At 42.7% G+C, this 58,047-nt stretch overlaps 4 protein-coding genes across 7 annotated transcripts; 2 read left to right on the top strand and 2 right to left on the bottom strand.

Annotated features, from left to right (window-relative positions):
- Positions 1-2,851: 2,851 nt before the first annotated feature.
- Positions 2,852-3,799, bottom strand: LOC138836243 (olfactory receptor 52H1-like). The gene has a single exon (XM_070034735.1). It carries the CDS (start codon positions 3,797-3,799, stop codon positions 2,852-2,854), a length of 948 nt encoding a protein of 315 aa, XP_069890836.1.
- A 15,526-nt stretch (positions 3,800-19,325) lies between these two features.
- Or52b6 (olfactory receptor family 52 subfamily B member 6) lies at positions 19,326-20,315 on the top strand. Its single transcript, XM_070035370.1, has one exon. The coding sequence runs from the start codon at positions 19,326-19,328 to the stop codon at positions 20,313-20,315; it is 990 nt and encodes a 329-aa protein (XP_069891471.1).
- Positions 20,316-24,810: 4,495 nt separating this feature from the next.
- Positions 24,811-41,289, top strand: LOC138836462 (tripartite motif-containing protein 6-like). Of its 4 annotated transcripts, none has more exons than XM_070035167.1 (8): positions 24,811-24,876; positions 30,954-31,475; positions 32,256-32,351; positions 33,250-33,480; positions 35,601-35,623; positions 36,894-36,994; positions 37,471-37,497; positions 37,928-41,289. In XM_070035167.1, the coding sequence occupies exons 2-8, from the start codon at positions 31,053-31,055 to the stop codon at positions 38,485-38,487; spliced, it is 1,461 nt and encodes a 486-aa protein (XP_069891268.1). In that variant the 5' UTR covers positions 24,811-24,876; positions 30,954-31,052; the 3' UTR covers positions 38,488-41,289. The 4 variants fall into 4 exon arrangements, with proteins under 4 accessions (XP_069891268.1, XP_069891267.1, XP_069891269.1 ...); XM_070035166.1 differs by having other exon boundaries at positions 24,817-24,876; positions 30,987-31,475; XM_070035168.1 differs by lacking the exon at positions 24,811-24,876 and adding an exon at positions 25,123-25,191 and having other exon boundaries at positions 30,987-31,475.
- A 2,971-nt stretch (positions 41,290-44,260) lies between these two features.
- On the bottom strand, positions 44,261-57,782 carry LOC138836463 (tripartite motif-containing protein 5-like). Its single transcript, XM_070035170.1, has 8 exons — positions 57,631-57,782; positions 52,430-52,907; positions 51,343-51,438; positions 50,600-50,830; positions 47,704-47,726; positions 46,192-46,292; positions 46,036-46,062; positions 44,261-45,767 (listed from the first exon to the last, which is right to left on the bottom strand). The coding sequence occupies exons 2-8, from the start codon at positions 52,844-52,846 to the stop codon at positions 45,076-45,078; spliced, it is 1,587 nt and encodes a 528-aa protein (XP_069891271.1). The 5' UTR covers positions 52,847-52,907; positions 57,631-57,782; the 3' UTR covers positions 44,261-45,075.
- Positions 57,783-58,047: the final 265 nt, after the last annotated feature.

Raw genomic sequence — 58,047 nt, forward strand, 5'->3', positions numbered from 1 at the left:
AGGGATGGTGGAGAGATTGCTTCCCTGTGCATTTGCATGCTCTGGTCACTGCTCAGTGTGGAGAAGAGGCAGAGTGGGGTCCTGAGGGACACTAGTGCTCTCCGATCATTCTCAGGGGAAGAAGATAAAGATATTTCTATTACCCCTACATAAGCCACTGCTTAAGGGTGATTTTTTAAAATTTGTGTCTGCCTTTGCATGTTGGCTGATGTGCATGTTGACTGAAAGCTGTGGATTTATCTGCCTAGCCTATCTCCTTAATTTCAGCTTGACACCAGCATTTACCAGACTTAAAACTTTGGACCAAGTTAATCTATATAATGTTAATATTATCAATTATTATTAATACTAATTTTATTTAGATGTTATATACTTATGCATAATACATTATATAATTGTATATGATTTATATGTTATTAATACTAATAATGGTAATATTAGTATGTACCTATGTCCATCAATTTTTCATTGCTGTGACAAAACATCCCACCAAAAAGAAAAAATTTAGGTGATGAAGAATTTATTCTGGCTCATGTTTTCAGGAATTTTGATACCCATTTGCTTGGTTTTCTTGCTTCTGGATCTGTGGTGAGATACACGGCATCAAGGAATGTGTGGAGCACAAAACTGCTCACCTCGTGGCATCCAGGTGGCAAAGACAGACAGGAAAGTTCAGGGAACAAGACATATCCTTCAGCCAAGGGTAGTGTAATCCTAGCTATCAGGAGGCTGAGTTCTGAGGATCATGGTTCAAAACCAGTCCAGGCAGGAAAATCCATGAGACTCTTATCTTTAATTAACAAACAACAAAAGAAAGAAGCGGAGCTATGGCCCGTGTTGCATAGTGCTAGCCTGGAGCAAAATAGCTCAGGGACAGCTCTCTGGCTCTGATTTCAAGCCCAAGGACAGGCACCAAAAAAAAAATTTTTTTTTTAATATATAACATTCAAAGACATGTCCCAGTGACCCACTTCCTTCAACCAGACTCTGCCTTCTAATAATGCGTTCAGCTCTAAATTCATCAATGAACAAATGTATTGAAGAGTGAGTTTCCATGATCCAATCATGTCTGAAAAGTTCATTGCACCTAACCAACAATCTCCTAATACATGAGCCTTCTCAGGACATTTTTTACTTAAACCATATAGCACTGCCTCTCAAGACGATTTCAGGGCTGGGAAGGTGGCTCAGTGGTAGAGCACTTGCTTTGCATGTATGAGGCCCTGGGTTCAATTCCTCAGCACCACATACGCAGAAAAAGCTGGAAGCGGAACTGTGGCTCAAGTGGTAGAGCGCTAGCCTTGAGCTGAAGAGCTGAGGGACAGCGCCCAGGCCCAGAATTCAGGCCCCATGACCAACAACAACAACAACAAAAAGCATTTTCAAATGACAAATTAAGTGAGGGAAATTCTGTGATAATGTATAACATACTGGTAAACTTACATTATAGATTAAAATCCTAAGAGAGGGGCTGGGAAGGTGGCTCAGTGGTAGAGCACTTGCCTTGCATGCATGAGGCCCTGGGTTCGATTCCTCAGCACCACATAAGCAAAAAGAAAAAAACCGGAAGTGGTACTGTGGCTCAAGTGGTAGAGCACTAGCCTTGAGCTGAAGAGCTGAGGGACAGCGCCCAGGCCCAGAGTTCAGGCCCCACGACCAGACCCAAAAAAAAACAAAACAAAACCTAAGAGAGTGGGTTACCAATGGCTCACACTTCACATCTGTAATTCTAGCTACTCAATAAATCATTTTGTAATGATTGGTCAGTTGTTTATTTGATAACTATTACTTACTTATATGCTTTGTATATGTTAGGATATACATCAGATGTTTCCCAGATTGGATAATAGTCACAAGATGAAAAGTTCAGAACTATACAGAATTGTCATAGAAACATTTCCTTATCCTACTGTGATATAGGTTAATACGTTATTCAGATTTCTTACAGATACATGAGATATCACTAATTTCACTATTTTTATTAAAACTTTTGTATCATCTTAGGACAATCATAAAGAATTACAGCTGGGGCTTGGCATTGTTGGCTCATACTTCCAATCCTAGCTATTCATGAGGCTGAGATTACAATTCAAGGTTAGCCCTAATAGAAAAGTTTTACAGACTCTGGCTCCAAAATAACTAGCAAAAAATCAGGCTGGACATGTGGCTCAAGTGGTACAGTGTCAGCGGGGTAGGCAAGCCAGGCTATAAATAAACCCTGAATTCAAATCCCCATAAAGGAGTAGGGGCATGGTTTAAGTGGTAAAGTGCTGCCTAGCAAAGGCAAAGCCCTAATTTTTAATACCAGCACTAAAAAGAAATAAAAAGAATTTCAAAAGTAGGGCAGGAGATGTGATTCAAATACAAAGCACCTGCCTAGTACACACCCAAGTACCACAAAAAAAAAAGGGCTGGGAAGGTGGCTCAGTGGTAGAGTGCTTTCCTTGCATGCACGAGGCCCTGGGTTCAATTCCTCAGTATCACATAAGCAGAAAAAGCTGGAAATGGTGCTATGGCTCAAGTGGTAGAACGCTAGCCTTGAGCTGAAGAACTGAGGGACAGTACCTAGGCCCAGAGTTCAGGCCTCATGACCAACAACAACAACAACAAAAAAAACTAAGAGGAGAATTTAAACAGTATTTGGTTCCAAAAGCAAAATAAATATCATTTTCTGAGCTCAGAATTTGTTTTCCAATGATTGGAATGTTGAAAATCACACACAAAAATTCAAAACCACAGTTCTGATGAATAGGATTTTTTTCATATGTCCTTTCTCTCAGGCCACTGGCCATAGGCTCAGTCTCTCATCGAATCTATTCTAGGAACTTGCCCTCATGTCCCAATGCACAAATCACTGGGACCCTTTGGGAAGGAGCAATCGAATGACCTTGTCCCGGATCTGCTTAGTCTTTACTCCATAGACAATAGGGTTGAGCGCAGGTGGGATGATTACATAAAGGTTAGCAAACATAATGTGGAATGTTAGTGGGACGTTCCGTCCAAAGCGATGGGCAAGGATGGAGAAGAATGCTGGTATGTAAAACATGAGGATGACACAGACGTGGGAACCACAAGTACCAAGGGCCTTCTGGCGGGCATCTCTGGAGGGAAGGCGAAAGACTGCATGGAGGATAAGGGTGTAGGAGACAGCAATGAGCATCACATCGATGATCACTGTCATGATGGGAACACAAAAGCCATACCAGATGTTGATGGAGATGTCTGCACAGGCCAATCTGGCAACACCTATGTGCTCACAGTAGGTATGAGCAATGACATGGGTCCTGCAGAAGGGGAGACGATTTACAAGGAAAACGCATGGGACAAAAACACAGAAACTTCGGAATGAGATTCCCACAGCAATTTTGACAATGGCTTTGGGGGTCAGAATAGTGGTGTATCTCAAAGGTGAGCAGATGGCCACATAGCGGTCAAAGGCCATGGCCAGGAGTATCGCAGAATCTAGAACAAAGCTGTAGTGCAGAAAGAATAGCTGGGTGAGACAACCAGGAAAACTGATTTTCTGGGGCCCAAACCAGAAGATGCTAAGGGTTTTGGGGACGCATGTCGTGGATAGCACCAGGTCAGTCAAGGCCAGCATGGAAAGGAAAAAGAACATGGGTGCATGAAGACTACGTTCCATTGCAATGAGGTAGAGGAGGATACTATTGCCCACGATGGCCACAGAATAGATAAAGCAGAAAGGAATGCTGATCCACACGTGGTACTCCTCAAGTCCAGGGATGCCTAGGAGGGTGAAGGGACCTGTGTGGTGATTACTCAGGTTGTACGAGGCCATTGAGATATGATGAGTAGCTTCTGGGGCCTAAAAGCAAATTGAAGGACTTGAGGGAAAAAATCACATGGTAATTCTTCCTCCAGCTCCTTCCTGGGGAATCAGTTCACTTTTTCCTTATATTTCAGGAAAGATACTCCTATTTTGGTCAAGAATAATGTTCATTTTCTCCAGATTCAATACTCCTGGTATGAATCCTCAAGTTTCTCAGGAATCTCCTTCAAAATACATTCAATGCTGTTTCTATTTAAATGGCTGTGCTTTCCCTGAGTTAATATAATCTGTTGCTGTATATGTGTACATAAAAAGAAAAGTAATCAAAGCCGGGCTCCGGTGGCTCATGCCTATAATCCTAGCTACTCAGGAGGCTGAGATCTGAGGATAGTGGTTCAAAACCAGCCTGAGCAAGAAAGTCCATGAGACTCCTATCTCCAGTAAACCACCAGAAAACCAGAGTGGTGCTGTGGCTCAAGTGGAAGAGCACTTGCCTTGAGCTGAAGAGCTTAGGGACAGCACCCAGGCCCAGAGTTCAAGCACCACCACTGACAAAATAGATAGATAGATAGATAGATAGATAGATAGATAGATAGATAGATAGATAGATAGATAGTAATCTGGCAACATACAGGAATAGAAATTAAAAGAGGCATGTCACAATTAGTAAAATAAGAAATCAACAAAAATTCCCACTTACACATCATAATCTTTTTTTTTTTTTTTGGTCTGGTCATGGGGCTTGAACTCTGGGCCTGGGCGCTGTCCCTCAGCTCTTCAGCTCAAGGCCAACGCTCTGCCACTTGAGCCCAGCGCCACTTCCGGCTTTTTTCTTTTTGCTTATGTGGTGCTGAGGAATTGAACCCAGGGCCTCAGGTATGCAAGGCAAGCACTCTACCACTGAGCTACCTTCCCAGCCCCCACACATCATAATCTTTGTGTTATCATATGTAGAAAATTTTTCCAATATACATGCTTTCATGCCCTCCTCAGATTTTTAATGTAAACTTGTTCAACCACTCTGGAGAGCAGTGTGGAGAGCCTCCAAAAAATTAAACATAGAATTACCCTATGGTCCAGCAATTCTACTCCTGGGCATTTACCCAAAAGATTACAATCAAGGATATAGTAAAGCCACCAGCACAACCATGTTTATTGCAGCACAATTTGCCAGAGCCAACATATGAAATCAGCCCAGATTTCTCTCAGTGGATGAATGGATCAAGAAAATGTGGCATATATACACAATGGAATTTTTCTCATCTATTAGAAAGAATGATACTGTACCATTTGTAAAGAAATGGAAAGACCTGGAAAAAAATTTTGTTAAGTAAAGTAATTCAGGCCCAGGAAGACAAAGGATACATGTTTTCCCTAATAAATGGAAGCTAGATTTAGCTCATAAACTTGTAAGGAAATATATTGGGAGATATGCAAGTATATACAAATGTATTAACTGAAATATAGTCGAATCAAGGGAGATCTTAAAAAGTATAATTCCTCAGAAAAGCAAAATCCAAGTTCAGGATAAAACACCAGAAATCAGGCATTGGAAAGGGGTATGATGGGGTAAAGGAGAAAGGGGTAGACCAATTAAGAAAAATGAGGAAAGAGGTTCATAGGGGAGGGATGGCTGAGAATGTTGAAAGAGGTTACATTGATCAAGACATGTTGTATTCATAAACTGTTTGTTAAATGGCAACTCCTTTATACAACTACTTAAAGAAAATAATGTTAAAAAAAGAAAGAAAAGAAACTTTGGAATGAAAAATTATTTTATAATCAGGAAAAAAAGAATTTTTAAAAAAACCTGAAAATCTGAGAACTATATGATTAAGGAGAACTTTGTCTTTTACTCACTGGCAGAACCAAAATCATTAGAGTCTCTGGCCAATGCTCTCTCATGAGGCTGTCTCCTATCAGGTAGGGCTCTTCAACATACCACATAACACCAACAATTCACAAGATGTAAGGAAGTATAAAGAAGAATGTAAATAAGAACAGTCAGAAGTCAGGTGCTGGTGGCTTACACTTGTATTCCTAGCTACTTGGGACACTGACATCAATGGTCACAGTTGGAAGCCAGCCCAGGCAGGAAAATCCATGAAACTCTTATTTCCAATTAACCACCAGAAAACTTGAAGTGGAGACATGGCTCAAAGTGACCAAGCACCAGCCTTGAGCAAACAAGGTCAGGGACAGCACCCAGACGCTGAGGTCGAGCCTTAGAACCATCAGAAAAAGAAGAGAGAGAAAGGGCTGGGAAGGTGGCTCCATGGTAGAATGCTTGCCTCGCACACATGAGGCCCTAGGTTCGATTCCTTGGCACCACATAAATGGAAAAGGCTGGAAGTGGTGCTGTGGCTCAAGTGGTAGAGCGCTAGCCTTGAGCTGAAGAGCTCAGGGACAGTGCCCAGGCCCAGAGTTCAAGCCCCACTATTGACCAAAAAAAAAAAGAGAGAGAGAGAGAGAGAGAAAAGAAAGCCAGTACTAAAAATGCTAACCATACCCCAATTTCAGTGACTCTTAGCATTCCTGGAACTTGGAAACCAGAATGTTCTCCAGAATGTGATGCTCGATATCACACTATGGAGAATAATAGGAAAAGAATGTGAAAGTCCATCTCCAGTACACATAAAGAATGAATAAGGAGATATCCCCAAAAAAATTAGAGATATCTGGCTCATGTATACATTTTTATTATACAGAGGAGACCTCTGGTGGAAGAAAAACAGAACTTATAGATTCTATATCCTGGGCTAAGATAAAAGCAAAGAAGCAAGCTTTATAGCAAGGTTTGATTGTTTTGTTTTGTTTTGCTTAGCTTCATGGAAAAATATTACACCATTCAACAAGAAAGAATTGATTTCTTTCTGGAGAGTTTTCAACATTCAACACAAATAGAAATATCTTACCATGAAATTGTTTTTGTAATGCTATTAAAAACCCAATGAAATAAGCAATAATATTCATATTCTAAGAGTTAGAAACTGAAACTGAGGAAAGTAACTCAAAGCCGCACAACAAATACATGATAAATTTGGGACTCAATTAACCAGCAAAATGCTGGAAGTAGAGGTGTAGCTCAAGTGGTAAAGCATCATCACCTTAAGCCAGAAAGCCAAATGAAAGCATAAGATCCTGAGTTCAAGCCCAGTACTGACAATAAATAAATAAATAAATTATATCCTTAATATTTATCTATACAATAATGCCATTCAATAACATTTCTGAATTAAATATTGGTAATAAATGGAAACAGAAATGAATGTCACAATATCTTTTTCTCTGAAAATATATTTAACTCACTAAATATGTATTTCCTATGTGTAAATAAAACCTGCCAATGAACAGCCAATAATATGCCAAGCCAGGAAGAAGCTAAAAGTGTTTCCATTAAATATAAAAATAAGATCATGCTCCTTTTTATCTACTGTGATAAAGAAATTCTCACCAGTGATGGAAGAAATTTTTAAGAATACTTTTTTTTCCATATCTTTTATCTTGGCTTATGTTAACATTCTTCCAGAAAACTTACTAACACCCAAGACTGAATTAAGTGTTCCATCTCTACCCACTCACAAAACAGAACATGGTACCTTTTTCCTGTGGTAGGACGTTGTCCATTTTTTTACACTGATTATCCTACCTTCTGTCTTTCTTGAGATTAAGAGATGCTCATTTTAATATATTTATCTTCTTGTTTGAAGCCAATTGCTGTAAAACACTAGTTTGGCAGTATATAAATAAGTACATCATGGCACACAGCTTCTGTTTGAGATGGAACCTATTTGCTTTTCTAGCCACATCCTTTCCACTTTTCTTCTTTTCTACCTTGTATCTTCCTATGCTCCACTAATTATCAGCATCATGAATGAGTGGCTAAAATAATGAATGAATGAGTGGGTGGATGGGTGAGGGAATAAAAAAGCATAGTACAATTACATATATGAGAAGACTTACATGAATTTACAAAACTTACACAGAACCAAATGTAGGTGCTTAAAGACTAACTTTCAGAATTAAAATTTGCCTTTGATCTGTACCTCTCACTGTGCCATACTGAACAAGTTTTTTTTATCTCTTTTATTTTTCTTCATAAATTCATAGAGGTTATATAAAAAAGATTCTCAGCCTAGTGCCCGAGAATTTTTGTTATTAATTAATAGAAATTACTTACATAGTATATTATTATGCAATGTAATTATTAAACATGTACACTAATACACCCAGAAGGTAGAAAACCCCAAATGACAAGGAGTGGTAAATCACACAGAAAGCTAAGAGTCACATCCTTTCTAGATCAAATCTCTCAGAACCTTCAGTCAGGGTTGTCAAATTATAGTCTCAATATTATCCTTTTCTCCCACTTACCCAAAATCATTCTCTGAGACTTTAAAAATCTAAACCCCAGGAATTATGAAGGGAATGACACTGGTCAAGATGGATTGCATTCACAAACTGACATGCTGAATTGCAATTCCTTTATATAACTACTTAAAGATAATAAAAATGAATGAATGAATTAATTAATGTTTTAAATAAAATAAAATCTTGGCCCCAGAACTTCCAGCTTCATTTCACAGGGAAACTGGCCTAAGTCTATCCCCATGTTCCCTTTGTCTCTCCTTGATCTCTTAATGCCTAGTATGGGTTAGCCTCCTCCAGAACTTGAGGTCCATCCTTGATTTCCCAGCCCTACCTGTTTTGTCCAAACCCCAACACTTACCAAACCTCAGACCCTTGATGGGAACTGAGATATGAAGAGAAATTGCACCCTTGAGAGGAAGGCCTCTTATTTCCCCTCCATGAACCTTCAGAGAGAGCACTCAGAGCATGCAGGCCCCAGAGACATGAACTCCAGTAAACTAGGGACTGAGGCCATTCCCAGTGGTCTAGTCTCTGAGACTCTGAGGTCCCAAAGGCTGAGGTAGATGATTTTATGCTGCAGGATTCTGTCTTCTACAACAGGTAAAGAGTCCCTGGAGTCTTTCAGAAGGGCAAGTGTTCTCTCCACTGCTGTAAGAAAAATCTGCAGGGAAATCTGTGTGTGTGCTTGCATGTGTGTGTTTGAAAGAATTTGTATTCCTCTGATCCTAATATGTGGTGTCATAATTTTTCTGGAGTTACAATATCATACAGAAAGGGGAAAAGATATTATTGAATTTGTTCGTGGTGACATCAAAACTTCAGGTCAAGACAGAATAATTCATCAAAATCAGTCCTAGGTTAAAACCAGTACAGCCATTTCAAAGTCTATTTTCAGGCTAAATCTATGATGCAACACCAGTTCCGTTATCAGAAAAACCATATCACATCACAAGCATGTTAATAGCGAAAAGTAGAATCAACAAGTCTGACTGAATGGCCTCAATTCCATTTCATTTTGGGAAACTGGTCCACATTTCCTATACATGTCACATTTATTTATATACGTGGAAGCTATAGGCATTTTTAATGCTGATAGTTTGGTATGTATAGATATATAGAGTCCCTTTATGTACAGAGCTCCTACAGTCAAGTGATAAAACACCAGAGAAAGAAAGAGCTCAGTCATCATAAATAGCAAGTATGGTGGTTTTAAGAATAGGTTCACAAAACTTCAGGTTTTAAGAGTTGGATCCTATAATTCTCTCCCTTTGAGGGTAGGCTGGACAAAATTAACAAACAGAATACCAGGCAGGGCAGGGCAGGATGAAGCTTCTGAGATTAGACCACTGAAGACATAAAAAAAACTCCTTTCCAGTTAAGTTTCCCACTTGGTGTGAAGCCTGTGAAGGCATGTATAGAGAGGACATGTTGGTTCTTGCTAATGTGAGCGCTATCTTGGAAGCAAACTGTCTAGTCCTACTTAAGCCCTCAGACGCTTGCAACCCCATCATCTCCTCACTGCAAGCTCATTCCAGAACAATGAAGCTAAGACTGCATGTGATAATATATACTTAGTGTGTCTGAAACTGCTGTTCAAACAATATATGCATATACATGTATACACACACACAAACATACACACACAGATACAGGCATGTGTGTATGCAGGACTGGAGGAATGGCTCAAGGGGTAGAGAATCTGCCCACAAAGTTCAAGACACTGAGTTCAAACAATAATACTGAAAGAAAAAAGAAGGATGCTCAGCACAGACAGGGGCTGGTGACATACACCTGAAATCCTAGCTACTCAGGAGTCTGAGATCTGTAGAACTGCTGTTCGAGGAAAAGTTGGTGAGACCCCATCTCTCCAAAAAAAACCAAGGAAAAACTAGGTTAAAATTATAGGTCAAGTGGAAGAATACTAGACAAGCAATCGAGCCAAATGTCCAAGCGCAATGACCTGAGTTTGAACCCTGATACCAGCTGAAACAAGTCAGGCATGAGGTTGCACACTGTAAATCTCAACAATTTATGATACTAAGATAGGAGTATTGGGAGTTCAAAGCCAGCTTGAGCTGCAGAGTGACACCTGTGAAAAAAGGAGGAAAGAGAAGGGAGAAAAAGAAGAATGGAAGAGAGAGAGGAAGGGAGAGAGGGAAGGAGGAAGGAGGAAGGAGGGAAAGAAGGAAGGAAGAAAGGAAGGAAGGAAGGAAGGAAGGAAGGAAGGAAGGAAGAAAGGAAGGAAGGAAGGAAGGAAGGAAGGAAGGAAGGAAGGAAGGAAGGAAAAAATAAGCAAAATCCCCCATCTCTCTTCCTTGTCTTTCTCCACTAAGCTATACTAGAGTATCCTCCCACAGTATTTCTCCATCAGATATGCACCACTTGCTTTGGCTGAAAGATGACAGCACACACTACCAGATACTCTGTACCACCATGTCCTGAGCAGTGTCAGCTGCATGAATCTGCCTTTCCCTCCCTCTTCTCTTCCCTTCTATGGTACTAGACATTGGACCCACCCACTAGGGCTTGCAAATATACTCTACAATTGGCCTCTGCCCCAGATCTATTTTATCCTTTTACCTTTTTGTTTTTTACACAATACTGGGGTTTGAACTTAAGGTCTGGGCTTGCTAGGAATAGCTCTACCGCTTGTGCTCCACTCGCTTTCGCTTTAGTTTATTTTTTCAGATAGGGCATTGTGGGGGATTTTCCCCCAAGTTGACCTTAAACAGTTAATCCTCTGGAGCAGTAGGGATTACAGTTGTGTCCCATCACACCTGGTCCCTTATCATTTACTTTTTAAAGTGAATAATGATAAGTTGTGTCAGGCTCCAAAGATTTTGTACATATATTCAGGATAGAATTGATATAGTGAGTATTTAGAAGTCACTGTAGCTCAGCGTAAATTTCAGTACATTTTTATTTATCCATTACATTCAACTCCACAATTGTTGGTGGCTTCTCCTACCTTCCTCTAGGCCTGCTCCCCTCATAATAATCCCTCATAATCCCTTTTTCCTTCCCTTGTTCCCTTCCTCTCCACTCCCTGCAGCCTCACAAATCCGTACAAATTTAAAAGCTAACTAGATTACAATAAAATAACATGTCCATACTTCCACACAACAATATTACCAAGCTTTACAATATTAAGGATCACTGGAAGAAAATATTAACCCAAAAAAACATAAAAATCAGAGTTCAAAAGTCTGGAGGCATGGCTCAGATGGTAGAACGCCAACCTGCAAGCAAAAGTACCTGACCTTCAGGTTCTGTAGGAAACTCCTGTGTGGATGTCCAGGGAAATCAGAGGATCTGAGGAGCTCAGTTCAAAACCATTGTGGATAGAAAAGTCCACTTGAGGGCTGGGAAGGTGGCTCAGTGGAAGAGCACTTGCCTTGCATGCATGAGGCCCTGAATTCAATTCCTCAGCACCACATGAGCAAAAAAAAAAAAAAAAAAAGGGAAAAGTCCACTTGACTCAGTTTCTAAAATAATCAGCAAAAGGGGGAAGGATTTGAAGAGGTGCACATTGGAAAGTTTAGACTTTTTTTGAAGCAAAATAACCATTATTGAGTGGTTTTAACCATTAATTGATCCAGGCTAGAGTTTATAGTATCACTTTAGTTTCTGAGGAAATACAGGATAAAAGAACAAAAAGAAACTGATATCAGTAGTTCATGCCTATAATACTAGCTACTAGGAAGGCTGAGTCTAAGAATCTCAGTTCAGAGACAGCCCAGGCAGACAAAGCTGGGAGACCTTTATCTCCAATTAGCCAGCAAGAAGCCAGAAGTGGTAGCATGGCTTAAAGAGTAGAGCTCCATTCATGAGCAAAAAAGATAGCTTTAAATCCAAGCCCCAATACCAACACACATACACACACACACACACACACACACACACACACACACACACACACACACACACACACACACACACACACACACACACAGAGTCCTGGAATTAAATAATAATTAAAGTTGCACAAGTTAATGAATGTCCAAAACCCGCTGAATTTATATTTTTTAAAAGTTTTTTAATAGACAAATTGCAACTCAACTTTAAATAGCTAAATAAGTAAATAAATAGCTAAATAAATACATCTCAGAAATGGGAGTCATTCTAAGTATGGAAGATGCTAAACTAGATGGATACTATCTCCTGTACTAATTCCTGTTTCCTGAATACAAGTTCTATTTCTAGTGTTCCAGTTTCCTTCTTATACCTTTAAGTGAATTCTGCAAAGCATTATAACTTAATCTACCAAGCACATTCACATTATTCATCTCAATTGGCTCAATAACCTTGTGTTCTCTCTCTTTCTCTTCACATTAGCTCTCTCTTCCTTCCCCAAATCACAATATGACAAGCTATGAAGCCTCCACTAATTATACCAGGTAGGATTATTTCTTTGGCTCTGGAGTTCCACAGTACTTTATATCTGTTGCTGTATTATAATTACAGATAGTCTACTGACTATCTGTAATTATATGTATCAAATGCTGAAAAGATCAAAATTAAGCTTTACCAAGTATTTTCATGAACAAGACAAGCAAAAATTCCTATGCATCATTCCTTTTAGGGTTCATATTCTCATTTTCTCAAGAGATTCTTAGGGGTCTTGGAGAGGATACAAATACTTGCCGAGAATACTAATCCTGAAAGAAGAAGAAGGAGGAGGAGGAGGACGAGGAGGACGAGGAGGAGGAGGAGGAGGAGGAGTAGGAGGAGGAGGAGGAGGAAGAGGAAGAGGAAGAGGAAGAAGAAGAAGAGGAAGAGGAAGAGGAAGAGGAAGAGGAAGAAGAGGAGGAGGAAGAGGAGGAGGAAGAGGAGGAAGAAGAGGAGGAAGAAGAGGAGGAAGAAGAGGAGGAAGAAGAGGAGGAAGAAGAGGAGGAAGAAGAGGAGGAAGAAGAGGAGGAAGAAGAGGAGGAAGAAGAGGAGGAAGAAGAAGAGGAAGAAGAAGAGGAAGAAGAAGAAGAAGAAGAAGAAGAAGAAGAAGAAGAAGAAGAAGAAGAAGAAGAAGAAGAAGAAGAAGAAGAAGAAGAAGAAGCTGCAAGAAGATCAATGAAAAGAAAAGAAGGGGCTGGGATGGTGGCTCAGTGGTAGAGCGCTTGCCTTGCATGCCTGAAGCCCTGGGTTGGATTCCTCAGCACCACATAAGCAAAAAGAAAAAAGCCGGAAGTGGCGCTGTGGCTCAAGTGGTAGAGCACTAGCCTTGAGCTGAAGAGCTGAGGGACAGCGCCCAGGCCCAGAGTTCAGGCCCCACGACTGGACCCCCCCCCAAAAAAAAAAAGGAAAAGAAAAGAAAAAGTCAGGATGAAGGCATAGAAGAGAAGTAGCATTTGACAGAGAACACAAAACCAAGTTAATGAAAACTTTCAGGTCAAGAGCCTCTGCGAACAGAGCCCCTCCCATCTCAAACATCTAACATATCAATCAATAAATTTCCATTTGGCTTTATGCCAAATCTGTATGTTTGCCTTAGATGTTTGGGCATAGTTGGGGGGTGGGGGGAAGAGTGGAGCTGAGAAAGGGAAGAATGCAGAGGCAGGAAAAATTTTGATCCCAAAGGAGCAGAAGGAATAAACAGTGTGGCAAGACCTGGGATTGCAGTCTATATATTAAGGAAGCCTGAGGTGTTGAACTGAAGACTGAGAACTGAATGTGAGAAGGTGGCATCAGAGAGGTAAGTCTGGGTGAATTTTAGTGTGGAGAAGAAGTATTATTCAGGAGAAGGGGCTAAGAAATAGGAGTCAGAAAATTAGACCCCTCTCTGACAGTGCTCACAGAGGAACATAGAGCTGAAGAGAGTAGGTCGCATTGTAGTTTTCAGAGGGATGGGTTGGGAGAAGAAGAAGTTAGAGCCACTTTCTAGGTGGGGAAAGAATAGTGAAAACCAGATCCTTGGTGCCTAAGGAGGATCACAAGTCATAAATAGTATACAAGTCATGGCACCTGAGGAAAATCAGAAATCATAAATTGTTCAGAGGCTCTGTTCTTCAACACTGAGAAATGATGGAAGGAAAACTAAACAACTGTGCATCACAAAACATGTGAAGGATGCCTGTCAAGTTTTGGATAGAGCAGTCAGGTAAAGGATGGAGTTGTAGATTTCTCTAGTAGAATAAAAGGTGGAAGGTGACAGCCAGTGGCCAAGGAAAACAAGAAGAAGGAGTTTATGCTTGTTGGCCTGAACTTCATGCACAGATAATTTTAATTACTTTACTGGAATTCAGAAGAAAGGAGAGGTTTGAAGTCAACATTTATTGGTTAAGAAACCAGTGTTTTAAAAAAGAGTCAAAAGATGACAGGAAGATTCCAGTGAATACTGCCTACATTTATAATAGATCAGATATATTCATTTTTCAAACAAAATATCTATTATTTTCAGAATGGTAACAGAAACAGGAGCCACCAAGAGGCATTGTCAGATGAGAAATGTGGTAAGCATTAGTCAACTTTCCACCCAAGGTAGTTGATATGACAGAGTTGAAGTCAAGTGAAAGTGCATAAAATCTGCATCCATCTACTCAAGGAGCTTTAAATGCTCAACCTCTGCTTTAATTCTGTTTTGAGAGATGATTAGTTGGAGAGACAGTGGTAAGGAGAAGTTCCAATGATAACAGAAGGAGAACTCTGTAGGCAAGTGAACTCTGGGTTATAGAAGCCATGGGAAGTCAGGAAGAAAGTGCTACAGAATAGATAACTTCAAATCGGTTGCTAGGGTTGCTCAGTAGTATTAAAATCTGGAAATGTTGATGGGTACCTGAAGTGGAGTGTGAGTCACAGGGACAAAGAGAGGGAGAGACCAGGATGCCCTGTGTTTCACTGTCAGGACGGGGAACCCAGAGTGAGCTGCATCACTTAGTATCATGGGCTAAGAGGGACACAGGTTGAGAAGGAGCCTAGGATGACTGATGCTGTGGGAGGAATAAGCAAATCACAGACTAAAGAAGAAAGCAGGAAAGCAGAAGATTAAGGTCATAAACCTGGGGTTTCTGTAGTATTGGTGTGTGTTCTCACCTGTGGGAATGAACATAGCAGGAGTGGGATGGTGCTGACTCTCATGGTTTGAACATTCACTAAGTATAAACTCTATCCCAGACATACGCAAAGAAGACACCGTCTGTCTCTTAAGATGCTCACAATATACAGTGTGATAAGGAGACAAAGGGACAAAGAAGAAAGGAGAGTGGAGAAAGAAATGCAGGGTCATATAGGCATACTGTATAACAGAAGTATAACTTATCCTTCTTAGGGGATTAGAAAAATATTTCTGAATAAGCAATTCAGGTTGTCTATATTGAAGAAGGTAATCAGAGTAGAGGACAAAGAATAATTAAAAGACAGAGAAAGGAAAAACTTTCCATGATATATATGTATATATATATATATATATGTATATGCATATATATATATATATGGGTCGATAAATTAGTAAGTATTGGATTATAGACTGAGTCTTCCACATAACAGGGAATTGTTACTGATAAAAGAATAGGTAGGTCACAAACAAGGCCACACAAAAGCTACCAGTACAACTATGTTTATTGCAGCATTATTTACCATAGCTAAGATATGGAACCAACCCAGATGCCCCTCAGTAGATGAATGGATATACACAATGGAATTCTATGCCTCCATCAGAAAGAATGACATTGCCCCATTTGTTAGGAAATGGAAAGACTTGGAAAAAATTATAATAAGTGAAGTAAGCCAGGCCCAAAGAAACTTAGGTCCCATGGTTTCCCTTATTTGCAATAACTAGTATATGTCTGAGACAAGCAGAAAAGGTCAGATAAGTTGATGTTAGGGAAATGAACCCTAAGATATGTGTTCAAATGTTTTTTCTTTCAGGTGATTGTTTCTAACACACTTATAAGATTATTTCTTTGTTGCTTTGTATGTCCCTCCCCCATGGCATAACCCCTGCTTACACTGTATTTGGTATAATTTGTGGAGGGGAAGGGAAAAAACAAATAATTTAAATAGGGAGACAGGTTGATCCCTTGCAACAATGAGATGTACAAGTCGTTATCTGGAAACTTTACAACTTTGGTGGGGGAGGAAGGATTGGGTGGGGGGTGGGGAGGGAGGATGGGAAGGGATGGGAAGGGAAAACAAAGGAGGAAGCTACAATGCTTGATAAGAAATGTACTAATTATCTTGCCCATGTAATTGTAACCCCTCTGTACAGTATTTTCACAGTAAAAAAAAAAAAAAAAACTTAAAAAAAAAAAAGAATACATAGGGGATGGGAAGGATCATGAGCTATAGCCATCCTAGACAAAAGTTAGCAAGACTCCTTCTCAAAGAAAAGGCTGGGTGTGGCCGTGAAAGCTAACATCCCAATTACAACAAGAAGGATAAATAGGAGGACCACAGTCCAGCCTCCCATGGGCAAAAAAATGAGAGCATATCTCAAAAATAACCAGAGCACAAAGAGCTAGAGGTGTGGCTCAAGTAGTAAAGCTTCTGTTTACAGAGTTCAGTCTCTAGAACCACCAGAAAAAAAAAAAGTAAAATATAAGTGTGGAAATTATTCTTGAAGATAGATAGATACATACATACATACATACATACATACATGCCTGTGTTTGTGTAAGTATGCATATGCCATATGTGTTTGTGTGTTGTAGGTCAAGTCTTGTTTCAAAACAACAAGGAATGAGGATGCATTTCAGTGTAGAAGAATGTGCAAGGTTGGGCTGGGAAGTTGGCTCAGTGGTAGAAGTGCTTGCCTTGCATGCCTGAGGCCCTGGGTTCGATTCCTCAGCACCACATAAGCAAAAGGAAAAAAGCCGGAAGTGGTGCTGTGGCTCAAGTGGTGGAGCGCTAGCCTTGAGCTGAAGAGCTGAGGGACAGTGCCCAGGTCCAGAGTTCAGGCCCCACAACCGGACCCAAAAAAAAAAAAAAAAAAAAGAATGTGCAAGGCCCTGGGTTCAATCTACCACACTGTAAAAAATTTATAATTTTTAAAAAATTAAGAAAGTTTTCTTTATGTTTTAATAAAATAAAATATATTCCAACTATGATAAAGGAAGCATTGGAAAAGAAGAGGGACATTGATGTAGGCTTCTTTTTGACAGGAGAAAGTTCAGAAGGGAGGAGGTGCATGGATTAAGTCTCTTACAGAAGAGGTGGCAATGTGAGGAGCTGGCTTCTGATGGTCTCACCATCTCCCTTATGCAGGAGAAAAGTGTAACTAAGAGAGAAACAGGATTTGGATTGCAATAAGAATTCTTTATTCACTGTGATAATCAGTTAACAGAACCAAAAGGGGCTCAAGTGGCCTAGTCTACAATAAAGCCCACAGCATGGCTATGTGGTTACAGCATCTAGGCTGGAGATGAACACTAGTTGGACTTAGCTTGAGTCTGAGCATTTCCAGGAAGAATGCAGCAGAAACTGGTGAAGACATCAGTGATCCTGGCAGAACTGAGGATAGTCAGATAGATAAAGGTGGAAGTAGGTCTGTCCTTACAAGTGGTTTGCAAACTTTTGGCATGCATCACAGTCACCTGAGGGGCAAGCTCACTGAGTCTGTAATAGATAGAGCCTAAGAACGCTTGATGACCCTGAAGATAGGTTTAGAAACCTTGCCTTTCAGGCTCCTTCCTGCTCTGAAGCACCACATTTCCAGCACACACATGACGTGACCTGGTTTAATGGCTTCAACAAACAAAATTAATTTACTATACAAATAGCACAATATCGACACCCATTGTAAAAGGTACAAAATGGTTACTGAGAGGAGACAGTGACTTGTCCAAGATCACACAATCAATACAGACAGAGCAAATCTCTAGTGGAGGTGCTTTCTGAAGATCTCCAGGGGTCATTCCTAACTTCCAGAGCTGCCTTAAATTCCTCCATACTTATCACACCATCTCTGCCTGGGGCTAAGGGTGAGGGGTGGGGTGGGGGAGCAGGTAGAGTGTATGGTCTGCAGAGTCTAAAGCTCGAAGCCTTCTCTTGCTCAAAGTTTGCTAATCAGAAGCAATTGATTTTAGTCTTGGGACTGCAGTTCTCTGAGTAGAATCTAGGGCCTTTGCAGAGCTTATTATAGTTCACCACAAAACCACATCACGATGTCAAGAAGTTGTTTGAGGTTTTTGCTTTTGTGCTAGTTCTGGGGCTTCAACTCAGAGCCTGGGCTCTGTTCCTGACCTTTTTGCTCAAAGTTGGCACTCTACCACTTGAGCCACAGCTCCATATTTGGCTTTTTTTTTTTTTTGGTTGGTTGTGGGGCTTGAACTCAGGACCTGGGAGCTGAATTGAGCTCTTTGCTCAAAGTTAGTCCTCTACCACTTGAGCCACAGTGCCACTTCCAGTTTTCTGTGGTTAATTAGAGATGAGTCTCACGGGCTTTCTTGCACAGGCTGGCTTTGAACTGCAATCCTCAGATCTCAGCCTCATGAATAGCTAGTAGTACAGGTGTGAGCTACCAGCACCCAGCCACTTTTAGCTTTTTTGGTAGTTTAGTGGTAGTTTTTGGCAGTTTAGTTTTAGATTTTTGGTAGTTCAATTAGGATTCCAGATATGAGATACTAGGACCAGGCCAAAAAATTGTTTTTCGATGTTCTATATGTCTCTGCTTTTCAGAAACTGCGACAATGCATTGATGCAATGTTTATGAGCTTTGTAGTTTTCTGAAAATCTTACATCTGGGTAAAGTGTTCTGAGTAAGATTTGGTAGCTGGTGGCTCACACCTGTAATACTAGCTACTCAAAAGGCTGCGATCTAAGGATCTCAGTTCAAAACCTGCAAGAGCAGAAAAGTCTATAAGACTCTTATCTCCAATTTACCAGCAAAAAGTTGGCCGTAGAGTGGTAGAGCACCAGCCTTGAGTGATAAAAAGCTAACAGATAGTGTACAGTGCATAGACTGTGAGTTCAAGCCCTAGTACAGGCACACACACACACACACCAAAACAAACAAACAAACAAACAACAAAACAGTTCCCAAATAATACAGTCACAATCTGTAGGAAGGGCCTGACTGTATGTACTTCATGCAATCTGTATCCTTTGTGCAGAGCCCTTGCCTGTGAGTTGTATGTAACTCTTACCGTGTGTTTGCAAGCCTTTACACGCACTGTTGGTGTTGATATTCGAAATCTGAAGCTATTTTACCCCTGTGACACAGGCTTTTCAGAAAACCATGCCTTTCTTATCTGCTCACAGCATAATGGCTGGGAACAACTCTGACACCCGCACGGCTGGCTGCCTCCTCACCGGCATCCCAGGACTAGAACATCTACACATCTGGCTGTCCATCCCGTTCTGCACCATGTATATAGCTGCCCTGATAGGCAATGGCATTCTGATTTGCATCATTGTCTCCCAGCCAAGCCTGCATGAGCCTATGTACACCTTCCTGTCCATGCTGGCCAGTGCTGATGTCTTGCTCTCAACCTCGACCATGCCCAAGACACTAGCCAACTTCTGGTTAGGGTCTAGCCACATTTCCTTCGATGGCTGCCTCACACAGATGTTCTTCATCCACTTCCTCTTCGTGGCTGACTCTGCTGTCCTGCTAGCGATGGCCTTTGACCGCTACGTGGCCATCTGCTTCCCTCTGCGATATGCCACCATCCTCACGAGGAATGTCATTGGGAGGATCGCCATGGCCACTCTCTCCCGCAGCTTCATTATCATGTTTCCGTCCATCTTTCTCCTCAAGCGCCTGCACTACTGTCATGTCAACATTATTGCACACACATTTTGTGAGCACATGGGCATTGCCCGTCTGTCCTGCTCTGATATCTCCGTCAATGTCTGGTATGGACTGGCAGCTGCTCTTCTGTCCACCGGCCTGGACATCATTCTTATTGCTATTTCTTACGTTCACATCCTCTGTGCTGTCTTCCGCCTCTCTTCCCGAGAAGCCCGAGCCAAGGCCCTGAGCACTTGTGGCTCCCATGTCTGTGTCATCCTGCTCTTCTATGTCCCCGCCCTCTTCTCTGTCTTTGCCTACAGGTTTGGTGGGAAACACATCCCACACTATGTCCATATCCTGCTGGCCAATCTCTATGTGGTTATCCCGCCCATGCTCAACCCTATTATTTATGGGGTGAGGACCAAGCAAATTTTGGAAGGGGCTAAGCAGATGTTTGCAAACTGGCCAAAGAATTTAAATAAATGCTCTTGACTTGGACTTGGCCTCAACTTAATCCTCTTTAAATATGTTGTGGTGGTGGTGCCTGAACTCAGGGCTTTGCATTCTCTGTTGGCTTTTTCATTCAAGGCCAGCACTTTTCCACTTGAGCCACAGCTCTACTTTTACCTTTTTTTTTTTCTGATTAATTGGAAATAAGAGTCTCACAGACATCTTCTGCCCAGGTTGGCTTTGAACCAAGGTTCCTCAGATCTCAGCCTTCTAAGTAGTTAGGATTATAGACATGAACCACCAATGCCTGATTTTTATCTTCTAAACGTACCTTTGCCTTACCTCTACTACACCCTTCCTGCTGTATTTTCCAGTTATCCCCATGCTATTTTCATCCATGTCCTACATTATTTGCATGGGTCATCCACTCAAATCAGCTTCTGATTTCTTTTCTGAGAAATCTGTAGCACTCATTTCATGTTCTTATTCAAGTGTGGTTTGATCCCAACCTCACTTAGAGAGAACTAACTAAACAGGGGTAATGTGATAACTTAGCCTCAGTTTACCAGCCATATAGGAATTTTATTCATATCTACTTGCATTGGATCTTTAATGAGTTCTTCACTACTTGTATGTAATTTGGGCATTTATTTACTACTTCAGCATCTTTCTTATGAAAATCCCAGCCATTATATCGAACAATTTATAGTCCCATGCGATGCTAGTCTAAGTTCTTTTCAACTGCTACATCTGTAACCCCTCTGTACAGTGTCTTTACAATAAAAATATATATTAAAATAAAAAAACTGGTACATCATACTTACCCAAAATATTAACACACAACAGCATAGACAATGGACAAATCCATTGATCTTAAATACATCTCTTTTACCAAATCAGCCTAGACTACCAATACCAATTCTAGAATGTTCCTTAAAATATAGAGACAGAGAAGCCTTTTTCATCCAAATATGCCTTGTAAAAAATTATACTTATTGGGCTGGGAAGGTGGCTCAGTGGTAGAGCGCTTGCCTTGCATGCCTGAGGCCCTGAGTTCCATTCCTCAGCACCACATAAGCAAAAAGAAAAAAGCCGGAAATGGCGCTGTGGCTCAAGTGGTAGACGCTAGCCTTGAGCTGAAGAGCTGAGGGACAGCGCCCAGGCCCAGAGTACAAGCCCCACGACTGGACCCCCCCCCCAAAAATTATATTTATCATCAAAATTAGAAGTCGAGCCAGCCACCGCTGGCTTATGCCTTTAATCCTAGTTACTGAAGGGGCTAAGGCCTGAGAATCACAGTTCAAAGGTAGCCCCAGTAGGAAAATCTAGGAGACTCTTGTATCCAGTTAACCACAAAAATTCTGGAAATCAGGCTGAGACTCAAGTGGTACAGCACCAGCCTTAAGTGAAAAAGCAAAGAGATACTGTCCCCCCAGTCTTGGCACACAAACCACACACTCACATACACACATACACGTGCGTAGAACTAATGGAAAATTAAGTATAAACTTAGTTAAGACTATAAAGCCGGACACCAGTGGCTCACACCTAGGCTGAGATCTGAGGATCTCAGGCCCCACAACCAGCAAAAAAAAACAAAAACAAAAACAAAAAAAACCTGTAATCCTAGCTACTCAGGAGGCTGAGATCTGAGGATTGAGTTTCAAAGCCAGCCCAGGCAGAAAAGTCCAGGAGACACTTATCTCCAATTAACCACCAGAAAACTGGAAATGGCGCTGTGGCTCAAATGGTTAGAGTGCTCACCTTGAGCTGAAGAGCTGAAGGACAGACCCAGAAATCAAAACCTACAACTGACAAAAACAAAGAACAACAACAACAAATAAAACAGAGGTAGATTTGTGGGTCAAAGTGGTAGAGTACTAGTCCTGAGCAAAAAAGTTCAGGGACAGTGTCCAGGCCCTGAGTTCAAGACCCATAACTGATCAAAAAAGAAAAAAAGCCACTAGTAGAGACGTGGCTCACGTGGTAGGACATTACCCTTAAGCAAAAAAATATAAGCAAGGAGTGATATGCTGAGTTAAAAACATTGTAACAATAGAGGAACTAGTATTAGAGTATGCAAGTCTCTGTGTACTGTCTAACAATTCTTCTGTGAACTTGAAGCTATTAATTAAAAAAATTGTTTTAAGCCGGACGCAGGTGGCTCACGTCTATAATTCTAGCTACTATTAATTTCTACAGCAGAATAATTTATATATACAAAGAATATGGAATATACAAAACAACTAGCAATTATAAACACCAATAAATACTTTAATTTTTTTTCTGTCATTGTGGAGCTTAAACTCTGGGCGTCCCTCACCTCTTCAGCCCAAGGCTAGTGCTCTACCACTTGAGCCACAGCACCACTTCAGGTTTTCTGGTGGCTAATTGGAGATAATAGTCTCAGGGATCTGGGCACTGGTGGCTCACACCTGTAATCCTAGCTACTCCGGAGGCGAGATCTGAGGATCGCGGTTCAAAGCCAGCCTGGTCAGGAGAGACCGTGAGACTCCTATCTCCAATAAACCACCAGAAAACCGGAAGTGGCACTGTAGCTCAAGTGGTAGAGCGCTCGCCTTGAGCTGAAGAGCCGAGGGACAGCACCCAGGCCCAGAGTTCAAGCCCCACGACCGACCCAAAAAAAAAAAAGTCTCAGGGACATTCCTGGCTGGCTGGCTATGAACCTCAATCCTCAGATCTCAGCCTCCTGGATAGCTAGGATCACAGGTGTACGCTACCCGGCGCCTGGAACTTTAATTTTTATATTGAATAGTCTACTAACTATAATTAAGAGAAAAGTTTTCTAGTTAATGAAAATGCCTTAGATTTATAGAACGCATTAAAATGTTCAAAGGAACGTCACTTAAATAAAGCAAAAAAGGAAAAACAAGGTATTCTAAGTGCATGGGCTTAATAATGTACATTTTTCTGTTTACCACTTCACATAATAAAAATGTATACTATAGATAAACTGGATGATAATGTATAAACTACATTCTTGTATCTTTTGTTCCCATTTCCTGAATGAGGCGCAGGAAGTGATTCTATTTTTCTCAGTATCATTAAGATGAATGGTACTTCCTGAAAGCCCTTATCCTTAACTTCCCTACTGTCACCAAATGAAATAGAGAAAAAACATAATTTATTTCACAAATCCACCCCCTTCTGTCAATATGCTGCAACATCTACTTAATCCTTCATCTTCCATATCAAATCAAGGGCTGGATACACTGTCTTCTCAGACTTAGGTATTTTTGATATCTCCCGAGGTCATTTCAACATACTACTGCCCCACTGCTATGCACATCGACAATCTGATGGTCCTAGAAGAATCTCAGGGCATAAGCATGCTCTAGGCTGCATCATCATCATAGCAACACAGGAGGATGAGACACACTCCTAAAACCTCTGTGATGGGAGGGAGATAAAGTACATTTTGTGAGCTTCTTAGCCAGAGGTCAAGAGGCACTTACTAGAATAATGATACCTGTTTGCTTCCTTTGCAATTCCAGTGACCTTCCATTTGCCTCAAATACTGTTCAGGGCAATCTTTTGATACCTAGTTCAATTCTCTTTAGTTGTCCAACTAGTTCTGGACTTTTATCTGAGCTTGCAGTATCTCCTTCCTCTGTGCCCCTCCCCCAAGTGACTGCTCAGACCAGGTGACACCAAGAATCTCCTAGGGCAGAATGTTGGGTGTTCTTTGTTGTTGTTTTTCCCAGAATGTTTGTGACATCCAATCCTTTACATCTAAATAAAGGTTTCAAAACAGAGATAAATGGTATCTCAGTTATATAGGTTGAAATTACAGTTTCACACATACATAGTATATATATATATATATATATATATATATATGTGTGTGTGTGTGTGTGTGTGTGTGTGTACATATATACATAGATAAAAGTATGTAAAATTATAAATATATGTAATTTTAAATTGATAACATTTTTTATACGTTTTTGAAGCAGTCTTTCTATTTAGCCAGACCCTGTCTGGTCTTCACCATTCTGCTTAGCTTCCCAAGTGCTGGGATTACAGGCTGCTGAGTCATGGGTAGGCCACCACTCCAGGCTTGATACATTTTCATAAATTTTAATGATCTTCTGGCAAAAGAGAGCCTGCCTTGCTCATTCTTTTCATTTCAGGTATTTTTATGTATTTGCTAGTTTGATATGTTAATATGGAGTCAAACAGTATCTGCATCATTTGTACCTGGGTCATTAATAACAGCATGCTATTAAACTCTGATAGGATATCAGAAAGCTCAAGTGAATGGATGATTTGTGTCATCTCTGGCCTCAGGCGTTTTCTAAGGCCTCAGGAGTAACCTTGCCTTCGTGGCCCGCATCTCCTTGGCTGCAGGACCGGCTGGGTGGCCACCCAGTTGTAATGCGCAGGGTCTCTGTCTTGGCTGGACAAGCCTGTGCGGTCCACAGGAACGACTCCTCCCCCCCCTCCTCTCCCCTCCCCTCCCTCCCCTTCTCCTCCCCTAGCCCTGCCCCCTTCCCCAGCTTCCTTCAGTTTTGCTGGAAGAAGTGGCGGCGGTTGTCAGGCTGCAAATGCTCCCCTGCTCTGTCCCAGGCCCCACCGATTCCAGGTTAGTGACCACATCCATTTTGGGGGGCAGCTGCCAGTGTCCCGCTGGCAGTGAGCGCTTGATCCGCCTTGCCGGGGTGGTGCCGGGGCTCCCGGGTGAGGAGGAGGACGGGCCTCCTCTGCCGTTCTGGAGCCACCTCAAGTTTGGGGAAGGGATCCTGGAGGAGACACCTTTGCAGCGAGGAATTCGCCGTGTGTGCGCCGCGACGGGTCGTGAGAGTTTGCAGCTCGGCGCTGCGAGTTAGAGGGTGTCCGAAGGTGGCAGTTTGGGAAAGTTTCCAGCACACTTGGGGTGCCGTACCCGAGGGATGCAGAGGTCGGCATTCGCTCCCCCCCCCCCCCCCGCCCCAGCGCGGCGGCCGCAGGAAGTGAGCGCGTGCGGCCTGCACCGCAGGAGGCCGGCGGGGAGCCACGCCCTCCAGCCGGGCCTGGGCGCGCGGGGCCGGGGCGCGCGGGGCCGGGACGCGCGGGGGCCGGGGCGCGCGGGGGCCGGGGCGCGCGGAGGCCGGGGCGCGCGGGGGCCCTGGAAGGCACGCCTTTCGGTGGAAGGCAGAGCCAGGCACCGAGGCGTTCTGGATTGGAGACCAGCGTCCGGCCCTCTCTTCTGGTACTTTTTATTTGGCACGAATGAACTTTGACACCAGGTTGCTGCTCGCGTCTGATCTTCTCTTGGAGGTGTCCACTGCTCTGTGACTGCCATGTGTCACTCCCGGGAAGAGGGTGACTTGGTGACAGTGAAGGGGGGGTAGGGGAGAACTGGATTTGAACCCCCAGGCCTTGTCAGCGGTCGTTCTACCACCTGTTCCCTTCCTGTCTTTACGAGTTCCGTGAGGTTGGGGATGATTTAATTGTTGTATGTATTCGGTGTAAGTCTGGCCTCTAATCGAGTCCAGGCTGCCCTGGAAGTCATGACCTTGGCTTTGTCCTTCAGAATGCTAGGATCACTAGGGCTGCCCCCATCGCTCCCGGTTTAGGGGCTTTTCTTTTTGAGACCAAAAATCTTTCAGGAAAGCCATGGGTGCTGAAGACTAAGCCTGGCTTGCTAGGCGCCAGTCCATGGTCCCAGCCACTCCGGAAGCGGAGGCGGAGTCTTGAGGATGCAGGGTTCTAGGCCAGCCCTGGCAAAGTTCCGGACACCTCCGGAACAAACACCGAGCAAAACAAAAACCTGGGCTTGCCTGAAGCTGTAGACCACGTGAGGCCTTGAGTTCAATCCCTAGTACTAACTTCTTGACTATCTAAAGTAGCATAATTGATGGGAGGGGGAATAGAAATGTCCACTGAAAAAAAAAAATAGGTCCCTAGGCATCATTTTGAATTTTCCAGCAGCTTCATTAGAAAATAAAAAGCACACCCTCCCCCTTCCTCCCACCACCCGTGGCTAGCACCGGTAATCCTAGCATACTGGCTACTCCGGAGGCTGAAGTTTGAGAATCTTGTTTCAGTTAGGCCAGCCAGATGTATTCAGACTTATCTTGAATTAATTAGCAAAGAGCTGAAACCGGAAACGTGGTTTAAGTGGTAACATGCCAACCCTGAGTTAGAGCAAGAGGCCTTGAGTTCAAGCCCCAGTACTGGCATTAATCAAAACGTATTGTGTTCATAAATGAATTGTTGCATAGTAACTCCTCTGTCCAGTTGCTTACACATAATAAGACTATAATTATATATTACAGGCAAAATATAATCATTAAAAGTATTGATGAGGTACTTTGAATTATTTTTTCTTACTAAACCATTAAAATTAGATGTGTATATCACACTTGAATTCTCATGACCAGCCACACTTTCACATGCTAATAGCTGCAAATATCTACTACATTTGCCAACACACTTATACTTTATTTGCAAAATTTAGTTGTAATTTTGTCTTTTAACAGTAATATGCCATTTTAGTGGTACACCACAATTTGTCCGTTTACTGGTAGAGTTTTCACGGATCCTTTCCGCTTTGGGACTGTTACTACATCACATGTATAAGGCAGAATTTCATCCTTAATTGTTCCTGTACTTGTGTATTTGGAATACAGTTTTGCCTACAATGAAAGTGTGTGGGGGCTGGGGGGGGGAGATGGAGTGAACCTTCACTATGATGCATTACCTTTTTTTTTTTTTGGTTGGTCATGGGGCTTGAACTCTAGGCCAGGGCTCTGTCCCTGAGTTCATCAGATCAAGGCTAGTGCTCTATCACTTGAGCCACAGCGCCATTTCTGGGTTTTTTAGTGGTTTATCGGAGATGAGAGTCTCACAGACTTTCCTGCCTGGCTGGCTTTGAACCATGATCCTCAGATCTCAGCCTCCTGAGTTCACTATTATTTTTTAACATAAGCAATTTTATAAGTTGGCATTCTGTTTCATATTTTATTCTCCAATGCCAACGTCAAGTCCAAACATAATGCTCAACAGTCATTTATCATTTGAGATTATAACAATGCTAATCACTAATTTCTTTAAAAAATTTTTACTTAAATAGTGTGCAAAAGGATTTCAATTCAACATGTTAATGAATACAATGCATCCTCCTCCTCCTCCTCCTCTTCCTCCTCCTCCTCCTCCTCCTCCGCCCCCTCCTCCTCCCCCTTCTGCTCCTCTTCCTTCTTCTGTGCCAGAATTTAGGGCCTCATACTCTCATTTGGCTTTTTTGCTCAAGTCTAGCACTCTACCTCTTGAACCAGCTTTTTAATGGATAATTGGAGAGAAGAGTCTCACAGACTTTTTTTAGTTGTTCTTTAAACAGTGCTTTTCTGAGCTCACCCTCCTGAGTAGGTAGCATTACAAGCAGAAGCTACTAGTGCCTGGCCTACAAGGTGTCTTGATCTATGTCAACCCTCCCTTCTCCCCCCATCTATTGAAATCCCCCCACCAAGTTACCTAGTTCTATTTTCACGTATGTACATAGACTAGAGACTGTATTTGCCACCATTTCACTCTCTGTTAATCCACCTTAAGCCCAATCCTTTTACATAAAGCAAGTTTCAGCTTCCTGGCAATCATTTTGTTCTAAACTGTCAGTTGATTATTTAGAAGAGTTACACCATGGGAATCTACCCCTGCGCATGCCACACTTTAGTCAGTTTGATAATGTATATATGCATATGGCTCTATATGTGTTCTCATATATGTTGTGTCCTCTTTCTCTGTCTGTCTGTCTGTCTGTCTGTCTGTCTGTCTCTCTCTCTCTCTCTTTCTCCCTCGGTCAGTCTTTGGGGCTTGAACTCAGGGCCTGGGCACTGTCCCTGTCTCTGTGTGCTCAACCACTAGCATTCTACCACTAGGGCCACAGCACCACTTCCTGCTTTTTCTGAGTAGTTTATTGGAGATAAGAGTTTCACAGATTAGATTTTCCTGCCCAGGCTGGCTTCAAACTGTGATCCTCAGATCTCAACCTCCTGAGGAGCTAGGGTTACAGGCATCAGCTACCAGCTCATGTTTCTATTTTACTTACTCATTACATCCGGTAGATGCTGTGTTTACTTTGGTTAAATGTTTAGTTTGTCGACAGTTTTATTCTACATCTTTTGAGATGAAGAAGGATACAAAGGAGTAGCAAAAGCCTCCAGCTCTGCAGCTTCAATGTTTACATTAAAACAGCTAATCAACCACTCAGACTGGATGCTTAACCTCAGCGTACACAACTCTGAAATGGGGACTAGGACATACTCATAGTGTTGATATAAGGAATTATCAGGCTATTACATCCAAAATAATTACATTTTTGCCCAGTTTCTAAAGGTTTTCAATACATATTTAATAGGAACATTATGGTTGCTAAGCAAAGCAGAATGCACACCCACAAAACACTAGGTGGCAGCACTTAGTCTCTGATTTCTCCCTCACTAAATTAGCAGCTTCACCTCTGTAGTCCTGCTCAGCTCTGCTTATATACTGTAACCTTTCCATCCTACTCCGGGACACTTTTGCAAGCTGTTTATTGTGATATGAGTGTTACTGTGTGTGTGTGTGTGTGTGTGTGTGTGTGTGTGTGTGTGTGTGTGTGTGTGTGTGTGTGTGTGTGTGTGTGTGTGTGTGTGTGTGTGTGTGCGCGCGCGCGTGTGCTGGTGCTAGGGCTTACTTGGGTGCTCTCCCTGAGCTTTTTGTGACCTGCAGCTCCACTTCTGACTTTTCTGTGGATAATTGGAGATTGGAGAGACTTTTCTATCTAGGTGGGCTTTGAGCCTTAATCCTCAGATCTCAGCTTCTGGTGGTTTGGGTCTGAAAGCAGTTAACCTGTCAGCGTTGCAAGCTGGGGGAGAAGGTCCCTATAATCTTATGCCTGCACTGGCCATTTTGTATCCATATATAGAATTCAGCTTCCAGCCATCCTGGGGCCTGTCCAGACAAGGTCATGCTTGGAACTAGGGCCAGTGCATCTTCAAACCCAACTCCATCTATCCATCTACATAAGCAGAACAAATGGTGTCCAGTGAAAATGATACAAAGTCAAAAGAATATTCTCAGTATGATCTCAAACCATGTTAATACAATTGAACACTTGAGAACTTTCTTTAAAAAAATTAGAAGAAAGACAGGTTTGTTTGCTTGTTTCTGTACTGGTCCTAGGGCTTGAACTCAGTGCCTGAGCACTGTCCCTGAACTTTTGTGCTTACAGCTAGTACCCTACCATTTTGAGCCCACAGCTCCACTTCCAGCTTTTTAGTGGTTAATCGGAAATGAGTCTCATGGACTTTCCTTCCTAGGCTGGCTTCAGTGATCCTCAGATCTCAGCCTCCCGAGTAGCTAGGATGACAGATGTGAGCTACTAGCTCATGGCCAACATAGTTTTAATTGTCTCTGACTCTTCCCCAATGAAATGTTATGTTCCAGAAGAACAGAGATAAGTTTTTGGTTCACGGTTGTGTGCCTGGTGCACAGGTCAGTGGTGCCCCTTTCTCCTGAGCTCTCCTGAGCTTTTTCACCTATTTGCCATAACTCCTCCATCTTTGGCTCTAGGATCAAAGATGTCATTGATTATGAAGAAGCAGCCACCTTCTGTTCCACCTTGAGTCCTTTCATTCCTCACCTTCCCAAGAAAGCCCCAAGAAATAGAAATGGGAAGTGGAGGAAATATTTTCCCAACTAAGATTTTCATAACCAGTTGTGACTCAGGAGGCTGAGATTCATTTAAAGTCACTCTGTTTTAGATTCTTATTGCCAGTTAACCAGCAAAAAGCTGGAAGTAGAACTGTGGCTCAAGCGCTAGAGTGCCACCCACCCTGAGCAAAGAAGCCAAATAAGAGTGTAAGACTGAGTTCAAGCTCCAGTATCCACACATACACACACACATACACACGCACACACACACACACAGACATACACCCGGGTACAGTATTTTTAAAAGATAGGGATAAGAAGAAAAAACAAAAATGGATGAGTATGCAGGGAGTAGTCCTGGAGGAGCTACATTTTAGAGAGTCTAGACAGCGAAGTCTTTTCGATAAAGGAATGTGCTTTAATGTCGTTAATGTAGTTTTCATTTTTGCTTTTTTTATGCCAGTGCTGAGGCTTGAATTTAGGGCCTGGGCCCTATTTGTTAACATTTATTTATTTATTTATTTATTTATTTATTTATTTATTTATTTATTTTTGTCGGTGCGGGGCTTGAACTCTGGGCCTGGGCACTGTCCCTGCGCTCTTCAACTCATGGTGAGCGCTCTACCACTTGAGCCACAGCACCACTTCCGGTTTTCTAGTGGTTTATTGGAGATAAGAGTCTCATGACTTTCCTGCCCGGGCTGGCTTTGAACCGAGATCCTCAGATCTCAGGCTCCTGAGTAGCTAGGATTACAGGCGTGAGCTACCAGCACCCAGCCCATTAGCTATTTGGTTTAAGGCTCTCACTATACAACTTGAGCCACAGCTCCACTTCTGGATTTTCATTGAAACAGGAGTTTCATGGACTTTACTATCCATGCTGACTTTGAACCATGATCCTCTGATATCAGCCTCCTGAGTAGCTGGGGGTTATAGGCTTGAGTCATTACCTGGCTTTAACATATGTATCTCTACTAATATGATACCTCATATGATTGTGGTAAAGAAGGTGTAATATGAATTCCTTTATTTTCTCTCCTTTCTTAGACTGAGCCTGGTTTTGTTTGCTCTTCTATCTAGAATTCTATAAGCAAGAGCTATCTTAGAATTCAAGCTGGGCAGGCCTGAGCCAGGAAAGTAGCTGCAATGAGTTCAGCAGTTCTGGTGGACATCCAAGAGGAGGTAACCTGCCCCATCTGCCTGGAACTACTCACAGAACCCCTGAGCATCGACTGTGGCCACAGCTTCTGCAAAGCCTGCATCACAAGGAACAGTGAAGAATCAGTGCGCCACCCAGAAGAGAAGAGCAGCTGTCCTGTGTGCAAGGCCAGCTACCAGCCTGGGAGCCTCCGGCCTAATCGGCATCTGGCCAACATAGTAAAGAGGCTCAGGGAGGTAGTGTTGGGCCCAGGGAAGCAGTCAAAGGTCATTCTTTGTGCACAGCATGGTGAGAAACTCCAGCTCTTCTGTAAGGAGGACGGGGAGTTGATTTGCTGGCTTTGTGAGCGATCTCAGGAGCACCGTGGTCACCACACATTCCTCATGGAGGAGGTTGCCCAGGAGTACCAGGTGGGGACCCAGGATGAAAGGAGGACAGCGGGAAACAATGCACCTTGGTAGGAGATTTTGTATCTGTGCCCATGTGTGTATGTGTGTGTGTGTGTGTGCATGCGCACGCGTGTGTGTGCATGCTGATACTGGGACTTGAACCTAGGGCCTGAGCACTGTCCTTCAGCTTTTTGGCTCAAGGCTAGAGCTCTACCGCTTGAGCTAAAAAAAAGTCTACCTTTAATAGTCTAGCTTTTCGGTGGTTAATTGAAATTGGAGTCTCATGGCATTTTCTGCCCAGGCTGGCTTAAAACCATGATCCTCAGATCTCAGCTACTGAATAACTAGGATTACAGGTATGAGCCACCAGTACCCAGCTGTGGTAGAGGATTTTTTAAATTTTCCATGGTACTTATATCTTGTACTCCTTCCATTTACCTAGGATGTACCTAGAAAATTTCCCCAGTCAAGAATAGAAACATTATCTCTTTATTTAATGCACAGGATTGAGTGGAATTTTCTGCAGATGGAAGGGAGAGGCTGTTGAGTTGGGTATGGGAGACATAGTGGCACTGAGGGTAAAAAGAATGAAGTGCTTTGTGGTCCAGGAGAAAGAGAACTGTTCTTGTTGCCTGTTCTTGTTGGTTTATGTCTTGTATGTGTAAAGGGTTGTTTGGCCTTAATAATTTTTCAAGACACAGGACAGTCTTTTCCTGAAGTCAGACTCTGTTTAGGTCATTCCAATCTAGGCCTGAGGCAATTTAAAGTTTGATCCTGCTTATCCTGCTGTGTTTCTTCCAGGAAATGTTCCAGGAGTCTCTGAAGAAGCTGAGAAAAGAGCAGCAAGAAGCTGAGAGGCTAATAGCTGTGATAAGAGAGAATAGAACATCTTGGAAGGCAAGAAGGATTCCTCCGAAGGGTGTCCAGGATGTCCTGGGACAGGTTTAGGGCAGCTCATGGGAGCCCAGGACAAAGAAGTCCTGATCTATAACTATAAGAATTTTCTTTGGCCTGCTTCTTCATCACATTCTTTTCGAACCAGAGTATCAATTGCCTTGTGCAAGGGGCATAGGATTGGGTAAATGGTGAACATTAAAAGCAAAGCCAGGCTTTGGAAACAAGCACATAAGAAAGACATTGTGGATAGAGGTAGCCTCTACTTTACAATACTGGAGCTCATTTTGCAGTTTCAGTCTCTGGTCTCCTGGAAATGACAGCTTGATCTTGAGCTCTAATGCAGCCTTTTTTTTTTTTTTTTTTTTTGTCGGTCATGGGGCTTGAACTCTGGGCCTGGGCGCTGTCCCTCAGCTCTTCAGCTCAAGGCGAGCACTCTACCACTTGAGCTACAGCGCCACTTCCAGTTTTCTGGTGTTTTTTTATTGGAGATAGGAGTCTCACGGTCTCTCCTGCCCGGGCTGGCTTTGAACCGCGATCCTCAGATCTCAGCCTCCTGAGTAGCTAGGATTACAGGCGTGAGCCACCAGCGCCCGGCTCTAATACATCCTATCTAAGTAGTCAGAGAGGAAGGAGAGGCTAATACAGAAGTCTGAGAGATTACAGAGACTTACTGGAATCCAAAGCTCATCTAGGAAGGAAGGAATCACGGTCCATATTTATATGGCTTTGATAAAGGCAGCCTGTGGTTAATGGCCAGGGTAAATGAGTAGGAATCTGTTCCCACTAGCCTCTCCTGAAGATACTGGCCACTCTCCCAGTGAGGCTGACCTCTCAGACCCCCAGAGAGGACCCCTTAACCCAACAGACAGCAGCCTCTTTTTCTTCCCTGATACTACAGAGTCAGATGGAGCCTGAGAGACATAGAATCCAGAAAGAATTTAATAAGCTGCGGAACATTCTGGACAAAGAGGAGCAACAGGAACTGAAGAAGCTGGAGGAGGAAGAGAGGAAAGGGTTGGGCATTATGGAGAAAGCAGAGGGTGAGCTGATCCACCAGAACCAGTCCCTGAGGGAGCTCATCTCGGACCTGGAGCAGCGATGCCAGGGATCCACAGTAGATCTGCTACAGGTGAGACTTGTGGAGAAGCCTGGAATCTGGGAGTCGGACAAGTAGGAAAAAAGAAATCCTTTGTAGTGTCTTTTGCCTATTGAACTGAGAAGAGATCATAAACAAAGCATAAGATTTAGAGTATAAATGCTAAGGAAAGGCCCCATTTCTGTTACTTTCTATAAAGGAGTGGTCAAAGAATTGATTTGATTACTCTGAAGAAGATCCTATATCTCATGATGCTCACAGGAGGCTTTCCTAGTCTCCACACTATTAACTTTTTGGTCTAGATAATTCTTTGCTGTGAGAGATTCTTCTCCAGGGTATGTAGCAGCATTCCTGGCCTCTGCCTACTGTATCTCAGCAAGTATGACAACTCCAAACCCTTCAAGACATCAGGTGTCCCCAGGAAGAGCATCTCTAACCCTACCTCAGCCAAGAACCACTGAGCAATAAGCACCTTTTGTCTCCCTAGCTGTTCTGGACATATTGTCAGGTGCTTTTGCACAGTTTAATAACCGGGAAACAAGTGCCAAAACTCAAGTTAGAGATTGAGTAGTTACTGGCCTTTCTTGGCTTTCTCCTCTCTTATCTCTTATGCATGTTGCATAACTATTCGAATGTATCTTCGGAGGATAGAGTTTGGAGCAAGGATGCAAGGTATGAAGTTGAGAGAGATTTGATGGAGGAACTCGAATGGAAACGGATACTTGAATTGAGGTTGCAGTTTGAACTTTTGTTTTCTACATAAAATGAACAGTACAGCTCTGAAATTAGGGCATGGTATATACCTTTGACTTTTGGACCCTTCAGACTGTACCTTCCTTTCTTGCTCTTCTTTTACTAGTGGAATGAGTATCTCTGTATTCTTGGAGTTGATATTAACATAGCTGGTCACTTTCAACCTATTAGGGCTTTTCCTTATTCACTTCTTTGTCTTTTGTACTCATTTTTGGTGTTAGGTTACTCTAATACTTTTTCTTTCATTCCTTCATTCTAGCTGTTTTACAAACTCCTTTCTTTAATTATAATGGAATCACCAATCTATGGTGCTAATACAGGTGATCTTGGGCCCATTAGCATAACTATCCAATAGACCTTTAAAATTGAGTGTTACCTAATAGACAGTTTTCTAGAATTCTCTCCTCATGAACATTCTTCCTTCTTTGTTATGGTGTTGCTAAATTTGCTAGCCAAGACATTGTTTGATGTACTGACAAACCAATGCTTCTGCTTTCTATGTTCAAGCCAGTTTGAATTGTGTGAACCACAATGCAAAGTAGTCCCAATATAGAGAAAATAGTTATTCCTGTGTTATATGCCTCAAACAATTGGCCTTGTCTTCAGATCCTTGAGATGTATAGAGCAGAAATTAGGGAGCCAAATAGAAAGCAATGGTCAGTTTTACTGAAATAAGATAGGCAGTTGAATAATAAAAAGTGAGTAGCAGATAAGCATTGTATATCTGGTACATTTTCTCTTAAATATTAGTTTGAAGCACTTGTGTCCATTTGCTGGACTGTCTATTAATAGTCCAGTGCATCATGGGGGAACAGATCTGGGGATCATCCACATGTGCTTTTTGAAGTCAGCTAAAATGGATAGATCATTACAATAGTTGAGTTTTGAGAGCCAAACATATTTCCAGCCTTTGAACTTGTATCTTCAGTAACCCGGCTAGATTGTAAGCTTCTTGAGGGCAAAAATGATGACTTGACCATCATTCCCCAGGGTCACACACAGTGCATGGCAGGTAACACACACAATGTGTACATAACATCACACCTCCACATGCACACAGTTGTAAAATTGTTTTATTTTTTTGATATCTTCCTGTGGGTTGTTAGGGTTGCTGTGCCCTGAGGGTTTATGTTATTGATTCCATTTTTGTTGTTGTTTTCTTCATTGGTTGGTTGGTTTGAAGACAGAATCTGTCTATAGGCACTCTTGTTCTAAAACCCTCCAACCTCAGCCTCCAGAGAGCTAGAGTTTCAGGCATGCATGACTGTGCATACTTGCCCTGAGTTCTACATCTATTTGGTAGCCTCACTAGGTATTCCTATTCATACCCTGAGACTGTAGACATGGGAGAATGACATGACCTATTACTGCTTTATCTAATCTGTCGTTTTACTTTCTAGGATGTGAGTGATGTCACGAAAAGGTATGTATACGAAAACATGAGGGAATTCTTAAGGTGGACAAAAAATTCTCTGTCCATAGAATTACCCTGTAGTCAGTGAGACAGTAAGGCATTGTTCATGACAGGAGAATCTGGGGATCCCAAGGTAAAAGAAATGGGCTGGCCTTCACAGTAGGAGAATTTGGATATGAAGACACAAAAGAAGGACAGGGAAGTACAGGACCTGTTGGTTCCTCAGCCGGGCTGTCTGTTCTCCAACTGGTAGAAGATGTCCAGAGACAGTGACTTGTAAGGTACCAATAGAGGCCCTCTTCTGATTGATGTAGGACCTAAAGCCTTCTGCCTTTCTTTGAGTCTGTGTAAGCCCCAACAGTTCATTCCTATCAGCCCAAGCATTTTCCCATCAGGCTGAACATCTGCAGCGCCTCCTCCTGGACCCTCTGTATGGCAGTGACATTTAAGTATCTTACATCTTTTTTTTTTTTTGTCAGTCATGGGGCTTGAACTCTGGGCCTGAGTGCTGTCTCTCAGCTCTTGAGCTCAAGACTAACGCTCTACCACTTGAGCACCACTTCTGATTTTCTGGTGGTTTATTGGAGATAAGAATCTCACAGACTTTCCTGCCCAGGCTGGCTTTGGCTTTGTACCTCGATCCTCAGATCTCAGCCTCCTGAGTGGCTAGGATTATAGGTGTGAGCCACTGGCGCTCGGCTCATATCTTACATCTTTTGTAAAGACAGCAAATGATTTCCCAGCCATTACTCTTCTTAATTTTTTTCTCTCTCTAGGACATAGAGAAAGGAAAATTATTGTTTTATAAAACTAACAACAGTAAAACAAGGAAAGAAACTAGAGGTTTCATTTAAACCAGAGGGCTTAAGAGGTTAAATCTTGCCAGATACCAGTGGCTCATGCCTGTAATTCTAGCTACTCAGGAGTCTGAGATCTGAGTTTAAAGCCAACCCAGACAGATAAATTTAAGAGACTCTTCTCTCCAGTTAACCAGAAAAAATCCAGACATGGAGGTGTGGAATTAGTTGAGTGTCTGCATTGAGAGAGGAAGCCAAGTCCCAGTACTGGCACACATAACCAAACAAGAGGTTAAATCTTACTGAAAGTTACATAGATGGTGAGACGCTGATTTCTAGTCCAAATCTTATTGGTCCAGTGCCAGGGCCCTTTGTAGAAGAATCTGAGCCTTTCTCAGAAGGGAGTATTGATGTTCACTGATAGACCTGCATGGTGAGGGAAACAGATGTTGCAGGGTTAGCATAGGATTTGTCATTTCTAGGAATGAGTTCTGGACCTTGAGGGAGCCTCTGGCTCTCCCCACCAAGCTGAGAAGTAAGTTCCGAGCCCCAGATCTGAAACGGATGCTACGAGTATTTAGAGGTAAGATTTGGGGAAAGAGTTTGGGTGTAGAATTGCTGACATGGTGAGGAACACATAGGGAAGGTTTGGTATTTTGTGTATAAGACAAGAGTGCTGAGGAGGGAGGGAGGTAAAGAAGTGTCAGTTCTTGCTTAAGAGGCGACAGAGGGACTGGGAAGGTGGCTTAGTGGTAGAGTGCTTGCCTAGCATGCATAAAGCCCTGGGTTCGATTCCTCAGTACCACATACACAGAAAAGGCCAGAAGTGGTGCTGTCCCTCAAGTTATAGAGTGCGAGCTTTGAGCAAAAGCTCAGGGACAGTGCCCAGGCCCTGAGTCCAAGACTCAGGACTGGCAAAAAAAAAGAGAGGAGATAAAATGACTGAGTCCTGTCTTCCTAGAATTACTTGCCATTTTCCTTTGTCTAGTGAGGGCAGAGAGAACACAGCCTGAGACCACTGGTTTCATTTAACCTGTGTCACTCTTTTTCCTGTTACAGAGCTGACAGATGTCCAGAGCTACTGGGGTGAGTAGAGACCATGGTCTCTGAGCTAACATGGCTGATGCCCTCTTTCTGCATGCTCCTACCCCCCAAACCCATACATTCCTTCAGATCTAAAGTATCTGTATCTGCCAGGCACTAGTGGCTCAGGCCTGTAATCCTAGCTACTCAGGAGGCTGAGATCTGAGGATTGTGGTTCAAAGGCAGCTCGGGCAGGAAAGACCATGAAATTCTTATCTCCAACTAATCACCAGAAAACCGGAAGTGGTGTTGTGGCTCAAGAAGTAGAACATTAGTCTCAGGCTAAAGAGCTAAGGGACAGTGCCCAGGCCCAGAGTTAGAGCCCCAGGACTGGAAAAAACTAAAACAAAAAACAAACCTAACATGTCCAAATCTGACCCATCCAACTTCCCATTCTTACCTCATTGGATGGTTGTTGTTTCTTTTCCTCTAGTGGATGTGACTCTCAACCCACACACAGCTAATTTAAATCTCGTCCTATCTAAAAATCGGCGGCAAGTGAGGTTTGTGGGAGCGAAGCTGTCAGAGCCTTCCTGTCTGGAAGAACATCACGACTGCAGTGTCCTGGGCTCCCAGCTCTTCTCCTCGGGAAAATACTATTGGGAGGTCGATGTGTACAAGAAGTCGGCCTGGATCCTGGGCGTGTGCAGTAATTCAGGGCAACCGACCTTCAGCCCGTATGCACACAAGCTGAACAATTGCTCCAGGTATCAGCCACAGAGCGGGTACTGGGTGATTGGTTTGCAGCATAAACACGAATACAGAGCCTACGAGGACTCTTCTGCCTCCCTGCTCCTCTCCATGACAGTGCCCCCTCGCCGCATTGGGGTTTTCTTAGACTATGAGGCTGGCACTGTCTCCTTTTATAATGTCACCAACCACGGCTTACCCATCTACACCTTCTCGAAATACTACTTTCCTACTGCGCTCTGTCCATATTTTAATCCTTGCAACTGTGGAGTCCCAATGACCCTGCGTCGCCCCAGCTCCTGAACACCCCTGCCCCCACCCCTCAGCTGATGGATTCCTGTCTCCACAAGGCTGATTGGCTCCTGACTCTTCTCTCTCAGGGCTTTTTATTTATTTTGATTGTTTTGTTACCAGTACGGGTCTTCAGCTCAGGGCCTCAGTGCTGTCCCTTAGCTTTTTTTGGTAAAGGCTGGCACTCTACCATTTGGACCACAGCTCTTCTTTCAGCATTTTGGTGGTTAATTAGACATAAGCATCTCTCAGACTTTCCTGTTTGGGCTGGGTTCAAACCAGGATCCTCAGATCTCAGCCTCCTGAAGAGTTAGGATGCTAAGTGTGAAGCACCAATGTCCAGCTGTCTCTGAAGTTTTGTTTTCTCTATTCTCTCATTCCTTTCCTTTGGAACACAAACTCAACTCAGGGGTTGTAGCGAATATCCTCCACAGAGCTCAAGCTGTATCTCAGCTCTTCGTTTCTGAAGAGTTCAGATGTTGGATGGAAATTTTTCATGATGCACAGGGTTAAAAGGAAGAAATTTTCTTCTGGTTATTTTTTTTTTTAATTTTGGGTACTAGGTAAAAAATTGTAATATTGTCTTTCTGTATTGAGGTAGTCATGTTCCAGTTTTATTGTTATCAGGGCCCACCATATGGAGTTCTTTGAATTGTTAAATCTACCACAAATAGGTTAATATTTACAAACACAATTGGCCTATAACTTCATAGGGTTGTGTTGTCAGGCTTTACAATGTAAACATGTAACAATGAACAAAGAAAGTACTGAGTAATATATGTAGGATTGAGTGCTGAAAACACAAAAAAGTGTGGTTCTCTCACTCAGGCACTGGTAGCTCATACCTGTAATCCTACCTACTCATGAGGCTGAGATCTGAGGATTGAGGTTCAAAGCCAGCCTAGGCAGGAAAGTCTGTGAGATTCTTATCTCCAATAAACCACTAGAAAACCAGAAGTGGCAGTGTGGCTCAAGTGGTAGCACACTTGCCTTGAGCTGAAGAGCTCAGGGGATAGCACCCAGGTCCAAAGTTCAAGCCCTGCAACTGACCAAAAAGAAAATGTTCTCATGGCATTAAATTCATCTGGAAGGAGGGTATCTTCAGTCTTCACTACAAGCTCTACCAGTCTCCTGCTTTCATCCCACACATTTCAGAGTAGTCCTCAACAATGAAGAAGAAAGAAAATAATCAATTTTCTCTTAGAATAAAAAGAAATGGATGGGAAAAAATCACATTTTCCACATCTCTTTCCATCCTACTTTTTTCTTCTTGTGCTACTGAGGCTTAAACCCAGGACTTGTCTTGTGAATCCCAGGCAAATACTCGTACCACTGAGCTACAACCCCAACCAGCCCTTTCTTCTTTGTGCTGGTTCTAGAGCTTGAATTCAGGTGCTAGGACTTAGTCTTGCTTGCTATGGATGGCATAATACCACACCTCTAGCCTAGCTTTTGGCTAGTTAGTTAGTTGGAGATAGAGTTTCAGACTTTTCTGTCTGGCATCGCTTCTAGACATGATGCCCTGGATCCCAGCATCCAGAGTGCCAAGGATTGCATACCTGACCCATTGTTTTCCAGCTCCTGATACAGGTCTTCACTAAGTTTTTCACACTGGCCTTGAATTTAGTCCAGGCATGCCTCAAATTTTTTTCTTTTTTTTTTTTTTTTTTTTTTTTTTGGTCGGTCATGGGGCTGAACTCTGGGCCTGGGTGCTGTCCCTCAGCTCAAGGCTAGTGCGCTAGCACTTGAGCCATTGCACCGCTTCTGGCTTTTTCTGCTAATGTGGTGCTGCAGAATCGAACCCAGGGCCTCATGCATGCAAGGCAAGTACTCTACCACTGAGCCACCTTCCCAGCTCAAATTTCATATGCTCTTGTTTCAACCTTTCAAATAGCTGAGATTACAGGCATACATCACCTTACCACTACTTTCCCTCTCCTATCACACCTTTTTTTTTTTTCCTGTTGTTGTTTGTCACTGGGACTGGGGTTTGAACTCTGGGCTTGAACCATATCCTGAACCCTTTTTTTGTTCTTTAATTATTTTTTTGAATAGAGTCTTAAACATTTTAGAGACCAGGATCCTTCTGCTTACTTATGGCCTTGTGATTAGCTGAGATTACAAACCTGAAACTCTTGCATCCAATTTATTGGACAACACCTGATCTTACTAAGTTTTCTTTCTTTCCCTTTTATGGAAAAACTAGGGTTTGAACTCAGGGCCTCGCACTCTTGCTTGTCTTTTTTACTCAAGGCTGGTATCATACTACCTGAGTCACTCTATTAATTGAGCCAAGGTCCATTTCCAACCTTTTGGTGTAGTTAGTTGGAAGAGTCAGAACTGTAGTACCAGCTAGCTTCACAACTTGGTCTTAAGATCTCAGCCTTCTGAGTAACTAGAATTACATGTAAGTTACCAGCGCCAGCTTGCCAACTTTTCTCTACTGGCTTGTCCTTGAAGCTCCATCCTTCCAATCTCTACTTCCTAAGTAGTTGAAATTACAGAAGCCCCATCATGCCTGTTGACACCCATTCCCTTTCTGCCCAAATGTCAATAGCAGTGAATGAGTTCCCTGTGACTTTGGTTGAGAGGTGCTGTGTGCTTTCTGAGCCAACTCTAAAAACAAACTGTTGAGTAGATGCGAGGGGAAATGGAAGCTGTTGATTACTGTTTTGTGACTGAATGGAGGTGCACTAAAAGAACAAAGTTCACACTGGATTTCCACAAAACCATAGAATACCTCACTAACAGCTTTTGCATTGTATATGGCAATGATAATGCCCTGGATATATTGAGTGAAATAAAATTTATTGCTGATTTCACCTGTTTCATCTTCCTTTTTGTTTTTTGTTTGTTTCATTCTTGGTGCTTGAACTCAGGGCCTGAACACTGTCCCTGAGCTGCTTTTGCTCAAGGCTAGTACTCTACCACTTGTACAACTTGAACCACAGCACCACCTCCACCTTTTTCTGTTTCTGTGATACTGAGACATCAAACCCAGAGCTTCATGAATGCTAGGCAAGCACTCCACTACTAAGCCACATTCCCAGCCTTGTCTGTCTTTGGTGTTAGTCCTCAGGCTTAAACTTAGTGTCTAGGCATTATCCCTGAGCTTGTGTGCTCAAGACTAATACTGGTCTGCTACTTTGAGTCACTGGCACCATTTCCGGCTTTTTGGTAGTTAATTGGAGATAAGAGTCTCAGACTTTCCTGCCCAAGCTGTCTTCAAACTAATCCTCAAATCTCAGCCTCCTGAGTAGTTAGGATTATTAGTGTGACCCACCAGCATTCAACTTCAATGATAAAAACTTGGCCACTACACACAGAGAATGAATGGACTAAATAAATACATCTCAACTAATATTGCCTGTTGAGGGATAAGAATTACTATCATGGAACTAAGTAGAGGAAACCAGAATGAGAAAGTAATAATTAGCTACCTTGGGGCTGGGAATGTGGCTTAGAGGTAGAGTGCTTGCCTAGCATGCATGCATGAAGCCCTGGGTTCAATTCCTCAGTACCATAGAAACAGGAAAAGCCTGAAGTGGTGCTGTGGCTCAAGTGGTAGCAAAAGAAGCTCAGGGACAGTGCCTGGACCCTGAATTCAAGCCCCAGGACTTACCTTAATATGTAGCCAAAGCACATGCCCAACTATCCAATTTTTATTGGATAGTTGTGAATCTTCAGACAAAATTGAACGTGTCCTCCTGACGGTTTTGCTCTTAGTTCTCCAAGCATGGATCAGTAATGGAAAGAAAGGCCAATTATGCCTTGACAAATATTTTCCAAAGCTGGAATTTTTTTTACATTGTGACTTCTTAAGGAGGTAGGACTGTTATTTGTTTTTATGGCATGGATACCCAACACATGGTGTTTTGGGTTAGGCAAGCATTCCACCACTGACCTATTCCTACCAGATTTTCTTGAATATAGCATGGGGGAACAAATGAATCTATCAGTTTGCTTTCATAGAACAGCATGATCTTTAAGAAGGAAAGTGATAGGATTGTTCTATACCCAAGAAGGAAAGGGACTCTGATGGGGAATCTCCTGTTCCAGGTTCTTCCACTTCAGGTGAGGTCTCAAGTAACTCCAGTTTTGCCTGGCACCAATAGCTCATGCCTATAATCCTGGCTACTTGGGAGACAGATCTGATGGCCAAAGTCCAAAGGTAGTCCAAAGGTAGTCAGGATAGAAAGGTCCCTTAACCACCAAAAATATTGAAGCTGTGGCTCATGTAGTAGACAACCATCCTTGAGTGAAAAAGTTAAGTGAGGGCTGGGAGTGTGGCTCAGTGGTAGCGTGCTTGCCTCATATGCATGAAGTCCTGGGTTCAATTCTTCAGAACCACATACACAGAAAAAGTTGGAAGTAATGCAGTGGCACAAGTGGTAGAATGCTAGTCTTGAGCAAGGCTCACAGACAGTGCCCAGGCCCTGAGTTCAAGCCCCAGAACTGGCAAAAAAAAAAAAAAAAAAAAAAAAAAGTCATCTAGAAAACTTAATTTTCTTTTATATTCAGTGCAATAAAGTGCAACACTTAGAATGCACAAACTAACGAGTTTTTACAAGTTTTATACTGTGTAACTAGTACAACAAAAATAGAGCATGGGGCTAGAAAGGTGGCCCAGTGGTAGAGTGCTTGCCGTGCATGCATGAGGCCCTGTGTTCAGTTCCTCAGCACCATAGCAGAAAAGGCTGGAAGTGGCACTGTGGCTTAAGTGGTAGAGCGCTAGCCTTGAGCTGAAGAGCTGAGGGACAGCGCCCAGGTCCATGGGCCCTGGATAAGCCAGTCCCCATCACTGCTCCTCTGCCCCTCCTCTACCCCGTCCTGTCTCCTAGGAGGTAGAATACTGTGTCTGTGGAGACCCAAAGAGATTATTCAAATTGTTAGTATGATTGGGGGTCATTGCACAACTATGCAAATAGTAGCAGTGGAGACACTGGGTATTTCACTGACCCTGAAAGCAAAAAGTATTAAACAGGGTTTTTCAAACTCAGCATTTCTGACACCTTGAACTGAATAGCACTACAGCAAGTTATCCTATACCTTGTAGAATGTACTGTAGAATTCCTGGCATTTACCCACTAGAGGTCAGTAACTTAGACCTAACTTAGTCCAACTAAAACTTTTTTTTTTTTTGGCCAGTCCTGGGGCTTGAACTCAGGGCCTGGGCACTATCCCTGAGCTTCTTTTACTCAAGGCTAGTACTCCACCATGTGAGCCACAGCACCACTTCCAGCTTTTTCGTTTATGTGATGCTGAGGAATTGAACCCAGGGCTTCATGCATGCAAGGCAAGCACTCAACCACTAAGCCACATTCCCAGCCTAAAACTCTTTTGGACATTGGAGATCACCACATTACACATTGTCTTTTCTCCATGGTGGAGGAGGCTGGGTTAATAAATTGCTTTGTCTCCCAGAGTACTTAAATAGGATACTTGAGTAAGGTCATTTCCACATTCTAACTTTGCACACCTGTTTTTTTGTTGGTGGTGGTTTGTTTTTTGGATTTTTTTTTGTTGGTCATGGGGCCTGAACTCTGGGCTTGGGCGCTGTCCCTGCGCACTTCAGCTCAAGGCGAGTGCTCTACTGCTTCAGCCACAGCGCCACTTCCAGTTTTCTAGTAGTTTTATTGGAGATAAGAGTCTCATGGACATTCCTGCCTGGGCTGGCTTTGAACTGCGATCCTCAGATCTCAGCCTCCTGGGTAGCTAGGATTACAGGTGTGAGCCACTGGTGCCTAACTAGCACACCCATTTTATGGACACTGAAAACTCACTGTTTTCATTAATGAATAGAACAGGTATTTATTGAGACTTCAATAGATGTTTAATCATAACTCTTTGTTACACTTATCAAAAGTATGTTTATCGGCAACTTGCAAGAAAATAAGCACAGGCATTTCAGGATTTTACTCACGTTCACATTGCAAATATATGAAGAGAAGGGACATAAATTTAAAACACAATATACAAAGAATCTGCCTCTTTGTCTAGATCATTTGACACTTTTCTCCTTAACTCCTTGATGAATAGCTAATGTCTGTCTGAGAGTAGATCTAAGACATTGCTAAGGATCACTTTTTTTTTTTTTTTTTTTTTCAGGCGTAGGGCCTGAACTTGGTCTGGGTGCTGTCCCTCAGCTCTTCAGCTCAAGGCTAGTGCTCTACCACGTGAGCCACAGCACCACTTCCGGCTTTTTCTGCTTATGTGGTGCTGAGGAATCGAACCCAGGGCCTCATGCATGCAAGGCAAGCCTCTACCACTGAACCACCTTCCCAGCCCCAGGGGATCACTTCTTTAGGTAAGGATTCCTTTATATAGACTTTAAATAGCATAGACACCTTGTTGAAACAATTCTACATCTTCTCTCCATGACAGAGGACTGTCTTCCAAACAAACACATTAACAGGAAGAATATGGCCCAAGGAAAGGTGTACATCCTAGTTATAAGTAAAGAACATTGAATCAGAAAGACTCAAATAAGGAGGAAATGATGTTTCAAGGGGCACAGAGGATCAGATGCATGAAACACACACCAGAGCCAGGGACAGTGCACAGAAGTGTCAAAGGGGGTAAAAAGGCTTAAGAGCTGGATCAGCATAGAATCATGGGTTCTGGACATTGTAAAGGATTGAAATATGGATAGACTTCACGGGGAAAGGCACAGTTAGTGAACTTGTAGATGAGAAATGCATTGTATGTAGTGCTGTAAAATGAAACTGAGCCAGCCTGGTAGTCTACAAAAACCCCAACACGTTCAAGAGCGACAGGCAAAGACAGGGGCAAGGACAAAGGAGAATGGGTGGTAGGATCCTCCCCAAAAACTTTATACCCAGATTTATCCTCCATCCCTATAATCCAGTAACCAATTTTAGGTTGAGGAACTCCATAATCAGTATGACTACACCTTAGACTGGGTTGGAATTGTCTTCCGCCATGTATGCTTAGGGGCTGGAATTCTTTCTTATAAATAGTGAAATATCTTCCGTCACTTAATCCCAGGTGCCAGGATGTTTTCTTAGACACATCTACCTCCCAGTAGTGCTTCCCTGATATGATTACAGGGGCACCCAGGGCCCCTGGAAGAGATATATTATTTTTTGGTATATTAGATTTAAGTGAACCAAATGAACAAGGTACGCTATGATAATTCATAAAAGAATGGGTATTATGTGAAAACAAGCTAGGTGCATTGGAATAGACTGGAACATCCTGGTATTTTATCTGTCTCTGATCCTGAGAAATGACAAATCTGGAATCCTCATTTCTAGTCACCATCACGGGAACTGTAGGGGAAAAAAAATGACAGATTTGGGTAAGAGACAGAACTTTTTGGTGACATATTGAGCAAAATCATAGTAAGAATGTGACAGAGAACTGGTAATCATGAGATAATCATGAACTTTGAAATCATGAGGAAATAAGACAAGGTAGGACACTGCAAAAGCATCATTTCTCTTTGGGTGTAGAGAAGAGAAACGTAAGTCTAAAAACGTAAGACATCGTAACAATACTAATTCTGATAGATGACAAGAAACTTTGGTTTCTTCTTACCCCAGTATTTGTGGGCATCAGTCAGCTCTGAAATGACAACAGAGATGATATCACCACAGTGTCCACCCTTCACATCTAGAAGCCGCATCTAGAAACTACACCGGCCCCCACCACAGCTAGATCCCTACAACCATACCCTAACCCAGCTCTCCTCACCTTGAAACACTTGCAGCACTCCTCTCAGACCAGTTATTGGGAACACTGTCTGTTCTTTCTTGGGGAAAGGTATTGGCTTCTTCATTGTCAAGAGTTCACATCTAGGGATGAGAAGAATGAACCTCTATACCTCAGACTTAATAACCTTCATCACCACCAACCTACCTATTGTTTTCTCCTACTGACCATTATATGTACCTACTTTGGAGTCCTGAGAAAAGAAAGGATAGACTACTGCTGAAGTCATAATAAATACACTCATGTCTACCTTCCTCCTCACTCTGTGAATTGGGCAAGACATTAAACTTTCTGAAGTAGATTCTCCTGTCTAAAATGAAACAGTCCGCTTCTCCCTCTCAAACTCTTAAAGTTCAAGAGAAATGAACTCATGGGTTTCATTTTATTTTATTTTTTTAAATTTTTTTGTCGGTGAGCCTTGAACTCTGAGCCTGGGCGCTGTTACCTGAGCTCTTCAGCTCAAGGTAAGTCCTCTACCACTTGAGCCACAGTGCTAAACTCATGGGTTTTAAAGCACAACAAACTGGTATCTAGGAGAAAAAAATACATAGAAAGGGATGGGTTAAGAGAAATGGGTGACAATGTTTTCAGATACTTTGTACTCATCTACTTTGTACAACGTCTTTGTACAACTACTTAAAGATAACAAAAATAATAAATACATACATACATAGATAAGACACTACCACAAATCTTGGTTCTCAGGAAAATAGTCAGAAAATAAGTTGGCAGAACCAGGCTGCTTCTGGATGTTCAAGGTATAGAAAATGTGCAAATCACATCTGGAGAAACCCAAAATCTTCAAAGCCTGTAACCCATTACAGAGGCTCTGAGAGAGCTCAGCTTTCAGGTTCTCTGAGGGAAATTAAATACATTTGGAAAAGGAGGCTTTATGAACACCAAAGTAATGCTGCTCTGAAATTCCCAGGTGAGGAGAGATGGTGAATGAGGCTGCCAGGTGGCTGTGCATCCTTAGACACAGGGATGCCACCTTCCCTCACTCTTCCAAAGTCTGTGAGGCACATGGACCATTTGCATCAGAGCTAAAACCCTGTTCTCACAGGTCAAGGTGACTGTTTTTGAAAACATACATGCAACTGGTCACTTGTTTTCAGGAGAAACATAGAAACACATAGGAAGTTTATCAGTGAACAATTCTGGACAAAAGGAAGACAAGGAAGATATATTGTATTTAAAATAAATGAAACACCTCTGAGATCCAGGACCAGAGCTGATATAGGTACATTGGGTGAATAAATATCACTCCTGACCCACATTCTAATTTTTCATGACTTCCACTCCTTACCAGAGGATCTAATTTATTCTCAATAGTCCTAATGCGCCCAAACCAGAACTGATTTTTGTCCAGAACCGAAGACAATACTACAAGTACATTTCCCTGGTCTAGGAGATGTTATACTATAATTTGAGTACTATAGATCATTCTATAAATCTTGTCCTACCAACCAAAGCACCTTTGTATCCCACACATACCTTCTCATGATGGCATTCACTTCCTAGAAAGAAAGGAGACAACACAATTTAAGAAAGAGAAGCCTAAATAAGTCTAGTCATTCCCTGGCTCTCCCAAGAATGATTTCAATAATGCATGGTTCTTTCACATTTTAAAACACACAGATAAACTGATAGATATTTGCCAAGTACTAGGCTACTATTGAGAATTAAAGATGTTTCTTCTAAATTATTTGTTATAAAGTAGGGAGACTGAGTCTCAGTAATGTCACCTGCTCTCACAGACATCCTGGTGCCTGCTCTCCAGCTAGCACTGAAATGCCCAGAGGTGACACTAGCCATCCTTTGAATTGTAGATGCGCCTGTTATTTAGCCCCACAGAGGATATGTAGATATCATGTTGATGAACCCCCTGTTCCTTATGCTGGGGCTTGGTCTCTACCCAAAACATGTGGCTTTTGTCCTTGAAAGCTTAGTGCAAGCTGCTGGTCATTGAGACAGGAGTCCACCTTACAGAAGCCTGCCTTTTAATAAAGTCTCCATCTTTATTATTTTTTTTATTGTGAAAATACCGTATAGAGGGGTTACAATTACATGGGCAAGATAATGAGTACATTTCTTATCAAGCATTGTTGCCTCCTCCTTTGTTTCCCATCCCTTCCCATCTCCCACTCACACCCCCCCCCCCCCCGCTAAAGTTGTAAAGTTCATTTTTCGACATAAGGACTTGTACATCTCATTGTTGCAATGGGTCCACCTGTAAGTCTCCATCTTTAATAAAGATTCCATCTCTCAAAAGGTGGTTTCTCTGTATCTCACTAACTGGATTTACCTTACAACGTTAAGTGGATCTCACAACATTAAAATGGGGGCTCATCCTGGATTCTATAAACATGATCCCAGTGCCAAGAGGGGTACTTGGGTTCCTTAAAGCCACACTAGCAGATGGCCTGGCCTGTCCAGGCAGCTGGAGGACTGGAGACTCAACAGAGCAGGCACCACTTGAGACTTTTCTCAGGGCCCAATTGCTCTTCCACCACTCAGATAAAATCATGGCCTCCCAACAGACCAACAACCAATTCCTTTGAAGGTGTGTCTATCTCTGTTTGTCTGTCTTTCTGCCTTGTGGGGATCAATCCATGTTGAAATTGCAGGGGTAAGGGGAGCAGATGTGCTCAGGACTCACCCTTCCTCCCTCAACACGGTAGAGGTAAGGGGGTTCTGTTTCTGGTACTGCCATGGTTGGGGTCTGTGGACCACTCACCTGGCATCTGGCTTGGTCATGGTTAGTCTCCAGGCCTCTAGTAGTGCTCTCATACCAGACAGAGTCTTGACTCTCAGGACTTTGGGGAGTTAAGGTTATGGCGGAGATGGGGCCAATATCCCAGTCTATCTCCACACATATGCCCACATAAACACACAAGAGTTCCGTTCTTTGTATTTGAATTTTGTACTACACTTAACATAACAAAACTACAGTAAATGGTGAAAAGGACTGTTGGGTCATAATCAAATTTTGAAGCTCAAACTTGTCATCAGGATTGGGTCTATGCCCTTTTCCCAATCACATTGGTCTTCACTGACTTTATTCATAAAACATGCAGAAAATATCACTCTCCTAATAACAACTTGACAAAATAGGGTGCTGGTGGCTCATAAAATCCTAGCCACTCAAGAGGCTGAAATCTGTGGCCTGCAGTTCAAAGTTAGCCCAAGCAGGAAAATCCATGAACATCTTACTTCCAATTAACCACCAAAATGCCAGAAATGGAGCTGACTCAAGTGATAGGACTGGCGTGTACACACACACACACACACACACACACACACACACACACACACACACACACACACACACACACACACACACACACACAGGCACACACACAAATCACCAGACTGGCGTACAAACACACACACACACACACACACACACACACACACACACACACACACACAAATCACCAGACTCTCAAAACTTTTTTAAAGAATTCTGATCTTACATGTTTTATCTGAAATAAATCAGAAGTCCATTTTAAAAACAACACCATGGGGCTGGGAAGGTGGCTCAGTGGTAGAGTGCTTGCCTTGAATGCATGAGGCCCTGGGTTCAATTCCTGAGTACTACATAAACAGAAAAAAGCTGGAAGTGGCTCTGTGGCTCAAGTGGTAGAATGATAGTCTTGAGCTGAAGAGCTCAGGGACAGCACCCAGGCCCAAAGTCCAAGATCCACAACTGACAAAAAAAAACAAAAAAAAACAAAAAAAACACGCCATGAGGGCTGGGAAGGTGGCTCAGTGGTAGAGTGCTCGCCTTGTATGCATGAAGCCCTAGGTTCAATTCCTCAGCACCACATAAGCAGAAAAAGTCAGAAGTGATGGTGTGGCTCAAGTGGTAGAGCACTAGCCTGAGCTGAAGAGCTGAGGGACAGCGTCCAGGCCCAGAGTTCAGCCCCACGACTGACAAAAAACAAAAACAAAAATAAAAAGACACCATGAGCAAATGCAATGATATAATAAAGATTAGGGCAGACATCATGAAATCAATCTAAAAAATAAAAATCAATGAAATAAAAATTCAGCCACAAAGACACAGCTCTGATGGTAAAGAGCCAGCCTAGAAAGCACAAGGCAGGCTGCCAATGTGACTTAATGGTAGAGTGTTTGCCTAGCATTCATGAAGCCCTGGGTTAGATTCCTCAGTACCACATTAACAGCAACAACAAGAAAAGCCAGAAGTCACATTGTGGCTCAAGTAGTAGAGTACTAACTTTGAGGGAAAAAAAAAACACAAAGCACTGAATTCAAACCTAAACACACACATGTGTGTGGGGTGCACACACAAACCCCACAGCCAAAAGAAAAGAGAAGGGAAGATTTTCTGAATCTAGATACAGGGAACTATTCAAAGACTTACCTGCAGCATCTCCATTGTGGACCCTTCTAACTGATGCTCCACATCTGAGATGAGCTCAGTCACAAGCTTGCTCTGCTGGGTCAGCTCATTTTCTGACACTGCCAGAGTTTGCAAACCATCTTCCTCCTCCTTTTTCAGCTTTTGGAGTTCTTTCCCCTCCTCAGTGTCCAGGATACCTTTCCATTGTGTAAAATCTGCCTGGACATTTTGTATCTTGCCCTGTATCTGAGTCTTTAAAATAGAAAAAGAGAGCCATTCAGGGTATCAGGGGGGGCGGGAGACTGCTTGGGGAATGAAGAGTAATTCTAAGTGAGCATGTTTTCCCTTCACCACATTTAAAACCAAGGACCTTAAGTCAGCAAGCATGATCAAACAGCCTGAGACAAAACAGATGACTGGGTGTGGCTTATCTTTTACACAGTAATCATGTGTCCAAGACTCATGATTATCTGTGTCACTCCTCATCCCATTTCTGAATTCCTCAAACACTGAGGACAGAAGTAAGATCCATTGCCAAATACCTTTCCTCACCAGCATCACAGCAATGGCTCCTCCCAGAAAGTTGGGCTCCTCTGTGATCTCCTCACTCTCCAGCCCCTCCCCCACATGGGAAAGGAAAAAGAAGACTAACCAAGTGACTTTGACCCCTTATCAATTGTAGGAAATAGAGAGGAAGGGAGCTTCTCCCCAAAGTCCCACCCAGACTTTTTTGGCTAACTCCCTCAGGAAGTGTCTTTTCCTGCCTTCCAGGAAGTTTTGTCTTGTTGGAGTTCAGCTTTCCACTTCTCAGATTCTTCCTTGTTCTTCCTCAGCTTGTCCAGAGCTGCCTGGAGCTTGTTCTGTGAATGAGGAAGGAATCACGGCAGAGTCACTGTCTGAACTTTCTCAGCCTCAGCATAAGGGATAGCATGGAAGAAATAAGGAAGAGAGTCGAGTTCACAGAAAGGATGAGAACTGTAATTAACTTCTAGCAGTTGGAAGAAAATCTGAGGTGGCAAAAGTCTTCTTTAAGTCTCTCTCAGGTAATAAAGTAACAATCCTCAACAACTGAATGATTCTTTCTGTTTGCTTGTTTTGAGCCAGTTTCATTAAGTAGTCCACAGTTGGCCTCAAACTCTCTTTGTAGCCCAGGCTTGCCTAAAACTCTGAATCTTCTTATTTCAATCTTCCTATGGTGGTAATTCCTAGGTTACACCTCCAGCAAGACTGACTCTTGTTTTGTTTTGTGCCAGGATAGGAATTTGAACTCAGGGTTTCTTGTTCGGTGTAGCTTTCCCCTGACCTCCCTGCTCAGAGCTGATCCTCAAACCACAAACACCACACTTCCACTTCCAGCTTTTTGCAAATTCAATGGAGTTAAGAGTTTTGTGGACATTTTTGCTTAGTCTGGCTTGGAATGGTGATTCTCACATCTCAGCCTCCTGAGCAGCTACTTTTATAGGCATGAGCTACCAGCACCTGGATCAATGGATTATTTTTGTAACAGAAGAGGATTCTGGTACTACGTCAGGGAAAAATAATCTACTTCTTAATCTCATTTGCTGCTCCACTAAAAGGAATTTAGGTCTAAATCTCAATCTATGGAGGATATAGTAGAGAAAGATTTGCTGTTATCAAGAGTTTATACTTAGGCTCATTTTCTTGTAAGTCAGTGGATTGCATAGACATGTCCTTTAGGCCTGAGAAAGTCCCCACAGAGTGGAAAGGAGTCACATTTCTCAGTCCTGGGATGAATACCCACAATGAATACCCTCCCCTCCCCCACTCCCCTGTAGAGATTTCCCTTAGGGACTATTCTGTGCTCCATCTTCCCTCATCCCTGATTCTTACCTGGTACTCCTGGGCAACCTCTTCCAAGAGACATGTGTTGTGACCACGGTGCTGCTGAGATCGTTCACAAAGCCAGCAAATCACCTTCCCATCATCCTTACAGAAGAGCTGGAGTTTCTCACCATGCTGTGCACAATGATGCACAGTCTGCTCCTGTGAGTTCAACTTGACCTCCCTGAGACTCTGGACTATGTTGGCCATATGTCGATTATGCCGGAGGCTCTCAAACATGTAAGGGATTTGACACAAAGGACATTTGCCCTCCCCTCTTGGACCTATAGTGGATTTATAGCTTGATGTGATACAGGCTTGGCAGAAGCTGTGTCCACAGTCTATGCTCATGGGTTCAATCATGAGCTCCAGACAGATAGGGCAGGTCACCTCCTCCTTTACATTGGCCAAGATTGCTGAAGCCATTGGTGGCTGTTTTCCTGTTCCTGTCTTTCTTGGACTTCTGAAGTTTCTTCTGCTGAGGTAGCTGCAGGATTGGCAAGATAAAAAGGGAGCACATTAGAAAGGTCAGCCAATCATGGATAGGCCAAAACTACAATATTAAAAGTCAGAAAAACAAAAGGAGCTGGATGCTATTGGCTCACACTTCTAATTTTAACTACCCAGGTGGCTAATTACTGAGAAGCATGGTTTGAAACCAGGTAGACCAATCTGACATATATTCATTTTCAATACATCAGCAGAAAGCTAGAAGTAGATGTATGGCTGGAGTGGTAGAGGATTAACTTTAAGTGAAAATGTCAAACAACAGTGCAAGATCCTAACTTCAGGCCCCAGTACCAGCATGCACGCACACGCACACGCACACACACACACACACACACACACACACTCACACACTCACTCACTCACTCACTCTCCTTGTTTAACCAACCATCTATCTTTGTCTTTTTTTAACCAAGCCAAAAGCACATTAGACTCAATTCTACTACACCATTCCTGCCTCAGGATCTTTGTATTTGCTTCACTGAGCACAGATGTTCCCTTTTTTTTTAAATCAGTATTATTCATTCTTATACTTTCCCTAGGTATTATAAGAAATGGCTGAAGTGCATAGAGTAAAAACAAACTGTTTCTAGTTATACATTCGCAATGATTTCTTACTTTGTTTCTTCCTTTTTGTCAGTCGTGGGGCTTGAACTCTGGGCCTGAGTCCTGTCCCTTACCTCTTCAACTCAAAGCTAGCACTCTACCACAGTACCACTTCCAGTTTTCTGGTGGTTTATTGAAGATTAGTCTCTGGACTTTCTTGCCCAGGTTGGCTTTGAACCACAAACCTCAGATCTCAGCCTCCTGAGTAGCTAGGATTACAGGCATGAGCCACCAGCACCCAGCTCATGATTTCTTTTTATCACCAGAAAATAAATGATTATGTGTTAATTAATTAATTAATTCACATCATGAATTAATCCTTTTATTAGATGTTGAAGTAAGGAGATCAGGTCTGGCCAGTGCCATATTGGCCACATGGTGGATGATAGGGTCTGGCATCTTGTCTTCATGTTGGGGAAAGGAAACACCCCCACCCTTCACCTGCCTCCCAGATGATGGGTGTGCTCCAAACCCTGGCAGCAGGAGCAGCCACTTGTCTGATTGGTTACTGAATCTGTCAGTCCAGTGCCTGGGACTGGGAATTTCCTGAGGACCCATCCCCTGCTCGGACCCTATTTAGGCCCGGATCGGCCTAGCTGCCCTAACACCATGCCACGTGTGTCCGTGATCCTGTCCTGTGTCCTGTCTCCTGGCTCATCCCTCAGTCATAATAGCATCCCAATTCAGCTAAATGGGATTGTTGGTATTGTTTTGTTCTTCCTTTCCTCTTTTTTATTTATTTTTTGTCAGTCGTAGTGGGGCTTGAACTCTGGGCCTGGGTGCTGTCCCTGAGCTCTTCAGCTCAAGGCTAGCGCTCTACCACTTGAGCCACAGCCCCACTTCCAGCATTTTCTATATACGTGGTACTAAGGAATCACACCTGGGGATTCATGCATGCTAGGCAAGCATTATGCTACTAGGCCATATTCCCAGCCCTTCCTTTCCTCTTTAGCCTATTTTCTGGCTCTGTTACATGTATTTGGCTTTCTACAGACTTACAGGAAACCATTAGCAAAGAGAGCACACAGTACCCGTGTTCCAAAAGGACAAGAAATGATAAAGAGAAGATCAAAAATCAATAACATACTTTTGTATTAAACTGTACCATAGACCAAATAGAACTAACAGACATATAACACATGGCATCCACCAGCCAGGTTTGAACTCTGGGCCTGAACGCTTTTCCTCAGCTCTTCAGCTCAGGGCTACCACTCTATCACTTTGAGCCACAGTGCCACTTCCAGTTTTCTGGTGGTTAATTGGAAATAGGAGACTCAAGGATGTTCTGCCTGGGCTGGCTTTGAACTGCTGCGATCCTCAGATCTGAGCCTCCTGAGTAGCTAGGATTACAGGCCTGAGCCACCACACCTGGGATACTTACCTTTTTTGTTTGTTTGTTTTTTACCAATGATGGGGTCTGAATTCTGGGCCTGGGCACTGTCCCTTAGCTCTTCAGCTCAAGGCTAGCACTCTACCACTTGAGTCACAGCACCACTTCTGGCTTTTTCTGCTTATGTGGTGCTGAGGAATCGAACCCAGGGACTTAATGCATTCAAGGCAAGCACTCTACCACTGAGCCACCTTCCCTGGGATACTTATCTTTAACCACTCACTTTCCTGAATTATTTATTGGGGCACAAAATAATAAATTTAATAAGACTGAAATGATATGAAGTACCTTTTCTAGCCAGAATAGTAAGAAAATAGAAATCAACAGCATGAAGATTGGGGAAAAGTCACATATAGCAATTGCACAACATTCTCATAAACCACTGATTAAATACATCAAAAAAGAAAATTTTAGGGGCTGGGAAGGTGGCTCAGTGGTAGAGTGCATGCCTTGCAGGCATGCGGCCCTGGGTTCAATTCCTCAGTACCACATAAGCAGAAAAAGCTGGAAATGGCACTGTGGCTCAAGTGGTAGAGCACTAGCCTTGAGCTGAAGAGCTGAGGGACAGTGCCCAGGCCCAGAGTTCAGGCCCCACAACCAACAACAACAAATAAAAAAGATCAAATGAGTTAAATTGTTTTAAAAGGAGAAGCTGGAATAAAAGAGGGTAATATAGAGGATGAATTTAATCAATCAAAGTCTATATGTTACTATGATAGAATCAAAACAAATCATTTTATATTTAATATGTGCTAATAAAAGAAAAGAAAAGCATATTTTATCTGAGTGGGCTCTTCCTGTGAAGATGACAGGTTTCCCTTGCTCTCTTTTTCTGTTCATCTTTTCAGAGAACTCTACTAGGACTGTAATAAAGCAGAGTGTCAAGTCAGGCTCAGGTTGATCCTGCCTGTAAGCTGACATCTAAAGATCACATCAGAAGCCAGCCCACCCAGGAATAAAAATCTTCAAGACTTTATCTCTAGTTAACCAGCAAAGACAGGAGAAAAGGCTCTACCACAAGAGGGCCAATTGTGAGTCAAAAACTGAGCAAGCACGTAAAGGCCTAGAATTCCAGCCTCAGTGAAGTAGATAGAATAGATAGGCAGGCAGACAGGTCTACTATCTAGCTCATCTGTGTTATCAGTAACCAAGATAGCATAAACCAGTAGGTTGATAGCAGACCTTTGCTAACCAGGTCCTCAGCACTGTTACTCACTTACCTATACCCTGAGTGCATTAAGCCTAAGCAATCATAACTAGACTGTGTGACCATCACAAAATTTCTGCTGCACACCTTCCTACTTCTTTTTTTTGTTTTGGTCGGTTGTGGGGTCTGAACTCTGGACTTAGGTGCTGTCCTTCGCCTCTTCAATTCAAGGCTAGTGCTCTACCACTTGAGCCTCAGCACTGCTTCCAGCTTTTTTCTGCTTATGTGGTACTGAGGGATTGAACCCAGGGCCTCATGCATGCAAGGCAAGCACTCTACCACTGAGCCACCTTCCCAGCCCCAACACCTTCCTACTTCTCATCAGAAACTCTATCTTCTTTCCTGCTGTTTATCTAGAGCACTGCTGGTCCTCCCAACAAGGCTGCCTAACTTCTACTAACAAGTCAAAAATGAACTTTACCACTTTGGGGGGGGGGAGGGTTGGGTGGGAGGGAGGGGGGAAGATGGGATGGGAAGGGGAAACAAAGGAGGAAGCTACAATGCTTGATAAGCATTATCTTGCCCATGTAATTGTAACCCCTCTGCACAGTATTTTCACAAAAAAAAAAAAAGACAAATCTAAGTTTCACTTCACCACTAAGGAAACTGACTTCAGCTTTGCTCTAGGGGCACCATTTGCCTTTTGGGGTAAGGGACATAGTTTTACAAAAGTATGACCAGTGAAACATTTAGCAAATCTTCTACTGATTATACCAGGACTGACTTCGAGCAGAAATTTAAAACTTCTAATTTTGAAATTTGTCTGAATTTCATGTATGTGTTTAGTTATTTCACAGACTCCATCTACACCACTGCCTACTTTTTTTTCAGAGAATTATTTATTCACAAAAAGCATTATTTTACCAGCTTCAAAGATAGTCCATTAACTAAGTAGCCACTAGAAGTTTAGAAATGAATAGACTAGAGCTACACAAACCAATACCAATCTTTTAAAATCAATAATCCAAAATAAATGCGATTAGGTATCAGATTACATATTTGTAACTTAAAAAACAGCATCATGTTCTCTGCCAAAGTAGAAACTACCATGACTACACATATTCTTTACCTTGATCATGAGTAGGAACTTCTTTCTTAATAACTTTTTGCATTTTTAACACAAATTCCAATGATTGAATAAAAAAGTAAAAATATTTTTTTAAAAAATCCTGAATAAGGCTGTGTTGCCTGCATTCCTTTTTAATGATCTGTCTGGCCTCATAGGCCCCTGTGGCTGGGGGAAGGGATGATCTGTTCCTGGAAAAGAGACTGCTCCAATACACTTCCTTAGCAGTAATTCAGAATTACAGATGAGGAGGCAGACTGCACCAGGAGAGGTAAATGTCCCTTCAGGAAGCAGCCTTTGGCCATCTTTAACCCCCTTTTTCTCCCCAGGCCTCCCCTCCACAGGCGGCTCACAGTCGGGGCTCTCAGCAGGAAGTCTGTGGGCTGGGCTCCCCCTCCCTTCAGAGCAGCTGGCCTGATAAAAAATAAACTCACCCAAGCGACTTCAGTGCTTTTCTTCTACAGTTTCCCAAACTCTGGACTCTTCCAACTGCTCAGTGCACCTTTGGGAGTCAAGGGAGATTGGATGAAGAGGAGGGAAAAGGCTAGGAAGCCAGTGTCCCAAGTGATCCCCCAGCACTGCACACCTAAACTCCACCCAGGAGGGCGGGGAAGGAAGGGGAAGAGAAACTGTGGGCCAATGAGCTGTGTCTACGCTGGGCCTTTGAATGCCACAGCTTGACTAGTTCTATGGTGTTGGTGTCTAGCTCTGTGTAGAGCAGGGGATCCACTAAGAAGATATTCCCAGCCAGCTCTAGTACCTCCAAGCCTGGTACCTCACAGGCAGGAGGCAGCAAGATTAGCAGTTGGAGTCCAGCTAGAACTAAAACCTTCTCTTTAAACTTCTATAAA

Source organism: Dipodomys merriami, unplaced genomic scaffold (assembly GCF_024711535.1).
Source record: "Dipodomys merriami isolate MVZ:Mamm:240054 unplaced genomic scaffold, mDipMer1.0.p SCAF_25, whole genome shotgun sequence".
Taxonomy (NCBI): domain Eukaryota; kingdom Metazoa; phylum Chordata; class Mammalia; order Rodentia; family Heteromyidae; genus Dipodomys; species Dipodomys merriami.

What these genes read in the sequence shown, in the direction of transcription:
- LOC138836243 (XM_070034735.1), bottom strand. Translation starts at nt 3,799, where the DNA reads ATGGCCTCGTACAACCTGAGTAATCACCACACAGGTCCCTTCACCCTC.
- Or52b6 (XM_070035370.1), top strand. Translation starts at nt 19,326, where the DNA reads ATGCCTTTCTTATCTGCTCACAGCATAATGGCTGGGAACAACTCTGAC.
- LOC138836462 (XM_070035167.1), top strand. Translation starts at nt 31,053, where the DNA reads ATGAGTTCAGCAGTTCTGGTGGACATCCAAGAGGAGGTAACCTGCCCC. An exon ending in AGGTTGCCCAGGAGTACCAG is followed by an intron (nt 31,476 to 32,255) that starts GTGGGGACCCAG and finishes TGTTTCTTCCAG; the next exon opens with GAAATGTTCCAGGAGTCTCT. An exon ending in CCACAGTAGATCTGCTACAG is followed by an intron (nt 33,481 to 35,600) that starts GTGAGACTTGTG and finishes TTTACTTTCTAG; the next exon opens with GATGTGAGTGATGTCACGAA.
- LOC138836463 (XM_070035170.1), bottom strand. Translation starts at nt 52,846, where the DNA reads ATGGCTTCAGCAATCTTGGCCAATGTAAAGGAGGAGGTGACCTGCCCT. An exon ending in AGGTTGCCCAGGAGTACCAG is followed by an intron (nt 51,439 to 52,429) that starts GTAAGAATCAGG and finishes CCTCATTCACAG; the next exon opens with AACAAGCTCCAGGCAGCTCT. An exon ending in GTGAATGCCATCATGAGAAG is followed by an intron (nt 46,293 to 47,703) that starts GTATGTGTGGGA and finishes TCTCATCCCTAG; the next exon opens with ATGTGAACTCTTGACAATGA.